The following is a 72,089-nucleotide window of genomic DNA, read 5'->3' on the forward strand; positions in this document are numbered from 1 at the left end:
TCTATCTATCTATCTATCTATCTATCTATCTATCTATCTATCTATCTATCTATCTATCTGTCTGTCTAGCAGCCTACGTCTTGGTGCTCTCATGGTCGTTTCGTTAACTTGGTATGTACCGAAATTGGCATACTAGGAAAAGAGTATATGGCGAACATAAATGATATGTCATGCCATGAATGCCATGACATGCGTGTCATGTAGGTCGTGAAACAGCCGCCTACTTCCTGGTGTTCTCATGGTCGTTTCGCTAACTTGGTAGGTACCAAAATTGGCATAGTACGACAAGAGTGTATGACGAACATAAGTGATAGGTCATGACATAAATTTCATGACATGCGTGTCATGTAGGTCATGACAATGACCCAGCGAAATAGATTATCAATCAAAAACCACTGAAATGGGTTCGAACGTGGGTACTAAGTGAAGGAAACTCTAAAGGATGCTGGTAGAAGTCATAGTCATGAGCATGACTCAGGAAAAATGATAATGACTCGATCAGCAAGAAAAGATTAACCCTGAAAAACCACTGGAATGGGTTCGGACGTGGGCACTAAGGGAAGGAATCACTAAAGGATGATGGTAGAAATCAGTCATGAGCATGACTCAGCATAAATGACAATGACTCAGCGAAAAAAGGTTAGCACTCAAAAGCCACTGAAATAGGATTTGACGTGGGTACAAGTGAAGGAAACACTAAAGGATTCTGGTAGAAGTCATAGTCATGAGCATGACTATGGCTATCGCCTTAATGTCTTTTAAGTGTAGCTAAAGGGACTCCTGAGGACTCATGACATGAATGTCATGACATGCGTGTCATGTAGGTCATGAAAGAGCCGCCTACGTCTTGGTGCTCTCATGGTCGTTTCGTTAACTTGGTAGGCTTCCCGCACACTGCTTCGCGTAACATCGATTCCCACAGGGCGTGGGATCGGCCGGCTTTTTTCTTCTGCCTTTGAACGCAACTTGAAATTGAGGATTGCAGTACAAACTTGGCATGGCAAACTTTTCAGTGCACTCGTAAATTCCAGTTTATGCTTGTTAATTACGAAGAAATTCAGTTTTCTCGGCGACCTTGTGGTCCGTATACATTTGCTCACGGGTGTACGTCCCTAGATTGGCCAGTCATGTCCGTTCGGCTAACTACTCATTATATCGCCGCGGCTATAGATTTAGATTTCCTCTTTTAAAGTACTCCGCAAAACAGACATTCCAAATACCAGATTTTACCCATTTGCTTTTCCCTTGAGGCAATCAATGGTGTTCCACACGGAAATTGGAAATCGCGCTCAAAAAATTACGATGCCGTATTCCACCATTAAATTATCATTTACACAGGTCTGGTCTAGGAATGTCTCTGTATACTGTCAGGAAAGAACCTGAAACCATTGACCATTTTTATTACCCTGCCGTCGATTCACAATTCAGTGAAAAAAAAAAAATACTTCGAAATTCCATCTGAAAATTATGCATTCTTTTAAACACAGAAAATATTCCCTCTTTTGGGGCACCTTCATTGGGTTTTAGACACAGGAACGTATGCATGGCCGTCTGCGAGTTCTTTGTAACATAAAATGAGCGCCTGGTTAAATTACTGGTTTATTGTTTAATATTTCACAAATTCTAATTTGAAATTCTAATACGTTACCTTCAAATTTACTGTCCTCTCATAAAGCACACATTTTCCTCTTCTATACTTTAATTCATTGCACAATTTTAACTGCACCCTGACATGTACATTTGCTGTCAAGTTTTCTCTCGTCCCTCGCGTTTAACCGCGGGCTTCTTGGCCAATCCCATGTAGTGAGTACGCGCCATAATATAGGAAGCAAGCAAACGAGCAAGTAACGTGCACCCAGTGCACTCCACGCGGGTGTTTTTGACAGCGAAGCTGTATATGGCTAGGATCCCGAGATGTTGTTCGGGTCCGTCGAGAGAAAACTATCATCATCAATATCTGATACCCCCCGTAAGCAAGCAAAACATGAGATGGCTCATAGCCCCGTAAGGCAGAGGCTACAAGCACTCAGCAAAGCGAGGCGAACAGTCCACACATTCTTTACAATTACGGATACAACATACAGAACAGCATACGTTTCAATAAAGAACATGCTCAAAGCAAGCATCCGAATCACGTAATTGATGATAAGGCACTCGTGATAGCAACCGTAACTGTCCCCGCATACGTTTCCCGGCTGCTGCGCAAGCTGCCGCGGCGACGCAAGCTTTCGACGTGGGGTGTGACGTCGGCTTTCGTATATAAAATATCCAGCCTAGCAACTGATTTCAATATTGTTGCCGCACCGCTTTGGGCGGCGGCGTGCTGTCAAAATCACCATTACTCCCCTTCCTACCATTACACTAAGATAGCACTACTACCACTACTCTAGAGCAAAGAATTAAGCATTGCATACCGCCCCTCAGCAGTTGTACTGGTGGTTTTCAACAGGTTCGCTGCCACTTTCGCAGGGCCGGGATAGCGAGTGTTTTTTTCGATTTCACCCCCATCGAAATGCGGCCTCCGCGGCCCCCGCGACCTCGTGCTTGGAGCAGCACAAAGCCGCTAATTCACCAAGGCAGGTGATCTGCTGTGAATCCCCATGCATACTTGGATTCAGTTCGTGTAATTACTACTGTGTAGCACATAACAATTCTGACTTTTCTACGGAGGTCGTCCGGTGCCAGCTCACGTACAAGTGGGTGAGACCCCTTAGAATATCAAAGCTTAGCGATTTCTCTGCGCATGCGTCATAAATGGGACGCGTTGAGAAAAGGCTCAACTCGTTACGCTTAAACGTAAAATACAGCACGCATTCATGGCTCGCACGAGGGCAGAGCTCACGCTGCTTGAGCTTGGACACTGGTGGGAAGAGTTTTATCTTATGGAAGAAGCGATCACAACTTTATTTGAGCGCTTTAGCGGGGAGGCATAGGTTGGGAACTCTGTCTTGCTTTGCTGGCATGGTATACTACATCAGCGGACAGCCGGTGCCCGATGGCGGCGATTTCCCGATCGAATGGGAACGTTGCTCGACTTCGGGAGCTGTGGACTCGGCTGATGTACTAATCTCAGTGCCCGAGTTAGCCGTAGGCTCTGTCAGAATCCTCCTCCTGCATCCGTTGTGCGTTCTTCCTCTTGGGCGCGTGCTTGTCGGCGTTGTAGGCCATACAGATGCAGTACTTTGGAGCTTTCCTTTTCCATCTGTGGTGTCTAGTGTGGTCTCCTGACGTGTCCGAGCCTTTGGCGATCCATCGCTGAAGGGTGTGCTCGTGGGCAAGCTAGACCTTCGCTTGCCAACTTCTCGGATGTCATCTGACTCGGTCCCAACCGGATGGACGCGTAAGGAGCGACGCTTGCTTTTGGGCCTTCCATTGCCTCCCATCGCCTTGTTCTCGCTTTCATCGGCCGAGGACACTGATGGACGACGGCTGCCTGTCTTGCTACAGAACTCGTTGGTTTCCCGGCGCGACGATGTAATCGTCGGTGATTGGTGCAACGTGGACCTGCTCTTGCGCCCACCGAAGTTGTCGTGGGCCCTTCTTTTCTTTCTACCCGTGGCCTTGTTCACTTCGCCATCGTTGCTGGCTGACAACTCGCTAATCGGTCGTCGTCGCTTTCGGGAACTCTGCTGTCCCCCTGTCCTTGAAGGGCGCCGAAGTGGGCTTGTGTTCGCCTCGCTCTCGGACGGGATGCGTGCCTCCTGCGCAGACTCAGTCCCAGACTCCCTCCCAGTCGTCCTGGCTCGGCTCATCCGCACGCTAGGCCCGCTTGGTGATGCCAGCCTGGTAGATGAGGTTATCTTAATGCTGGGTTCCCTGGACGCGATCCTCTTTGCCCGACTCCGCGTGTGCACAAGCGAGGTGGATGGCGCGCTCACCTGCGTTGAGTTGGCGTCTTCAGTCGCCTGGGCGGCTCAAGTCTCTTGTCGATTGGTTTCGCAGGTTACGCCTTGTAGACCTTCCGCGGCGCCCGGTGCCGACGTACGACCTACACGACTGTTCCACCCAGGCTACGCGACAGGGTCCACGCTATGCTGTCGTAAACCACGGGGATGTCGGGCTGGTTTCCGAAGAACACTGGGCGACCGCTGGTCCGTGGAAGTGCGAGCGTTCGAGCAGCGTCCGCCAGCGCCTCTGAGCGTGCAGCTCGTGCCCCGGCGCACTTCTTCCTCGGCGCGTGGCGTTCTCTTGCAGGTATGATGGTGATAGTGGCGGTCTTCTGCTTGCTCCGCAAAACATGTCGCTTTCCCCACTACGAAAAATTAGACATGTCGATAATTAGAAGGACTGGGGTAAATAAAGCTTTATGGAGAAAGTAAGACAAATAAAAGCGGAAATCATAATAATACTAATAATGAAACCATAATAAACTATATATGCCCTGTGTCCCAGCTCACGTTAGCCATGCTAGCTATTTTAGTAATTTTTTTAAAATATGGTGCAAGATACGATTATAAGGTCTACGGTGATCGGTCGATCATCAGAGGAGAGGCCTGACGACTGAACACCGCGTAGGAACCACAGGCACGCTTCACCACGCGCCGGGCCCAACCACAGGCACGCTTCACCACGCGCCGGCACGCGCAAATGCGTCAAATGCGTCAAAAGCGTCAGTCGCGAACGGGGTGGCGCGTGCCGGCGCGCGGAGATTTTGCCAGCTGCCGATGCTAGAAAACCAGCGGCGCGAGCCGACGCGACGCCGGCGTCCACCAATCAGAGCCTGCAAACCGTCGCCGGCGTCCACCAATCAGAGTCCGCGAAGCCTCTGGCTGCTACGCCTGATGATGGCCGCCGATGCGAAGGCGCCGACACCAACGATCGTCCGAGTGCTTCGGACGCTCGACGCGCGCGACAGTGTTTCTGAAAGACAGTGTTGTGATACTAGGCCGACACGACCCACGACCGTGGGTGGTGGAAGTGCGACGAGAATTCGTGCCGGCGTTCGAACGACGCCGCCGAACCCAACCTGCCGGCCCGCTGGATTCCGCCGATCTCAGTGCGATCGTCTGCTAAAACATCCAACCTAATCACGATTGCAGACGATTGCGGCAACGCCTGTGCTTGTTGTATGTATATTTTCTTGTGCTCGAAACGAATGGAAACTTGCTTTCGAAGTGCGAAGTCTGGATAATCAGCACTCGTCTACCGCCGATGTTGTTTACATTACGCGTAGGCCTAGCGCGTCCGTCGAGTTCGACCGGCGGTGAACGAGCCCAGCTGAGAAACTCTGCCGAAGGAAATGAAATTTCAGTTACGTTTTGCGCTGCTGTGATTTGAAATATGGCTCTCCTGACTTCGTGCTGTGTGTGGTGTGGTGTAAATGAACCGTGTGGAACTTCAGGTGGTGAACCGCGGCGTGTTTCGTGTGTGAATTATGTGGTCTCGGGACTCGGGTTTAACGGGCGAGCTCTGCGCTGTTTCCAGCGGCAAAGATAACTTGCGAAAGCGAAAGACACTAGTAGCCGAACAATGGGAAATACGCGTACATCTTCAGCCATGCCATCCGTTTAGTTGAAAGTGCACTCTTCGATTCGGCGTGTGAAATCTAGTTCAGTACAAGTTCACAGTACTCCTTCACTCACTTCTTTCAAGTGCAGGTGTCTTATGGGCTAGTTGGCGATAAATCGCTCGTGCAGCGCTCAAGAACGCTGACACACTGAAGGAAACGTGATACAACACTGTCATGTGTTCTTGTAGTTGAGCACTTGGAAAAAAAAAAAATCTGTTTGCACTATGTGCACCGTGTGCAATGCATAGGAGGACCTTATGCATGCTACTGCGTATACCAGGATTGCTTCGATGCCTGCTTGACAAGCAGCACGTACTGAGTCAGTGAAACTGCAATTGGCTTTTGATATATTTTTTGTTTTGTTTATGGAAAGAGCAGGTGGTGTGAGTGCATGCATTGCAGGGAAGGGGTAAAGGTGTCATCAGTGCATTTCGCAGTCTGTATGCTTAAGCTGCCCAAATCTCTTCAGCTTGCACTAATATGCATCTCGCTGTGATACTATAAACTGTAGTCGGGAAAAAGATTAACTCAAAACCAAGTTCCTAATGCATCTTCGCAGAATGTGTTTAATTCACTAGTTAACACTTGCACTGCAACATTATGCCAATACGCAGTGCAGCATATGCGCATGAAATGAATACATTTTGTAAAGGTGGATGACTGGGCCTACAATAACAAACTTTGTGTTAGCACTGAAATAAGTGCTGCCATGCATATCAGCCACACCACAACCTCTGTGCACCCAACCTACTTCCTCAGTGGCACCCCCATGAAGACCGTTCGGACCCTTCCCACCCTGGGTGTAATATTCAGCCCTTCTCTCGACTTTTCCACACAAGTCACTAGGCTCGTCGCATTCTGGGATTTGTGACCTGTCTCTCCCTTCCCTGGGGACCTGAGGTTTTCAGAGCACTCTACACTTCTCTCGTACCACCACAGCTTGAGTACTGCTCATCATTTTTAATTTTTCATCAGTTTAGTCCCCTTACCAAACTCATCTCGCTGACAAACTTGAGCTTGTTCAGCGCCGGGCAATGCACACCCTCTACTCCCATCTTTTCGATCGTCGCAAGCTCATGCCAGCCTACAAGGATCACCTCAAAGCCCTTAAGTGGCGCACCCTGCAATACCAGCGCAAAATTGCACTTGTCCGTCTATTCTGCAGGGCGCTGTGTGGCTCTCTGGAAACACTTATATTTCTTGTTCTGTCCGTCTGAACAAGCCATCAGGACAGCCTGAGCCCCATCACACCTGTACAGTCCAACGCCGCAACTCCATTCTTATACAGAGCTTTCTCTCCATTAGGACTCCCATTCCTTGCGACCATAGTGAAACGGCACTCCTGTGCATTGTGCACCGTCGACTTCCCAGTTATTGGCTTGTATGTGCGTGTGATGTGTTCTGCAAGTGAGCAAGCGTGTTTGTGTGTGTGTGTGTGAGCGAGCGAGCGCGTCATCTAGAGCAAATTCCTGCTCTAGATGGCTGACTATCAGACGCTCTAGCGTGCAGGCATGAGCCTTACTTTTTTAAAAAAGCCTTGCGAGCTGTCTAGAGTGCCATGGTACTGCTAAGGTTATTATTATTATTATTATTATTGTTATTATTATAGTTATAATGATCCCTACAACCACATTGATGGTGTTGAAGCCAGCATGACACATAATTCAAAATATTTTTGGAGCTTCGTGCGCTGTCATTCTTCCAAAGAGAGCACCAAAGAGGTGTCTTCTTGATGAAAATGGTGATGATGTCTTGAACACTGGTGATGCCTTTGCAGAACATTTCTGTTGTGTCTATTGTGTAAAGGATGCTTCAAGTAACCTTCCTTCTCAGCCTGGCACAGTGTTTATGCTATCAGTCAATGAAGACCTTGTTTTCAAGTGTATGAAGTGCCTCAAACCTTCCCTTTCTTGTGGTGTTGATGGTATTCCTCCCACATTGCTTAAGACGTATAGAAGCGTCCCTGTTGTCCCAAGCATCTTCCATAGTTCCCTAAAGTCTAGCATATTTTTTAGCACTTGGGTAGGTAGCATGGATATTGCCCGTGCACAAATCGGGTGCTGCGAGTGCAGTTACTAACTACCAGCCTATATCTATCTGCTGCATTGAGTCAAAAGTGTTTGAATCAGTATTGCATTCCCTGCTTTCTGTTAGTGCTAAGAACATTTTAATAGATGGACAGCATGGCTTTGTATGCAGACGACTTAAGGATATTTAAGACTGTCAACAGTGTTCACGACTACATTGACCTCCAAAAAGACATTTTCTCACTCTCAAGCTGGTGCAGAAACAATAATGGTATGTACGCTTAAATGCTTCCAAAACTATGGCATTAAGTTACACGCGCAAAACATACCATGTACAATTTTCATACGCCCTTCGGGATGCTCCACTGTCCAGTGTCGATGAAATCAAAGATCTTGGTGTGTACTTCGACAAAACACTAAGCTTCTGTTCACACATTAAATATGCACAAAGTGCCCTTCACGCTCTTGGAATTGTATGTCGTATATTGCATGATGACCACTCACCTGTTCTGTTTCTGAAATCGTATGCTGCTGTGTGCCTTCCACTACTAGAGTATGTCTCTGTAGATTGAGGTACAACATGCAAATCTAATTCTGACATCACTGCATGCATCCAGAATAAATTGATATCTGTCTTCCAACACCACTTTTGCCATTCTGGCGACCATAGTCCAGCACTCTCAAATGTACCTCAACTCACACCTCTAGACTCCCTTACACCTTACCCCTTCGATTAATGAAGTTGTTAGTCACTCATCCAAGACTTATTAAATCATGCCTTTTCGTTCCTAAAACTGCGCAATTTGTTGTGCTGCAACAGTATACCAGGTAACATTCCGCATTCTCTGCCTGGCCTTGTTCCAATAAAGACTGTCCTATATATGGCTCGACGCCAAAAAACATAAGAATTGTGCCTGCATTGACATATTTCAGAGTTCATTTCCTATGTATTGTATATATGTAGATAATCATGTATGATTAACTGCAGTTTACGCTTCCTTGTTTTCTTTTCCCTTATATGTTTCTCTATCTCGCATTGTTTTGTCTTCCACATTTGTGTTCTCTGTACATTTTGTCTCGCATATTGCTTTTTAAGTGCACCAGTCAGAGGCCCTCTAGCTGTTTCAGGGCCCTATAATAAACATTTGATTGATTGGTTATTGTTACTGTAATATGAAATTGATCTTTAAATATGTACTAGTATATTAGTTTAGTTCAGTAGCTTTTGTGCAATATTATTATAGTGTGACAGTTTTTTAAAGCATCCATTAAGTGTAATAAAACGCTGTTTGCTTGATCATATGCATTGTGCCATTAATTTCTTCTGGGGTTTAATAATGGTTGGCTGCCATGTCCAGTGTTGTGCAATATATGGCACAGCAATTGTTACATGCCTCACATAACAAATTGAATGTCTTTCTCATTCGAAACATCATTGTAGGCTGAAAACAATAAACAAACTGGTATTTCTTTCCGTTTTTTTTTTTGTGGGGACTTGAAGTGTATAAATTTTAAAAATAACCTGTTTACATATATTTTTTTCATATTATGCAAATGAGCTGCCCATACATTTGAATAAGTGCTTCAAGAGTACGAATAAGTGCTTCAAGGCCTCCCGATGCGGTGTTGATGCTTCAAAACAACCTAGAAAAATTAAAGGTTCCATGGGAAAGATTAGACAAACAAGAATCAGGAGACAAGCTACGAAACTGGTAAATTTTGGCTGTTCGAAATGTCTCTTTGTGAGCGCCACAAGTGTTTCAATTATTTATTTTTTTTGCTGATTTTCTCAGAACCCACTTACGCGTTTCATTCATGCACCAACAAGCATAATTATATTTATAATACAGATTTTTCACTGATACTTTGCGTAGTTCCTACGTAGTTCTTAGGTAATTCTTACATAGTTGGCTGTGCAACGAACTACAAAAAAAAAAAAAGAGAGAGAGATCGTACGAGAGCTATTGATGTGACATGCCATGCTCGTGCAGGTGTTTGCAAAGTGATCTTGCAGACGACAACGCGAACGCAATCGCTGATGTCGATAGCTTGTGCAGTTATGTTCAAGGAAACCGTTGCGGCAGGCGTACATTCATTAATCAAACGTGTTTTTTTATATCTAAAATAGCATACAGATCACTGACTTATTGTTTCAAGCTCAGTTTACAGAAGGCTGTTTTAGGCCGCACTTGGACGGTTGAAGACAAAATGGTCAAGCAACAGTGCACCGCAGCCGAGGAGCGAGCGCCGGCACGCGTCAGAGCTAGTATCCTGTGGTTGCGCGCCCTTTTCCTCCAGCCGACGCGAAGCGGCGCGTTCGCTTGTCGGCGCGCGCGGAAGCGTGCCGACGCATGCCTGTGGTTGGGGCTTAAGGCCCAACCACAGGCACGCTTCACCACGCGCCGGCACGCGCAAATGCGTCAAATGCGTCAAAAGCGTCAGTCGCGAACGGGGTGGCGCGTGCCGGCGCGCGGAGATTTTGCCAGCTGCCGATGCTAGAAAACCAGCGGCGCGAGCCGACGCGACGCCGGCGTCCACCAATCAGAGCCTGCAAACCGTCGCCGGCGTCCACCAATCAGAGTCCGCGAAGCCTCTGGCTGCTACGCCTGATGATGGCCGCCGATGCGAAGGCGCCGACACCAACGATCGTCCGAGTGCTTCGGACGCTACGACGCGCGCGACAGTGTTTCTGAAAGACAGTGTTGTGATACTAGGCCGACACGACCCACGACCGTGGGTGGTGGAAGTGCGACGAGAATTCGTGCCGGCGTTCGAACGACGCCGCCGAACCCAACCTGCCGGCCCGCTGGATTCCGCCGATCTCAGTGCGATCGTCTGCTAAAACATCCAACCTAATCACGATTGCAGACGATTGCGGCAACGCCTGTGCTTGTTGTATGTATATTTTCTTGTGCTCGAAACGAATGGAAACTTGCTTTCGAAGTGCGAAGTCTGGATAATCAGCACTCGTCTACCGCCGATGTTGTTTACATTACGCGTAGGCCTAGCGCGTCCGTCGAGTTCGACCGGCGGTGAACGAGCCCAGCTGAGAAACTCTGCCGAAGGAAATGAAATTTCAGTTACGTTTTGCGCTGCTGTGATTTGAAATATGGCTCTCCTGACTTCGTGCTGTGTGTGGTGTGGTGTAAATGAACCGTGTGGAACTTCAGGTGGTGAACCGCGGCGTGTTTCGTGTGTGAATTATGTGGTCTCGGGACTCGGGTTTAACGGGCGAGCTCTGCGCTGTTTCCAGCGGCAAAGATAACTTGCGAAAGCGAAAGACACTAGTAGCCGAACAATGGGAAATACGCGTACATCTTCAGCCATGCCATCCGTTTAGTTGAAAGTGCACTCTTCGATTCGGCGTGTGAAATCTAGTTCAGTACAAGTTCACAGTACTCCTTCACTCACTTCTTTCAAGTGCAGGTGTCTTATGGGCTAGTTGGCGATAAATCGCTCGTGCAGCGCTCAAGAACGCTGACACACTGAAGGAAACGTGATACAACACTGTCATGTGTTCTTGTAGTTGAGCACTTGGAAAAAAAAAAATCTGTTTGCACTATGTGCACCGTGTGCAATGCATAGGAGACTAGGAGGACCTTATGCATGCTACTGCGTATACCAGGATTGCTTCGATGCCTGCTTGACAAGCAGCACGTACTGAGTCAGTGAAACTGCAATTGGCTTTTGATATATTTTTTGTTTTGTTTATGGAAAGAGCAGGTGGTGTGAGTGCATGCATTGCAGGGAAGGGGTAAAGGTGTCATCAGTGCATTTCGCAGTCTGTATGCTTAAGCTGCCCAAATCTCTTCAGCTTGCACTAATATGCATCTCGCTGTGATACTATAAACTGTAGTCGGGAAAAAGATTAACTCAAAACCAAGTTCCTAATGCATCTTCGCAGAATGTGTTTAATTCACTAGTTAACACTTGCACTGCAACATTATGCCAATACGCAGTGCAGCATATGCGCATGAAATGAATACATTTTGTAAAGGTGGATGACTGGGCCTACAATAACAAACTTTGTGTTAGCACTGAAATAAGTGCTGCCATGCATATCAGCCACACCACAACCTCTGTGCACCCAACCTACTTCCTCAGTGGCACCCCCATGAAGACCGTTCGGACCCTTCCCACCCTGGGTGTAATATTCAGCCCTTCTCTCGACTTTTCCACACAAGTCACTAGGCTCGTCGCATTCTGGGATTTGTGACCTGTCTCTCCCTTCCCTGGGGACCTGAGGTTTTCAGAGCACTCTACACTTCTCTCGTACCACCACAGCTTGAGTACTGCTCATCATTTTTAATTTTTCATCAGTTTAGTCCCCTTACCAAACTCATCTCGCTGACAAACTTGAGCTTGTTCAGCGCCGGGCAATGCACACCCTCTACTCCCATCTTTTCGATCGTCGCAAGCTCATGCCAGCCTACAAGGATCACCTCAAAGCCCTTAAGTGGCGCACCCTGCAATACCAGCGCAAAATTGCACTTGTCCGTCTATTCTGCAGGGCGCTGTGTGGCTCTCTGGAAACACTTATATTTCTTGTTCTGTCCGTCTGAACAAGCCATCAGGACAGCCTGAGCCCCATCACACCTGTACAGTCCAACGCCGCAACTCCATTCTTATACAGAGCTTTCTCTCCATTAGGACTCCCATTCCTTGCGACCGTAGTGAAACGGCACTCCTGTGCATTGTGCACCGTCGACTTCCCAGTTATTGGCTTGTATGTGCGTGTGATGTGTTCTGCAAGTGAGCAAGCGTGTTTGTGTGTGTGTGTGTGTGTGTGTGTGTGTGTGTGAGCGCGCGAGCGCGTCATCTAGAGCAAATTCCTGCTCTAGATGGCTGACTATCAGACGCTCTAGCGTGCAGGCATGAGCCTTACTTTTTAAAAAAGCCTTGCGAGCTGTCTAGAGTGCCATGGTACTGCTAAGGTTATTATTATTATTATTATTATTATTATTATTATTATTATTATTATTATTATAGTTATAATGATCCCTACAACCACATTGATGGTGTTGAAGCCAGCATGACACATAATTCAAAATATTTTTGGAGCTTCGTGCGCTGTCATTCTTCTAAAGAGAGCACCAAAGAGGTGTCTTCTTGATGAAAATGGTGATGATGTCTTGAACACTGGTGATGCCTTTGCAGAACATTTCTGTTGTGTCTATTGTGTAAAGGATGCTTCAAGTAACCTTCCTTCTCAGCCTGGCACAGTGTTTATGCTATCAGTCAATGAAGACCTTGTTTTCAAGTGTATGAAGTGCCTCAAACCTTCCCTTTCTTGTGGTGTTGATGGTATTCCTCCCACATTGCTTAAGACGTATAGAAGCGTCCCTGTTGTCCGCAAGCATCTTCCATAGTTCCCTAAAGTCTAGCATATTTTTTAGCACTTGGGTAGGTAGCATGGATATTGCCCGTGCACAAATCGGGTGCTGCGAGTGCAGTTACTAACTACCAGCCTATATCTATCTGCTGCATTGAGTCAAAAGTGTTTGAATCAGTATTGCATTCCCTGCTTTCTGTTAGTGCTAAGAACATTTTAATAGATGGACAGCATGGCTTTGTATGCAGACGACTTAAGGATATTTAAGACTGTCAACAGTGTTCACGACTGACATTGACCTCCAAAAAGACATTTTCTCACTCTCAAGCTGGTGCAGAAACAATAATGGTATGTACTCTTAAATAACTTCCAAAACTATGGCATTAAGTTACACGCGCAAAACATACCATGTACAATTTTCATACGCCCTTCGGGATGCTCCACTGTCCAGTGTCGATGAAATCAAAGATCTTGGTGTGTACTTCGACAAAACACTAAGCTTCTGTTCACACATTAAATATGCACAAAGTGCCCTTCACGCTCTTGGAATTGTATGTCGTATATTGCATGATGACCACTCACCTGTTCTGTTTCTGAAATCGTATGCTGCTGTGTGCCTTCCACTACTAGAGTATGTCTCTGTAGATTGAGGTACAACATGCAAATCTAATTCTGACATCACTGCATGCATCCAGAATAAATTGATATCTGTCTTCCAACACCACTTTTGCCATTCTGGCGACCATAGTCCAGCACTCTCAAATGTACCTCAACTCACACCTCTAGACTCCCTTACACCTCACCCCTTCGATTAATGAAGTTGTTAGTCACTCATCCAAGACTTATTAAATCATGCCTTTTCGTTCCTAAAACTGCGCAATTTGTTGTGCTGCAACAGTATACCAGGTAACATTCCGCATTCTCTGCCTGGCCTTGTTCCAATAAAGACTGTCCTATATATGGCTCGACTCCAAAAAACATAATAAGAATTGTGCCTGCATTGACATATTTCAGAGTTCATTTCCTATGTATTGTATATATGTAGATAATCATGTTGTATGATTAACTGCAGTTTACGCTTCCTTGTTTTCTTTTCCCTTATATGTTTCTCTATCTCGCATTGTTTTGTCTTCCACATTTGTGTTCTCTGTACATTTTGTCTCGCATATTGCTTTTTAAGTGCACCAGTCAGAGGCCCTCTAGCTGTTTCAGGGCCCTATAATAAACATTTGATTGATTGGTTATTGTTACTGTAATATGAAATTGATCTTTAAATATGTACTAGTATATTAGTTTAGTTCAGTAGCTTTTGTGCAATATTATTATAGTGTGACAGTTTTTTAAAGCATCCATTAAGTGTAATAAAACGCTGTTTGCTTGATCATATGCATTGTGCCATTAATTTCTTCTGGGGTTTAATAATGGTTGGCTGCCATGTCCAGTGTTGTGCAATATATGGCACAGCAATTGTTACATGCCTCACATAACAAATTGAATATCTTTCTCATTCGAAACATCATTGTAGGCTGAAAACAATAAACAAACTGGTATTTTTTCCGTTTTTTTTTTGTGGGGACTTGAAGTGTATAAATTTTAAAAATAACCTGTTTACATATATTTTTTTCATATTATGCAAATGAGCTGCCCATACATTTGAATAAGTGCTTCAAGAGTACGAATAAGTGCTTCAAGGCCTCCCGATGCGGTGTTGATGCTTCAAAACAACCTAGAAAAATTAAAGGTTCCATGGGAAAGATTAGACAAACAAGAATCAGGAGACAAGCTACGAAACTGGTAAATTTTGGCTGTTCGAAATGTCTCTTTGTGAGCGCCACAAGTGTTTAAATTGTTTTTTTTGCTGATTTTCTCAGAACCCACTTACGCGTTTCATTCATGCACCAACAAGCATAATTATATTTATAATACAGATTTTTCACTGATACTTTGCGTAGTTCCTACGTAGTTCTTAGGTAATTCTTACATAGTTGGCTGTGCAACGAACTACAAAAAAAAAAAAAGAGATCGTACGAGAGCTATTGATGTGACATGCCATGCTCGTGCAGGTGTTTGCAAAGTGATCTTGCAGACGACAACGCGAACGCAATCGCTGATGTCGATAGCTTGTGCAGTTATGTTCAAGGAAACCGTTGCGGCAGGCGTACATTCATTAATCAAACGTGTTTTTTTATATCTAAAATAGCATACAGATCACTGACTTATTGTTTCAAGCTCAGTTTAGAGAAGGCTGTTTTAGGCCGCACTTGGACAGTTGAAGACAAAATGGTCAAGCAACAGTGCACCGCAGCCGAGGAGCGAGCGCCGGCACGCGTCAGAGCTAGTATCCTGTGGTTGCGCGCCCTTTTCCTCCAGCCGACGCGAAGCGGCGCGTTCGCTTGTCGGCGCGCGCGGAAGCGTGCCGACGCATGCCTGTGGTTGGGGCTTAACGTTAGGACTAAGTGCACTCATTTGGCTCCATTTTGATAGGTGAAGGTCGTTCTGACATGGATATAAGCATTAAGAGGGATTAAATACTTATAAAACGCAGAAATGTTAATTGGACAACCGTGAGACCAACCTGAAATAAGTTTGGTGGTATTTGAATATTTGGACCATCTAGAAAGCCCGGGAAGCTAGCGACACACAGGGTCTCTCTGCTGCCCCCGGCGCGGCCTAGATCACGGAGTAAGGTAATCTTACTCCGTGGCCTAGACCCAGGCCATCAATTTGCAGGATATTTATTAAAGTTGTCTCACACAGGCACACATGAATATTGTAAGAGCGGAACTGTTTAAGCTCTTGGTTACGCCGCGTAGCGCGAACAAAAGCTGCTCCTGGCGATAAAGTCACCGCGCGTTGCCTAGCAATCAGAGAGAGAGAGAGAGATTGTGGTTGTGAAGAGGAAGAGGCGCTAACCTAGCAACCACCTCGCGGAGCGGTGTGTGCTTCGCCTCCTCTTCGTGCCGTGCACATGTTGCCTTGACATGGGACTTTAAGGAGAGGGAAGGAGAGCATCCTCGCGAGAGAGAAAGAGAAAATGAGAGCGAGAGAACGACAGAAAAAATTGTAGCAGCACCAACGAGGCAACGCGCAGAGCTGCTGCCGACGCCGTACGCGTCTCCCCGCGTTCGCGCCGAACGCGCGCATCTGGCGCTGGCTCGGCAGGTTTCGACCTGCCACGCCCCTGCAAGTGTAGAGACGCAGCTAGGGAATGACGTCACCGGGGAGATAAAGCTCGGAGCCACCGCGACGGCGGCAGAACTCACGTTGGCTCTGTGGCGAGTACATGTAGCCTTGACATGAGACGAACAAAGATCCGGACACCCGAAGAAGCCGCCCATCTTGAAGCGCGTCGCGCGGTCAAGCGAGAATCTGCGCGTCGGCGGCGAGCCGATTCGGAATAGCGTGCCTAACGGCACTTAGCATTTCCTAGAAAACTTAGCAAAGCCTTGTAAAACCTGGAAGAGGCTAGGTTAGGGAGCCTACATGCAACGCCGTTTCAAAAACGGCGTTGCATGTAGGCACCCTAGGCTAGGTCGATCACCAGCTCCGCTGTTTACTCTAGCCTGGCACCACTAGTGCAAGGTGCCCACATTTTTGTAAGCATGAAATGTTTTAGCTCCCGTTGTCCTGCGACCTTCTAATGACCTTGAGCCAAAAGCCACAGCAGTTGCTCAAAACCAGAACATGCCGGCAAGTTGCGAGATCTAAAAGAGATAATCCGGGCAACCAGTCAAAACTTAACAATATGCGGTCTGTGGCCCCCAACCCTTTGTAGATGGCCGCAATATATACGCTAGTTACTCAGCAAACAAGTTACAAAAAATATTGCTTCCAAGTTCCTCCTAATGTTTCGTCACAATATCACTCAAGCTGTAACTTTTAGTACGCTGAAGCTTTATTTTACAGCGGAGCTGTTAAGGGCTCACCTTTCGATCGTCGCGTCCGGCAATAGAAAAAAAAATTACACCATCTTCCCGTAGGGGAACCCTGAGTAGTATGCGAAGAAGCCATGGGGTCGACTCAAGTTCCCATTAGTTTTCAGATCAGCCTGTCGCCGCTACCGTTTCGTGGCAGCGGCTCAAGCCCTCTTCTCCGCGGCGCTGTCCACAGCGCTGACACTGGCGTTGACGCTGGTGCTGTCCGTGGCACTCATCGCGGGCGTTGCGGGAGGAGAATGAGAGGACGAACTGAATGATGATGAGTGGGCGAAGCACTGGGGATCATTCGGGCAAAACGCCGGAAGCGTTCTCCCGAAGCCGGAAGCTGGCTTCCGGAACCGGAAGCGGAACCGGAAGCGGAAGCCGGCTTCCGGTTCCGGCTTTCGGAAGCCGGCGCATGCGCAGTATAGGGAGCCTATATGCAACGCCGTTTTTGTAGCGTTGGTGACGTGTTTATGAAGTACGTGCCAACCTTTGCCGTACATCCTATGGCGGTGTACCATTGCGACCATGAGGTCATCGTCCCTATGGTCACTAAATAAATGAAAACCACCGGATCATAATTGTATATGTTTCTCATTCTTTAATAGTTAAAATAACCAATTACACCAACACATCTTAATAGTTATAATTTGAAATACATAATTCCCACTATACTAGAGCTTCGCTTGCCTTCCATCTCCACCATATTGGAAGGGCTGACAGATTTTTTCATTTGCAATAGCTACGTTTAAAAGGCAGATATAGGGGACCTAAGGCGGCACATTTGCAGCGAACCACTTTGATGCGACAAGAAGAAAATGTGGCGGCAGACGCATAGCGTGTTATGCTAGAAGAAACGCGGTTGAAGGCGGCGCCACCACAGGCAGCAAAAGACGTCATATGGTACCCATTTCATGCTTACATCTACTCTCGATTACGGGAGAGCCAGCAATGTTTTGCACTTGAGAAATAACGTGAAGTTCTAGTGACTGTAGGAAGCAGAATCTCGATTTAGGGCCTCGAAGTTTGCCAAACATAAACACAAATTGAAAATGAAAAGAACATGGGGGCAGCTTCACACTAGTGGAGCGAAGTCTGAGCAAACAGGGAAGCTGGCGGCCATTCCCTAGCTTTAACTTGGCTTTTCACTAGCTTTAACTTGGTTCTCTCTTAGCTTTAACTTGGCCTTTTAATTAGCTTTAATTCGGTTCTCTCTCGAGCGTCGTCGTCTTCTGGGACATTGGCTCGGTTGCGGCTCATCATTCCAAAGTAGAATATAACGTCTCTTAAGTAGTGGAACACGTAGGGCTGCTGCCGATGCCGACCGCAATTCCCCGCGTTAGCGCCGAACGCGCCCGGTGTCCGTCATAGGGAGCCAGTCCGTCACTGCAGCTGATGCCTCTGGCGGCTGCTCGGCAGGTAAACTCGATCATCAGGGAAAGTGCGTCTCCGCGCGTCGGCGACGCGGAGCTATATACTCTATAGTGACGTCATTGCCTAGCTTCGCCCCCGCGCTGCTGTGGGGAGAAGCTAGGGAGATCTAGAGTGACCTAGCCGAGCTACGGCGGAGGACCGAGCGGTGCTGTTGCGGAGGTTATGCAAGGCGTCTGTTATTGACAATTTTGTATCGGAAGGGTGCAACAGAATGACCGGGTCAAGGAAAGGCGGAGGGGTACTAATTAGGCAAGGTCTGAAGTGGCGAAGGGTAAGCGAGTCATGTAAAGAGCATTTATGGATAAGCGGCACATCGCAAGGCAAAAAGACGTGGCTGGGCGTAGCTTACCTATGGACAGGTAGTGATAGCAGAGAAAAAAATGTAGAGAATTGGTTGATTGCATTACAAGCGATATTATTGAGTTCAGTAAATCGGGCCACGTGATATTAGTGGGAGATATGAACGCCCACATGGCCAATTTAGACGAATATACTGATTACAACGGCTCTCTAGGGAGGATCTGTGTGATGTACAGAACCTTATAGTAGTTAACAGGGAGAATAAGTGTCATGGACAGGTAACGTGGCAATGCGGAAACAGGCAGTCATGTATCGACTACGCCTTAGTCTCAGAAATCATGTACGAACAACCAGACCAAATTATAATAGACGAAAATGGAAAAAATAGCCTGGGAAGCGATCATAGACATTTAGCATTGAAGTTTGGGAGAGATACCAACGCAGAACACGAACCTATAGCCTCAGAAGTTTTAAAAATGAATGAAGAGCAAATAACAGAGATCGCAAAAAACATAAAGAAGAAAATTGAGGCTTTTCCTACAGCAGTCTGAGAATGTGAAGAACTGGTGGACGTTATGCAGCATAAAATAAGGCAGACACGACGAAACTATTGTTGGATTGGGAAGAGGAAACCACGTAAGTGGTGGAACAAGGAGATAAAACAAGATATAAAAGAGCCTAAAGAGGCATCGAGGGCTCATCGAGGAGCCAAAAACTTGGGATTACAAGAAGTGGTGTTCCTTAGATGGAATACATACCGAAAAAAGAAAAGGGTGGTGAGTGAGCTCGTGCAAGATAAAATTAAATGCGCAAGTGAACGCTGGGTGCATAACATTCACAAAAGAGACAAAGGCACCCAAAAAAATTCTGGAACCATATAAAAGCACTCGGAGCTCCAACTAAAAACTAGCAAACGGCTATAAGGGATGAAGACGGTAACATTCACGAAGGAGACCATGCGCAGAGGTACATCACAGACGTTATTAGGGATAACTCCGGCATGAGAAAAAGCGTAGTTTAGACAACAGCTCCAGCAACAGCAGAGAGGACGGAGAGATCAAAATTTAGCATAGAAAGGTTTTATTGGAAAAAGGCAGCTGAAAATGTCCCTAACAACATGGCAGCAGGACCCGATGAAATCCCAATACAGCTAATCAAAAACCTCGGTCCAAAAAGCAAGGCACTGCTAACTAATGCCATAGAGCAAGTGATTAGAAAAAAAAATTGCCGTTGGATGGCGTGAAAGCTAGATGAACCTCATCTACAAAGGCAAAGGAGATAAGGATAAGACGATCTCGTATAGGCCAGCTACAGTTATGTTGGTGATATATAGAATGGCAATGCAAGCCATAAAATTAGAGCTGTCGAAGTGGGTGGAGAAAAACGATGTATTGGGGGAACTACAGAATGGGTTCCGGCCAGGCAGACGCTTACAGGATATTATGTTTGTACTAACTCAGTGCATAGAGATTTCAATAGCTCAGAAAAGACATTTATTGATAGCATTTGTAGATATTAAAGGTGCTTATGACAACGTAGAAAGGAAATTTTCATGGGATATTCTTCAGCACGAAGGCATAGATGACGATTTCGTGGAGCTGCTGAGGGAGATATTTTGAGACAACCAAGTACGAGTTGTATGGGAAGGTCGAAAAGGTAATGAAATTGTGGGAATTCACCAAGGATTGAAGCAAGGATGTCCTCTGTCACCATTGTTGTTCACGCTTTACGTTAAGGCTATAGAAAGCCGACTGGAAAACAGCGAATTAGGTTTTGATTTATCCTACATGCGTAATGGACAAATAGGTGCAACAGAAGGTCCCTGGACTGACGTACGCAGACGACATTGTGCTACTAGCGGACAATAAAAAAGATTTACAGATACTTGGGAATATCTGTGGCAATGCAGCGACAAATCTTGGCCTTAAGTTTAGCACAGAGAAATCAGGAATTATGATCTTTAATGAAGAGACGAGTAACTTCGTGGTGTCAATTCAACAGAAAGTAATACCCATAGTGAAGCAATATAAGTACCATGGCGTACACATAAACGAAGGAAAGAATTACTCAAGCAGCCACCAAGATAACCTGAAAATAAAGGGGGAGCGGAATGCAGCAATAATGAAACACAGAGCACTGTGGGGCCACAATAAGTATGAGGTGGTGCGTGGAATCTGGAGAGGAGTAATGGTGCCAGCGCTAACATTCGCAAATGTCATTCTATGCTTAAAATCGGACATATTGTCGGGTTTGGAAGTTAACCAAAGATCAGTAGGATGGTTGGCTTTGGGAGCCCACGGTAATGCCACAAATGAGGCAGAGCATGGTTACATGGATTGGGCCTCTTTTGACGTCAGAAAAGCACAGAGCAAAATTAGTTTTGAAGAAAGGCTCAGGAACGTGGATGAAAATAAATGGGCGGCTAAAGTGCACAAGTATCTCTACAAGAAAAGCGTGGACACAGAATGGAGGAAAAGGACGAGGAAGTTGGCAACCAAGCACAGGATAATCGAAACTGTAAATAGACAACCAGGAGTCATCAGAAAGAAAGTGAGAGAAATAGAGACCGTGAATTGGATGCAAACAATGGAAACAAAGAGGACAATGGAGACTCACAAGATGAGAAGAAAGAAATTAGAAGGGGAAATCTGTACGATAACACAAAGGGCAGTGCCTTGCTATTTGAGGCCCGAGCCGGTTGCCTAAGGACCAAAACATACCGGAACAAATATTCGGAACCAGATTAGGCATGTGTATGCTGCAGTAACGATCCAGAGACCACTCAGTACATCCTAATAGAATGCGACGGAATCCACCCAGTAAGAATTGTAGGTAACGTGCAACTCCCATAAGCGCTTGGGTTTAAAGTGGAAGGAAACATCAACAGATCAGCCGTAGAGATCAGCAAGAGACGATTAGAGTACTGGTGGAAAAAAAGCAGGGAGAAGATGGATACGACCTGATCTCTTAAAATTATCGGTAGCGATACAAGGTAAATTTTTGAAATAGAAGAAAGATTAATGAGAGGTATACAGAAATGCTAGATAAAGCGCATGTATAGTATACCTGAATAAATCAAGCAGGCTAGGTGACTATTTGTCGCCGCCCCGTTTCAGAGGTGATGCCAATAAATAATTATCATCAGCATCATGGCGGGGCGAGGAGGCGGCGCTCCGTTGCTAGGCAATGTTGCTAGGTAACGCCGTGAATCAGTGCTCAGCGAGGTTTTTTGTCCGCGACGGGCGGACTAACTGCTACCTTAAAGAGCTCCGCTGTTAAAAGCTCGAAGTTTACTCATCGAGTACTCTGCACCAAAATCAGATACTGAAGTTCTGTAAGGCAGACACATCGGACGTAAGAATTTGCAGCTTACGTAAATTGGTTACGTTGTTAGCAAAGCTTTTGCAAGACTCATGCTCGCATACTATTGGTCTGCTTCCTAGGCGGTGTGTAATACACCACTTTTGTCCGCTGTAGATGGATTATTACGTGCCGCTTATAAAAGTATGAACTCATTTTTCATTGCTGAGTTTGAGTTTTGAGAGAGATAATTTCGTTTTTCGAAAGGTTTCGATTTTCAACGATTTTAGAGCACAGATTTTAGGTGCCCGTTCCTGGGTTGATCGTCACCGTCCCTCGGCGTAACCGCGCGAACGCGTTCTTGCCCCTACTCGCGCGTTCGTCATCTTCCACAGCTGTATCCGATGCCCATTACCATACCAGCGTTCCCATACTACCCTCCCTCTGCGACCCAATGCAGTGACCCAATGTTCGCAGTGACTGGCAGTGGCCCAATGCCAATCGGTGCGGTGATTTCTGCCTCAGATTCTTTGCCTCAATATATCGCGAAATGAAAACGCGTATGCAGCTGCGCTCAGATTTTTCATTATAGAATATCGTAATCGTCGAAAAAATTTTTTTTATTTAATGAATTGCCAGCCTAAATAGAAATTCCGCTCTCTACAGTCACTGGATGTAAACGTATTCTTTTGAATTATATTTGTTGTCTTTATAAAAAAGACACGGTTGATCCCTCTGTGATAGGAATCGGTAGAACACGAAAGTGAAACGTGTCTTCACAGAAGCTGCTGCATGTTTGCTTCATGAGCTCGCGGTCCGCTGCAGCAAAAGGCGCACGATCTGCGAGCCGGCGACCATGTTGCAGGTTTGCTTCTCAAACGACGTCCTTTTGGCCCGACTCGGTAGTGTCTTGGGCAACCAGTTGAGTTGCTACGCACTCTGCTTCAGGAGTGCGAGCGACAGAGTTGGCAGCCTGCTCCGGGATAGCGCGGGGGCTTCTGCTTCACGCTGGCGTGTTTCTTGCCGGACCAAAGCGAAATTCACCCGTCGACGCCGTTCCCTTTCTGCGCCACTTAGTGCAGCAGTTTGTCTTAGTTGGTACCATCGTAAGCGAAGCAGAAGGCGGCGTGTAAGCACAGGTGATGCATGTTGAAGCTGCACTCCGTAGTCGACGAGGCGCCACGGGCTACTCCGATGCGAAAGACAAACCACACTAGTAGAAGTTGTATCATTCAGTATCAATGTCGTAGAAGAGTATCAACGTCGTAGAAGTATACTGTCATTTTGTGGGTGCCAATTATCACTTTCTTGAGCAGAGAATTTCCTTCGAAGGGTCAGCTGCTCCTCCTCAATGTGAACCACTCGTGATAAAGCCTACCGGTTGACGTAATCTCCACGTGACCTCCTTCTATGCCACTCTGTGTGAATCAGCCCGTGCTGACATCACGTGACATGTACCATAGTCTACAACAGGTGGCGCCACTCTGATTTTCTATTTTCCTAATTTTCTGGCTTGCGAAAGCACTGCCATTGCTACGAATGACGAGTTGGTTGTTACAGAAGCGTGATATTTCAATCTAGCTCGACTTATAATTTTTCTTGCGTTTCTCTCTAACGACTAATTGTAAACTGCGCGTAGGGTCGTCCTATTACCTCCGACATTCTTTCGGCGGAGTCTTGAGTGACTTAGAATAACACCATCTAATTGTGTTGTAAATTTGACACATTTATCATAATTCGGAACTGAAGGGAATTATTTCAAAATTTATTTGCTTACTCGTGTTTTTCGAAGCATTGAAAACCTCTTTTTCTATAAATATAATCCACTTCTTTCTTTTAAGAACACCGTGGAAGTTATGGATGAGTGGTTCAAGAAATACGGTGACATCTACGGGTAAGTGAACGTATCAATTTAAATTATTCATTGTTATCCATGTGTTCAATGGGACCATACAAATACCCACCAACTTTGTGCGGAAAATAGTCCAGCTCTTAACCTCTAAAGGCGAAGAAATTTGCCTTGTACACAGTCATATCGAAGGCAATAAATGTGAAATTGTTCACTAACCAGTGCTCTCTGGACGCATCGCTGACTTACTGGGTGGTAAAACACTTTATGCCCTTTCAGGTACTGCGTCTAGAAGGTAGATTAATTCCGCAAAACTAGTCAATATCTCCTGCACATTAACTCGGCCCATGCCGAGGAGCGGCGTCTTCGCAGTATACAAGAGTAGTTTTACCATTCAAGTAACCCCACGAGGACGCAAAGAACACCACAAATGTGTTGTGTGCTATAAGATTAGCACAGTTCACATTGAAGGTTTCTACTTGACGGTACATCAACTTGCAAGTTGATAAAAGGCAATGCAATTAGGTTGCAACTTGTTGCAAGTTGCAGCTTGCAACTTGTACCACGTACATTGAGGGTACGGATTACTTGTGTTATTCTAACTAACAAATGGTAACATTCCCCTCCCTCGGTCCTCACAAGCTTTCACCGAAGTAATAGTCACAATCATTTTTATGCAACTCTGTTCTCATCACATTACCTCGGTATTCTTTGCAGCCTTGCATTTTTTTAGAGGTCTTTCAAGATTTGCCTGTGTCTTTGATGTCATCGCAGGATGTTCAATGGCGACGCCCCTTTTGTCATGGTGAAGGACATTGAACTTTTGAGGCGTGTGTTCGTCAGCGATTTCGGTCAGTTCGTGGAGAGAGGGGTAAGTGCACTTCTCTTAAGACAATTTCACGATTCGCAGCCAATTGTAAAGCGAACAAGATTGTGCAATAATTACCACAACGTACAATGAAAACTAGTGCTTGCAAATATCCGTCATGCCGGCTATCTGATTAAACTTTGGAAAGTTAATCCGGTCTTGAAAATGGTTATCTGGGTATCTAGATTTCAAGAAAGAGATATTGAAGGTATCCTGTTAGAATAACCGGGTTAGCCGGGTAATCGAATGTTCGCACACGAACATTTAGTGTGCGAAAAAGAAAGAAAAGGAGGTTGGCCGGAGCAGATATGGGGTTGCATGAGTGGTTGCTGAAACAACTACAAATATAATAATACAAGCAAGAAAGAGAAGTAATTTAGGCAAAATACAGAAGAAAAAATCCCTGGCTATCCGAATACCTGGACACTGTTAACCGCACAACCATCCTAGTAACCGATCACACCAGTTTTCCGGCTTTTAAACTCGAATAACCGGTGAATCGAGTAACTGGATAACCGGTTCTTCCACAAAACCTGTTTGATGTTGCTACACTAATTGAAACCATCGCTTTTCCCGTGCGATGAACTGTGCTAGAATGATGGAACCCAGCCTTGAGTCAATATTTCGATGACACGACGTATTCAACTGAGCAAAGTAATGCATGTGCAGTACTGGCCTGACTAAGACAAGCCCCTTGCGGAAACGCAGGAAGCAGGATTAGCAGTTGAAGTGTTGAAGAAAAGCCCTCTGATCAAATTGCTCAGGTTGAGGCTTCCCTTGTTCTGATCAACTGGTCTCCATCTTCCTGTGGCCCCATTGTCTTCTTTCACTTTCATCTAATCTATTACGCTCTATCCACTGTAAGCAGCTACACTCAATGGTTAAGCAGAGAAGGACTTATGCAAAAGTTAATCTAAAGCGGACCTTTGCCGCAGAATGACGGAAATATATAGCCGATGAGGTGAGATTGTCCGAAAAAACATAATCCAAATACATCTACTACAAATTGCGCACTGTTTTGTGATTACGTCTTCGCCTTCAGATCAGGGACGAACAGTCAGCTTTCCTGCAAAAAAAAAGAAAAAAAAAGTGGCCAGCTTGACACTAGCGATGCCAAGTCTGAAGAAACAACGGAGCTGGGCGACTTTCCTTAGCAACTAGCCTAAGCCTAGCAGGCCGGGGTCGCTTTCGCGGCGTTGATCTTTGGCTTGATTCTTGCATTTCGATATTCCGGATCTGCTCGGTGACGTCGCATATCGGCGGCTTTGTCGGTGAGGTAGGCTGGATCGGCACGAAGACGGCAATTCCTTTCCCGCGTGGCTTGAATGCGCTTCTCTCGTCGGGTAGCCTCTTCTTCCGGCATCAATGTGCGCTTAGGTCGAGCCATATCTTGGTAGAGCGGATAAATTCCCGGGAGCCGCCGCGCGCACGCTTTAGTTAGCGCGGTCACATGACTCAGCTGAACACGTGCTCGGCGCAGCCATGACGTCAATGTCCAGGCTCTTCTCTTTTGAGCATAGCGCGCTCCTCGCGCTCTGCGCGCGAGGGACGTGGCATTTCCTAGCTCAAACAGTTTTAGCGTTGCACACCGGAATTTTTCCGAGCTTAAACAGCTCCGCTGTTAAAGTCGCATCAGCTAAGCGTCTCAACTAAGAATTTCCTGCAGGTTGCATTTGGAAATCAGCTATCTTACTTTCATTCTAGGTCATGTTTATCGTGAAGTCCGCTGGCCTAGGTGCCTGCAGTTGGCGCAGGGCACCAGAGCCGTGTAATTGTACTGCTATGCCATTAAAAACACTCGCGACAGTTCTGAAAGCTATGTAAATGCAAATAGCGAGGTCACAAAAGCCTCGATCTATCGTTGTTGCAAGGTATCTGCCAGTAATCAGACGCGACGCCTTTATCGCCTTAAGCAGGTGGCCTGCTATTCATATCATGTGCTCCTGCGGGTTAAACTACACGCCTACAAGGGGGCTGGATATTTGCACGTGTGTCTTGGAAGGTTCCATCACGTGACGGTAGCTGCATTTCCACTTTTGCACCTTACGGGAAAACTTTAGCTAATAATGCGTCACATTTCGCAGCTCTTATTATTTTCCTCCAATATATTTTTTGTCATCATGCTTATAATTTCGTAGCCAATGTCGGAAAGCTTTTTTACTGTTGCATGAAGTGAAATTCATAGGGGTTCCTGTAATTGCTCAAGCCCAAATGTAGAGTACTAGTTGTAGCAACATCACTAGCTGACTGAAGTGGTCTAGCGGCTTACTTTATCTGATTGGCACGTGTACATGGTGGTAATTAACAACAGCGCAATTTACAAGCAATTCTCGAACATGGTACAGCTCTCTTCCAATCAAAACTGTGATTTTGTCATGTTTTGAAGTATTCGTGACAGTGTACGAAATTAGAAGTGCGAAGCTTACATTATTACGACGTGCAGGTGTAATCTATTTAAAGAAGGATTACGAAAAAGATGTGCACATTCTAATACGCGTGCTGCAATACCAGGCGTACCTAACATTTGGAATGCTCGTGGTAACCTTTGATACGCTCTTCACTGGTCGTATTTGCCCTGTCATTCCTTGCAGACTGTATGGAGATCCGTGAACAACAACCGGGCGTTTTGCAACGTGGTTAGCTTTGCGCGTGTGGACCGGTGGAAACCCATACGGCGCTGTCTCTCTTCGGCTTTCACGGCCAACAAGCTGCGAGCGGTACGCCCAATGTCTTGTCTATCAGCGCGCAGTTATCGTCCGCTAGTTGTGGTTATAACTAGCTTTCACTGTTCACACACATGTGACCTAGCGACTACAGTGAGTTATGTTCAAAGGGACACTAAAAAACAAATAAATTTGTAACCCAGCCCAGGAAGAAGAGGCAAGGAAGATACTCCTGAAGTTACCAGGCCAACAAGGCAGCCAACACTCTTTATTGTAGATGTAGATGCTGTTGCTAAAAAGCCCCGCACTTCTTAGCCTTCAGGAGCACCTTCCTCGCTTCTTTCCTTGGCTAGGTTCTAGTACTTTCCTATATCTGTGAATCTCGCTATCCTCAACGCACACACTGATATGTGTATATAGCCTCTGCACTAGACCTTGAACATTAGCCAGCAGGAAATAAGAAAAAAAGAAAAAGAAGTATAGCAATGGTTGTGTGAACTGGTTAACATGACCAAACTTTGAGAAGGATGCGACATCTAATGACATTTCATTCGTACTTTCATAGTAGCGCTTTTGTAGATACCTCGACATTTTGTCCTTTTCTGTCAAATCTATGGACTAAAGAATGTCAGGCAGCCTACCAGGAACTCGTAAATCGAATATTGTCCGACCCAGTGCTTACGTTAGCAGACTTGAGCCTGCCCTTTCAGATGAATACTGACACATCGAACGATGGTACTGGGCCAGTTTTATACCAAAGAGACACACGATCTTTCCTGTTGCAGCGGCTACGAGTTATAGGTTACTATTCCTATACCTTCAGCCCTCGTCAAGCGAATTATACTACGACCGAGAAAGAGGCCCTGGATGTTTTAATGGCCATGAGCTATTTTCGGTCTTATATTGATGGGAGAAATTTTAAATTACACACAGATCATCAAACCCTGGCTTGCCTCCTGGACATGTCAGAACCAAGGGAAAGCTTGCTCATTGCATAAATGAACTACAACAATATAACTTCGAAATTTTACATCTTTCAGGCAGCCACCTGAAAGACGCGGATGCATTGTCTCGGTTGGGAATTGAGCTCCCACATGAGATGATTAGCATGACTAAACTATGGGAAGGATATGCCGACCTATATTCTGAAAACAGGAAGTTCACGGTACCCGAAACCCTTGTTTCCGAAATACTTCACATGTGCCACGACACTCCAGAGTTTCTGGAGATGGTTTCTGGTGCACGTACAACAAGATTTTTCAGAGGTTTAGGTGGAAACTCATGAAAATAAACATTGAAAACTGTACGGTCAAGCCACTTGTGCCAGATAAACAAAGCCAAGTACCGACCAAGACCAGACGAGCTTGTGTTGCCTGAATACTCGGTCAAAACTTTTGAAGTCATACATGTAGGCTTCACCGAGCGGAAAAATAAATCTTCAGGCATACGCAAAACTCCATCATTTATGGCCGCAATAGATCCATGTACCAGAATGGTGGCGGCATGGCGCGACAAGGAAGACGCAAGCTGTGTCATAGCCCTCCTTGACAGATGAATATTCTCCGACTTGAAGATTGCAATATGGGACAATGGGCCTGCAATCCTTAGCAGAAAGATTCAAGAATGGGCAAATAGTCGTTGCGTCACATTGCGACGTTGTGGCAAATAGAATGGCGGAGAGGGTAATAAGCGATTTGAAACAACTCATGTCGATGTATCCAAGTTTAACGGTGGCTGAAAATGTTGCCTAGAAGGGGCTGTGGTTCATCATAAGAAGCGACACAGAATATGGACTTGGGTGCAGTCTATATTTCGCTCCCATTGTGAGAGTCCAAAGCTAACTGCAGTCAAAGAGCTTGCAATTGCAGACAGACTAATGCTGACTGAGCGTCGCAAAACATCCGAGGACAGACAAAGATATAGAAAAGCCATAAAGTTTCACTTTGACAGGCAGCGCCTGGGCCATATACCAGACGTTGGACTACAGGACCTTGTTGTCGTTCGTAAAGGGCTATCGGCCAGTGAAGCAAGATCCTTGGACATTTGAAGTAGCGAAGTTGTCGGTGCAACAAGGTGTACTCGAAGCTGTGGGGTACATGAATAATGGACAGCTGGAGTTTGCGGCTATAAGCAGCATTCTTCGTTATCACCCCAGGAGGAGTGACGCAGAATAGGGTGCAGTGTAACCTATCAGAGGAAGGAGAAGCGAGGAAGATGCTCCTAAAGACGAAGAAGTGTGGGGACGTTTAGCACCAGCAATAAAGAGTGATGGCCGTCTTGTTGGCCTGGTCACTCGTTCTGTTACAAATTTCACTTCTATTTAAATTATCCTTTAACAATATAAAAAACACCACTCGAGCAATGGCGCAAACAAGAAAGACGGGTGGCAAGGCCGCCTTTAAGTTCCTGCACTAGCTCGCAGGAACGTCATGGATTGTGACGGCGTCTACTAGGGCGCCTATCTAAGTACTATTTATTTTTTTGTAAAACAATTAACTTCGTTAAAAAATTATTAAATTATGGGGTCTTACGTGCTATAACCACGGTTTGATTACTCTAAGGAAGCCCAAGATCCAACATTCTAAATTTGAGGAACTTTTAATCAGCTAGTGCAACCGAAATATGAAAAAAAGAAAATACGTTGAAATCCGTAATGTCACAGTGACGTACAGGCGCTGAGGTTTCGGCGCTAAATTAAAAAAAAGAGAGGAAACTTAACTTTCACCTTCATTTTCTCGTCCCATCAGAATTAACCCTATAACCGCGAAATTACCAAAAATAGCATTTCCCAAGAACACCTTATCAGTCTAAACTAAGTTAGTGTTCCTCTTACGTGTTCCTTTATTACGGGTTCATCGATACAAAGTGCATTAGATATAATTCTTTAATGCAACTGCATTTATTTTAGTATCCCCCTCTCCGTTCCTATATTTGTGAATCTCGTTATCCTCAACGCACACTTGGATATGTGTTAAGCCTAGGCACTATACCTCGAAGAGTAGCCAGTAGAAAATAGGAAAAAAATATTAGCGTACCTTGCACTTGCGGCGCAAGGCTAAAGAAACAGTGGAGCTGATCGGCACCTAGCACTACCAAGTCATCCCCATCATTGTACGAAATTTATGAATTATTGATCGATTATCGATTAGCTATTGATTGGCCATCGATTGGCTATCGCAAGGTATATTGGCAACGTATTTGGGCTAGGCTAAGCACTACCAATTGATCCTCAGCATTTTCCGGAATGTAGTGATTATTCGATTATCAATTAGCTATTGTTTGGCTATTGATTGGTTATCGCAAGGTATATTGGCCACGTATTTGGGCTATGCTTAAACACCTTCGCCTGTTCACAGCGAGCGGTATGTGCCATTGAGTTTGGACCTTATTTGCACTACTGCCGGGATCAGCCCACAATTTCTCTTCGCATGTTACGGACTAACGGTCGGCTTAAACAGCTCCGCTATTGAAAAAAGAAGTTTCACATTAGTCGCGGTGGCTTACCACCTGTGGTGTTGCATTGCTAAGCACGAGGGCGTGGGAACAAATTCCGGCCGCGGTGGCCGCCTTTCGCTGAAGGCGAAATGGAAAACGCCCATGTCCCTTGCATTGGGGGCCCATTAAAGATCCCCTGATCGTCAAAATTCATCGGGAGTCAACCACTACGGCGTGCCTCATAGTCAAATCGAGGTTTTGACACAAAAAACTCCAGAATTCAATTCAACATTGTCGAATTGAAGGCGTGTTTTGAGGTCACCACCAAACAAGAAACCCCTGGCTTTGTCTTGAGAAGAATTTGAGTTTGGCCTAGTTGATGTTTGCTGCATGTCATGCTGACCGCTAATACCGCCGCTGTCATCGTTTCATGTTTTTCTTTCTCTGTCTTCGTCTTTTGCCGAATTGCCTGCCGAATTGCATTGCCCGCAAAGCAAAAACGTTGTATTATAACTTCACGCTTGTGGTGAACAAGACAGTTTAGTAGGTGACATTAAAACCGTTGGCATCACAAAAAACAAACTCCCATGAACTGTGATGCTAATTTATCCTCAGACCTATAGGGCACACCGTAATAACCGGAGGCTTAATTGTTCGCCTCATTTCGTTCATTTCCTTTTTTTTCATTTCTTTACTCTGAGAGCCGTATAGGCATTACAGAGAGGAGTGGTTTCAGAGCAAACAAATCTAATGAAACAGCGCATGGTCACAGACAGCACTGTTGAACATTTCAAGACTAGTGATTAAGACGACGGAAGCAACAAGGCGATTCCAGTTCTGGCATATTCTTGGAATAAAAGATCGAGATTACAGTTTGCGCTTGCATTAAGGCAACTTTCATGCGATAGTCAATGCGGGAACACAAGTTACTGGGGGGTGTGATAAGAGACCATCTTCAAATCAAATGTTATTGCGATATCAATTATGTGGACACTCCCGGCGAACTTCCGCAGTCATCGTCGCCGTCGGCGTCGCCGTGGTGTTCCGTATAAAGCCCAGATGTGATAGGACCGCGGCCACGAGCCGTATGCTGTAGGTGGTATGGAAAGCATACGAGGGTGAGCCGAGAAGGATGGTAGCTTAGTGCGGGGAGATCTTCTCGCGTGCGCAGTGGAGGATTGCAGCAAGGTAACGCGCTGTTTTTTTTCGTGCGCAAGGAGGGAGGGGACATGGTAGCTCACCTAGTTCACCTTGAAGCTAGAGGCAGCACGAAGGTGAATTCCCTCGCTCTGCTGCCGCTTTTTATGACGTCAGCGTTGCGACAGCGCGTATCAGCTGTCATTGAGTGAGAAGTGTTTATGTTTCCCAGTGCGCTAGTCACACCGTGCTTGTTAATTTATAAGTATGTGAATGTTTCCAACATATTATACAGCTGATAAATGTACTGACATTAATGCGCACTGCTGTATAAAGTTTGCTATCACAATGAATGCTTCTCTCTTCAGTCGAAACTACCAGTTTTTAGGTTAGTAAACTTTGTGGAACAAGAATATGTGGGAAATAGGGCGTCAAGTAGCAAGGTGACGGAGCAAGCTTCATGCAAGAGACGCTAAACCTGCCTTAATGCTGCGATCAAATTTTCGGCTTTGCCGATATAGGGACGTATGTGCTTCTCTGAGAACCTCGCGGGGTGACAATGACGGACCGGGGAACAAAGTGCTGGGTGCGTGGTTGTGCGCCTGTTGCAGTGGAATCCTTGCGGCTTTTGCCAACACTACAGCACTGTTTTATACGGAGGGGGTTGTAATAAAGCGAAAGCTGTCTTTCGCAAAGAAATGCCCATGACTTCTTGGTTCTATAGCGACAGGTATGGTGAGTCTGTACAGACTTCTCTAGCGAATGCTGCATAGTATATTATATAGAAATAGTATGTATCTCTAAGACCTTCAATCAGCCGTGGTTTAACTGTTTTGTTTGGGATGACCATTACTGACGTGTTAGAGACATATGTAGCTGTTAAATATATCATAATGTCATTAAAACTCATACTGATCCTTAGAGAACAACTCCTGCGGATGTCGATAGACCTAAAGGTCGAACATTAGGATCTCAAACTGCTATCCAACACCTCCACTGAAGCATGAGGGCTGGTCCTCATTTTCCGTTCTGGCCCATAACGACTGCTTAATCGAAAATCTGTGTGATGTAGGTAATAATAATCTATATTTTGAGTGTGCATGTAATTGTTCTGTAAATAATGTTTATTATCTCTTCTACGAAAGGTTAATTGTATTTAGCATTTTGTGTGATTATTCGAGGTTTTTGTGATACAATTTTTAGTGAAAATTATTTACCCGCTGTGAGTGCCAATAAAACGTGAACCCCTAATAACACAGTGTGTATTACATAGTGTATTGCTAACAATAAAACTAAACGCAATACTTCATTGAGTGATGTCGTGAAGCGTGACGTAAACGATTCGACTTGTCCAGTTTGTTCCAGGCATGGTCGAAGCCGTGGACACCTTCTTGGAGATCCTGGAAGAGCAAAGCTTTCGCGAAGGTCCGGCTGGTGAACAGCTCGACGTGCGACCTTACCTGAACACCATGGCGTTCGACGTGGTTGCCAGGACCACGTTTGGTATGCGTCTGGACGTCCAGAAAAACCCGAGCAACCCCCTTTTCGTGCACGCCACGTCGGTAATTCCGCGAACAGTCGCCACCCTCTTCCGCACGGCGATCCGTAAGTTCCCTCACATAGCCCATCGGTAATTTTAAGTCAACATCGTCATCATCATCATAATCATCACTTGACTATTTTTATGCCCATTGACAAGACGAAGGCTTCTCCAACGTTCGCCAATTACCCCTGTCGTGCGTTAGCTAATTCCATCTTTCGCCTTCACTTTTTAAAAATATAGATGTAAATTGCAGCTCAGGAGGAAATACCACCCTTTCGAAGAAACCCATAACATCCATATCGAATGATCCGATAAAATATATGGGAGTCCCATATAAAAATTCTCAGTTCCCACATATCATGTAAGGAAGAGCATCACATATAGAAACATATATATTCCAATATATCATATGGGGGGGGGGGGGGGTGCCATATAATATACGGAAATATACAGGCTATATACAGGCTATGTGATCCCATTATGTTCTCCAAATGATACAGGACCTGCCCAGTATGATTTAGCGGATATGCGCTTTTTTATGTGATTCTTGAAGCTCATATATTTATACGAGACTTATGTGTGGAAGCATGCGGGGTTTTATAATGGTCGCTCATATATTCACGTTGGGCCCCCTTTTGCTCATGTGGGTTCATTACATATGGTTGTTTAAATGTGTAAGCATTTCTATGCCTACCCAAAGAGAAAAACCGTCCGTCCATCTATCACGTAAGACAATCGCTTTCAAGATAGCAGCCGGCAGCAGCGAACGAAATGACCTTCATGCTGCCTTTCGCAAACTAAGCGGCGAGAACACAGCGTACACGAAGCTATCAGCACTCGACGCACTCTGTCTCCATCGAAGATTGCTTTCAAGATAGTGCCCACGTGGGCACGCCATACGCAGTTGGTTCGACGCGGATGGATAAGGCGCTAAAGGCTTAAATGATTGGAAGGTTATCAGCACAACTACTGTAGATGGCGGTGCCATCTACAGTAGTTGTGCTTGCATCATCAATACACCTTGCACTGCCATCCACAGCAGATGGTGTCTACCGCAACGCTGTTGTTTATACTGGTCGGATCAAGTTCCGCAGCATTGATAATGACACCAGACTTCCTGGAAATGAGCAAGTGGCACACAGCATACTCATACTTAGACAACTCCCAAAGGAGTTTCTGCAATATTTTTAACACTGCGGCTCTTAGGTGCCCGCTCCGGCGGTGAGCATCGGTGTCGACGTCGGCAGCAGTAACCGAGCGAACAAGGAACAGCGAAAGATTAAAGGGAACGTGGATCGCAGCATGGGATGAAAGACGTGAGGAGGAAAGCGGAGAGGAGAGTGCAGCGGAACCATGATGCGGAAAGTAGAGGAGGGTATGGGGAAAGCCTGAGGAGAAAAGCGTAGGGCGGCGACGATAGCTACGAGATGGCGCCATAGTAGCGTGCGTCGTCTAGTATAGGGAGCCTACATGCAACGGCGTTTTAAAGCGGCGTTGCATGTAGGCTCCCTAGTCTAGTACATTTGTCGGCGACGGCTGCTGTGAATCGCGCCCACGCGTCACCCACGCGCTGCTTCTCGCGACCTACATACTGGCGAGGCAGTCGCCCCACCCTTAGCTCCGTTTGCAACGTGCCGCACGAGACAGATTGTCTGCGCCTGCAAATATATCGCGAAATGAAAACACGTGCACAACTGCGCTCAAATTTTGCATTATGGAGTATCGCGATCATCAGTGAATTTTTTTTTCAATGCGTAAGCATTTCAAGCCTGCCCAACGAGGAAACCTGTCCCGTCCATCTATCACGTAAGACGAATCACTATAAAGAAAGCCATGTATGTGATGTTCCGACAAAGAAAAAGAGAACTGAAGAGTGAGGAGGGACAGGAGGGGGAAGAAGAGAAGGAAGTGATCAAAATGGGTCATTTAAATAAATGAGTGTGTTTTAACTCGCACTTTATATTTAGCGCCGTCGACTATGTGGCTTGAAGTAACGTTAGTAAGAATAGCAGATGGGCAGGCGACCGTGAAGACCTACCAGCTCGATGGCGAAGACCCAGTGCTCCTTCAGGAATCATCGTTTTCATCGGAACTGCTTCGCATGATCGCTGAGAACAGTCAACTGAGCGAAGAGGCCTTCGTCGAAAAAGTTGCGGTATACGCATCGATGCTTCTATGTCCGAATTCAAGACTATGTTTTCGGGACATTCAGATATAGATTCCGAGAACGAGACTGAGCACACGAATAACGCCTTGTTGCAAGCGCTGTTGCACCACAGACCACGCAGCACACGCTGCAGCAACGGATTATCGAAACAGTTTGCGACTATCTAAAAGCCCAGAAGACACACGGAGAAGCCGTTAAGCCTGAGAGTTTCGATGGGCCGTGCTATGCAGCTAACTTGTGGCTCAGATTTTATGAATACGCATGTACGCAGGCAACGTGAGCAAAATGTATGACATGCGAATCGCCAGCTAATGCTGTGATCCATGGCACAAATGGAAAGAGAGCTTTCTTTCCACTTTCGAGCGAAATCCAATTGACATATGGGACAAGGCAATAGAGTTCAGACACAGAGAAGGGACACTTCAGGATTGCTTTTTTGAGAAGAGACTATTACTTCACATTGCCGACCCTAGTATTCCGGACTCTGCAATCCTGCCGTTGATAATTCAAGGCATGACTTACGAATCGCAAAGAGATGTTCCTGTGCACTGTCCGACCTCCACGGATACTTACTTGCTTGTCTTAAGTATGTGTCTTGTGATTGTCTGATGGGTGGTCCCCGCAAAACGCGTCATACTTTGTCACGGAGCACTGACGTACGTGACGAAACGGTCGAATATTTTATTGCCGAGTCTGGTCTTTGTGAAAACATAGAAAATGCATACTTTTTGAAATCAAACCTTATATAAGTTATAATAATGGTAAATGGAAAAAGTGTGGACTGTCTGGTAGATACTGGAGCATCCGTAAGCGTGGTAAATAAGGAACATTGTCCAAGCGAGCAAGGTGTATGAAGGTAGAATAGTTTAATGTTCAAAGCTATGATGGAAAAACTAGAATGTTGCAACACTGGACGGAAGTGGAAGGTGGATTTGGTGGGCATCTCCTGAAACTGGAAGCACTTGTCATGCAGGGTGCTGACTTCGTATTTATTTTATCTATAGGCCTGATATGAAGCGATTGAAGATGAATATTTCGTGGAGAGACGAAGTGACCATTGCCGGATCAGGTAAGCCTAATTTGTGTGGAATTCCAAATCCACATAGAAGAGTTAGAAGTGCTGATGAATTATTAGCAAATTTTCCTGAATTTATTTGTGTTGAGACGTACCCGCCAGCAGCATATCTACTTGAGGTACATTTTAAGCTTCGTTACGTCACAGTATTGCGTAAAATTCCGTACCGTCTCTTCCCCGGGAAAAAGAACTGGCTGAAGGCCGCACTCTAGCAAATGTTAAATGCCGGTATTATAAGGCCTTCAACATCCACATTTGCGTCGACAGTCACCATAGTACCGAAAGACGATGGCTCATTTCGCCTTTGCACAGACTACCAGCAAATAAACAGGTAGACTGATCTGTTTCCTTTTCCCATGCCCTGAACAGACGAGATCATCAATGAAACTGGCGGGTCAATTTTTTTTCTCTCGGATTGACATCTGTAAAGGATACTGGCAGGTGCCCCTACAAGAAGACTACAAGCAGTACACTGCTTTTGTAACGCCTTTCGATGTGTACGAGTACAACCGCTTACCATTCGGCTGGAAGAATTCTGGAGCTTGGTTTCAGAAAGCGATGAATTGCATTCTCGATGAGTCCCTGGGAAAGTTTTGTAACGTATGCATTGACGACATCACCATACACTCACGCACAAGCAAAGAACATGAAAAACACATTTCGTGCGTGTTAGAAGCCCTCAGCAAGTCAAAGTTAAAAATCAGCAGGAAGAAGAGTGAATTTTTCAGAAGAATGTTATCCTTTCTGGGAAGAGTTTTTGACGGTAAAACTAGAACAACGAAAGAAGAATCTGTACAAAGGATGAAGAAGCTCGTCATGCCATACGATCTTCACTCACTCCATGTTTTCCTTGGACTCGCCAGTCATTTCCGTGCGTTCATTAAGGATTACGTTGCAAAGACATGGTGCCTCACTAACCTGACGCAAGAGGATGTGCCATTTGTGTGGAGTAACGAGTGCGAGAAGGCGTACCAGTACCTGGTTGAAGCTATATCCTCAGATTCTGTACTTGTGCTACCTGACTTCAACGTGCCTTTCTAACTGTGCCCCAACGCTTCACAACACGATACAGGGGCCGTCCTATATCAACGAGGACGCTAAGAAGCAGCAAGGAAGGCAACTCAAAGTGATTGGATACTATTCATCTACGTTCTCAAAAGCTCAAGAACATTACACGACCACAGAAAAAGAGGCCTTGGCTGTTGTTATGGCCCTCCGATATTTCAGAAGCTACATAGAGGGTCGCCACTTTCGTATTTTGACTGAAAACCGAGCGTTAACCTAGCTATTGTGATTAACCAAGCCTAAGGGCAGGGTGGCGCGTTGGATCAGTGAAATACAACTGTTCACTTTCAATGTAAGCCATCGACCCGGTGATAAGCTCCCTGACGCAGATGCTCTTTCCCGGTTCCGCGTCACAGAAGTGAACACGTCTGCCTATGGACACGTTTACAGCTTGTGGGAAGGCACCAAAGACTTGACTTACGATAATGGCAAGTTCTGTGTGTCAGGCACTAAAAACTCGCAAACGGCTATAAGGGATGAAGACGGTAACATCCACGAAGGAGACGATGCGCAGCGGTAGATCACAGACGTTATTAGGGATAACTCCGGCATGAGAAAAACCGTAGTTTAAACAACAGCTCCAATAACAGCAGAAAGGACGGAGAGATCAAAATTTAGCATTGAAAGCTTTTATTGGAAAAAGGCAGCTGAAAATGACCCTAATAACACCGCAGCAGGACCCGATGAAATCCGAATATAGCTAATGAAAAACCTCGGTCCAAAGAGCAAGGCACTGACTAATGTCATAGAGCAAGTGATTAGAACAAAGGAAATTCCCGTTGGATGGCGTGAAAGCTAGATGAACCTCATCTACAAAGGCAAAGGAGATAAGGATAAGACGAGCTCGTATAGGCCAGCTAGTGTAACGTCGGTGATATATAGAATGGCAATGCAAGCCATAAAATTGCATTCTCGATGAGTCCTGGGAACACGTTTACAGCTGGTGGGGAGGCACCGAAGACTTGACTTACGATAACGGCAAGTTCTGTGTGCCAGGTAGTTTGGTTGCAAAGGTGTTGAAGCTATGTAATGACAGTCCAGAGTCAGTAGGGCACGATGGATTCTGTAAATCTTGCTGGAAGATAAAAAGTCGATTCACATGGGAAAATATGAAAGAAGATATCAAGAACTACGTGCAAACGTGTCACCAGTGTCAGATTATCAAGGCCAAGTATCGTCCAAGAGGGAATGAAATGGTCATCGCTAATCTTTCCCAAGTACCATTTGAATTAATTCATCTAGATTTCACCGAAATCAAAAATAGGGGCGAGGGAGTCAGTAAGACTCAAGCATTTCTTGTTGCCATAGCTGAATGTGCACGCACAGCAGCTGTAAAGCCGGAAAAGGAAGATACCAATTCTGTTTTTACGTTAGTGGAGCTAAATAGGTTCAGTAACACCAAGGTGGCGATGTCCGACAACGGGCCAGCTTTCCGCAGTAAGAACCTCCAGGAATGGGCCCGTGAAAGAGTAATTTCCCTTAGATTTGCGGCACCCTAGCACCCTGAAGGAAACGCCTTAGCTGAGAGGCTCATTCGGGATTTGAAAACATTCATCGCAATATAGCTTGATTTCAGGGGTGGATGGAAGTGTGCCTTGGAAGCGGCAGTCAGGCACCATAACCTTTCTCATACCATGGGATTAGGATGACGGTTAACTTTGCTGCATCAGGCGAAACCACTTGGCTACCGGCGGACTACGACCTTGGAATCGCTGGAAAAGTAGAGCTACAGGAAAAGCGCAACACGGAAGAGGAGCTCATACGCTCCTCTTCGCGAGACACAGCTTTAGTCCGACGTATAGTCCAGTATAGTCCAGTATAGAGCCTGGAGATACAGTTTTAGTCCGACGGAGTTTGTGTGGACCAAAGCCAAAATTATCTGGTCCCTACCTACACAGTGCTAAATTCCATGAAACAGCAAGGAATTCTAAAACGTGCTACACTATTCGGGACCGGGTGGGGGGGGGGGGGGGGGACTGAAAGAGCAACTGTGGTTAACGTCATACCCTGTCATCCCAGGAGGGATGTAAGCCGAAGCCCGGGAGGCTGTGATGTTCCAGCAAAGCAGAAGAAAACTGAAGAGTCAGGAGGGTAAGGAGGTGGAAGAAGAGAAGGAAGCGATCAAGATGGATCCTTTTAGATAAATCAGTGTATTTTAACTCGTACTTTATAATATATGAAACACATAAATTTTAAAGTAAAAATTGTGGCGTTGGTGAGTTTTCGAGCTTACGACCCCATGCTCAAAAGCCGAGTGTCTTACCAGATGGGCCAAATATGCACGCTTATAGGAGGTGCACATATCCGAACCATATCAATGTGTTGTAGCTGCGGCACAAAACAAATGTCAAAGGAGAACAGTTTCTTGAAGGCCTTTGTGGAAAGATTTCGTGATGGCGGAATAAAAGCCTTATGTAGAGTGGTCTTCGGTGCATTGTAGACGTCAGGATAATTCGATTTTCCGAAAATGTATTGCAAAACACGCCACATTCCCGATGCGTTTCGATGGTCGCGGGATGCGCCTTCCGTTGGGACGTTCCTTCACCGGCCGAAATTCCACAGGTCTCTGAGGGTGCACGTGCTTCACGTCGCTCAACACAGACAGAAAAGCAGTCAATGTGGTGATAATGAACGATGAGGGGTTAAAGGTTCTCATCATAGGTTGATAATGGTTCGACGCTAATGCAGAAGGTGTTAAATATTGGTCGGAGCAATTATGATAGGGTAATAAGCATCGATAAGGGTTGATAAGGGTCATATCAAGTCTGATAAGGTTAATAAGGAGAGATAAAATTTGATAAAAGTGTGATCATATCAGAAAAGGTTGAAAAGAACCGATAAAGGGTGATAAGGATGGGATTAATTGTGATACGGTTGATACCGACCGATAAGGGTTGGTAAGGCTCCGGTCGAGTGTTGATGACAGCACATAAGGGTTGATAAAATCTGATATAGACCGATAATGTTGATAATGATTGATACAGGTTGATAAGGGTTTGTAACGGTCTGATCAAGTTTCATAACATTGATAATGAGCAAGTGGACCAATGCTTAAGCACGCATAATTACATGATCACGCACGATAATTACACCACTCATAACATTGATAAGATGAGCAAGTGGACCAATCCTTACGCATACTTGTAGAGCTCCCAAAGGAGTTCCTGTGTGAATTTTTTTTACGTCAGTCTCGCACTGTCTCACCTTCCTTCGGTACTCACCAAGAGCTTCCATGCTATAGCTTCCATTATATATATATATATATATATATATATTTGAACCCAGTTATATCGAATCTGAAGGGGATCACGAAATTTGATATGCAGGTAATTCGATATATAAAATATAGGCCCTTGGGCAAACGGTAGCTTTCCGATTGGTGCGTACAAGGACCGCTAAGTTACTGCACTCAACTTGGGAAAAAAAGCAAACACACTTTATTTACCTACAAAAAAATTGCGGGATCACTGTCAACTTCATTGCAAAGTCCAAGTTGATTCTTTACACTTGCAGCAGCCATCGCTTACTTAAAATTAACTTAGGAATTGGCACTCAACGCACTCGACGACGCGAGGAAAACCGGAAAGGAGGAATGTTGACGTAGGAGTTGGCACTCGGGATAGCAGAAAAGCTCCACAGGGCTCAAGTGACTGCATATTGTCTTCTCCACCTCCAGGCGCTAGATGACCTCAAAGTGCACAAAGAAGTACACTTTGATGCCTTCGTTCTGGCGGCACTTTCGATATATCGAATTCACTGGTGAATGGGCGCTCTATATACGCGTGCACAAGCGTTCTACGTTTGCATGTGATTTTCAAGGGGTGTTTACAGCTGTTCGATGTACACAATAATTCCTTATATGGGGGTATGATATATCCGGGTTGGCATGCATCTACCCAATATTTGTTTACGTTCGCCTAAAGGATACAAAGTAAGTACTAACTATGTGATCATTGCATCTCCTAATTATGAAAACGCACTGCGGTAATGAATATATTGAGGCCAAACTACGCAGTAAACCCAGAGCATGCGTTGTGGCTATTCAGGATAAATTAGTTGCGAGCGTGTACAAGTATTCGGCTCCAATGGCGACTATACTGTTGCGCTGCAGAAGGGGGGAGAACCTGCTAAGTATTCATGTTCTCTAATGTAACGAAGTTCAAAATGTCCCGTCTCAATCACTTTGGTAAGGTCATCCTTACATATAAGTATACATTATTATTAGGAATGTTTATCCCGTATACTTATATTATTACGAATGTTTATCTTGCTCCAACTACGATACCGTGGCTAGGCTAATGACTTTATTTTAGCATGCAGACAATTATGAGGTAAGCATTGAGGGAAAGCTTGACACTTGTTCACTATCTATACTCAGCCAGAAGAAAAAAATAATTACACCATGTTCCTGTAGGGGAACCCTGAGTAGTATGCGAAGCAGCCGTGGGGTCGACTCAAGGTAGTTTTATCAGCTGTATAAACTTGGACATGCAGCAGCACCAGCAGCGCGCACAACTGTTGACGCCATCGGCGTTTTGCCCGCGTTCGCACCGAACGCGCGCGGCGTTGGTGACTGTTGCCGGTGCCTCTGGGGCGCCTACCGTCGCGCCTCTAACCTAAGCTGCTTCGCATTAACGCGCGCGGAGCCGCAGGTGTAGCCATACGTTGCGCAATCCGGAGAGGAGAGGAGCGTCGGAGAGGCGAGGAGGAATGCCGGGAGGAGAGATGAGACAAGGAGAGGAGAGGACGGGGAGGAGGGAGGAGAGGAGATGAGACAAGGAGAGGAGGGGGAGGAGGATGCGCATGCGCAGTAGGGGTGTGGACACCGCACGGCGGAGGGAGGGAGGGAGGGAGTGACATAGCCCCGACCATAAGTTGCTTCGCATCTAAAAAAACTAGCGTAGCTTGCACTGGAGGCCGAATGCTAAAAAGATAGCAGACCTGATGGGCACCTAGCTAGTACTGGCTTTTGGGCTAGGTTAAGCACTACATAGTCATCCGCAGCATTTTACGAAATTTATTGATTATTAATAGATTAGCTATTGATTGGCTATCGCGAGGTATTGGCCACGTATTTGGGCTAGGCTAAGCTCTACCAAGTCATCCCGAACATTTTCGGAATTTATTGATTATTGATCGATTATTGATTATCTATTGAATGGCTATTGATTGGCTGTCACAAGGTATTGGCTATGTATTTGGGCTAGGCTAAGCACTACCAAGTCATCCCCAGCATTTTCAGTAATTTATTGATTATTGATTAATTAGCTATTGATTGGCTATCTACTGGCTATCGCAAGGTATTCGCCACGTATTTGGGCTAGGCTAAGCACTAACAAGTCATCCCCAGCATTTTCCGGAATTTTTATTACTGATTGATTATCGATTAGCTGTTCATTCGCTATCGATGACTAAGCTTCAGTCATCCCAACCGTGCTTAGCTACACATAGTCAGGCTAAGCTTCGCTAGTTCACAGGGGCATGTGCCATTGCGCTTGGCACATGTACGGTGCCACTGCGCTTTCTGCACTACCGCCAGGATCGGCTCACATTTTTTGTGGGCGACTAACGGGATAACTGCCGGCCTAAACACCTCCGCTGGTAAAAAGGTAATTAAGAATGACCCACTATTACGATACTCGTCTCCTACAGCTCTACTTGTCTTCAGTTCGCGATATATTGAGGCGAATAACTTGAGGCCCACATCACCGCACCCACTGACAGTGGGCCAGTGCCGTCAGCACCTTCACTGAGAGAGAGAGAGACAGCATGGGAATACTGGCATGCAGCAGCGTGACTTTGGCCCAGATAAAGTTGAAGAAGAGATGAGGGCAAGTGCTTCTACTTTTCTGTTACGCAGTTTCACCACGTTCAAAATGCCGCTGCTACATTTAGAATCATTCGATTTATTTTACTCTCAGATCAGGTCGGCATTACATGGGAGAACCGGCACATCAGCCACAGAACATAAATTTACATAAACATGGAACAAAACCTTCTTGAAAATGGGAGTCAGTGTAAAGCTCTCATGGCAGTCAGTATAAAACATCTAGCCGTAGATGCAGCTATTAGTCTAACCAGTACAAACATATTACATAGGAATCGCTACACACGTTAAAGATAACTGACTTGTTTACAAAATAACATCCCGCAATAAAGAGAAAACAATTAGGCCACATGGAGAAATACATTTTTGCATTTCCTCTTTAGGCATCGTAGCTGTGTTGACTCGGTATTAATGGCAGGTGTGAAGATAGTTTCGATAGGATGCGTTTTCACATATGGTTCTTACAGGCCATTTTCGCTATTCACCTACATTTGAATAAAAAACTTATTGTCATCAGACAACCACAAAATCAATTTGCCCTTCTAAGAAAGACTCATGTGTTACATTACATATTCCCATTTATTGATTTGTACGGGAACATACAAGCATTCGTACAGAATCCCATACCGACAGGTATGATGGTGCAGTGTGCAGCGAAGATGGTGTTCCTCTACCGGCAGTCATAGTTGCACCTGGAATGGAGCCGTTGTTACTGCGTACCGTGGTAGGAACAAGGAAGAATGCACACCTCTACCGAAATGTCACTTAAACAAAACGCAAGGTGTGACCATTTAGACAATATTCTGAGTATTGCCTTGTTGCGACTATTCAGTCGTTCAATTATGCTCTAATTATTGGCCCCTGTGAGCACTGAGATCCTAGATGCGGTATTAAAGTAACGATTTGACTAATACAGTCATCTGTACTATTCTTATCAGGCGCATGATAGCCTTAGTTGCTTACGACCATTAAACCCCTCAACAGCATCGACAATATCCTTATCAACGTTCCAGTGATCGACTTCGTACTCTACGGTGTTTTGCAGTGGAAGAACACATAGTACCTGAATATCTTCACTTCAACTAATGTGTGCCTTAAAATGTGTAACTCCCTTCTTTTCTCTTGCATTTTTCTCAGCCACACGTCTGCTCGGTAGGTTCCTAGCCGAATAAAGCGGACCGATCCCGGAGTCAGTGTAATACTAAACTGGGGCGATCCTGGGGACCGGAGAAGCCACTGTAGAATTAGTCACATGGTGGGGTCACATGATCTATATATAGTTACTCTGTATCACGCCAATTCCTTCCAACGGATGTGTGGCGTGCTTCTTTTTTTATCATTAGGTGTCATATATATTGCTGCTCAACAGTGTTCTGCAGTATTTCAATAATGCTAAAGCTTTCTTTGGCAGTAATTTTCTGGCAAATGAAGACGTAATAGTATTATAGATGCTTTCTACCGCAATCATTTCGTGGGAAAATGGTAGAGAGCTCACGAACTCAACGACAGTGGGCCCGCTTATCATAGCCAATGCTACAACGACAGGCCTTGACTTCATAAGATTCAGTAGCGATGTGTCTGAGAAATTATGGGCATAGGGTAAATTGGCTTCTTCAACCAACAATTGTTTCATTTTACCCAGAAAGGTAAGTTTGCAAGTATGGACCGCGAAATGCAAAATTTTTGATTCACGGAATAATTTCTCACAGTTGTGATGAATTTGCAAATTTCTGTAACATAAATTATGCACCAAGTTCACTACTCCGTTACTCGTTAACAAAACCAAATATCACAGTGCTATAAACACTATATCCGCTGGACATTGCCTAAACCGACAAATCTTAAGAATTAGCTTAAAGCTTCCATACTTTTATTAGGCAAATCAATCAACTACGGAATATAGCAAGCTGCTCCAATGCAAATATCCACGAGCACAGTCGCAGAGTTCTTATGCATTTGCTGTGTTATTTTTTATTCTTTTTTTGTTTACAAATACGAGCAGAGCTTTTCTCGGACGTGAAAGGCTGCATGCATCTCATGCTGACCTTGGAACGATGGCTCGGATACGATGCGTTACAGTCGCTGGCCAATTGCGCCAAACCCGCCATCGAAATGCGGAGAAAGGACTCGAAGGTAAGCCAAGTGAACGCAGACATCTTCTGACACCTAAACTGCGTTTCTATAATATTGAGAGAAACTGATATGTGCCAGGCATTAACATGAATGTTGTTATTTAATCGGGGAATTGATAATCCCTATAGACGAAGTCAGGGCGTGCACTGCATACATGAATTGTTGGGGCCTTAAGTCATTGGAAGCTTTATCGCTAACAGTAACAATTCGAACATAAAGGAGAAAGTGAAATGCCTTACCTAGGGCAAACCTGTTCCAAATTTAATTAAATATGTTGTGTTTAAGAGAAAGATTGAAGTGTTGGCAGCATGCCAACAATCACTAGATAAGTTGTTAGTGTCGTCAGAGTAATAAAGTTGTTTACGAAAAGCGAGAAATTTTAGGAATCTGAATGACATTTCGCGAATAATTACCAGATCATGTAGCGATATATTGAGACCGCACAACATGTTGTGATAAACGAAAGTACTACAACATCTAGATGAACATTCGTCTGTTGTTTTACTTGCGTTTAATTGGTCCTCTGGCTTTCAGTAATACGTATTGCTTTTTGAAATTTACTACTGAAGCTTTTCGATGTCTTTTCGTGTATTTGCTTACCTAAAGTGTGCTATTCTTCTTACCTTTCGCTTTATTTATCGTATCTGTAAAGCTAAGATTAATTTGCAAGAATATGCTGTAACACTGCATGCGGTGCTCATTGGATCTATTTATTACTATCTTGCTTGTTTCCCTTCTTTATTTTGGTTTTGAAATAGTGCTATACCATGCGCTTATATGTCCCACTCTCGTAATGACCTCGGGGTTGTTAAGGAACAATAAATAAAATGAAATGAAACCAAGCACCAATTGAAGCACCTTCAGGACTCAAAAAAGTTCTTCATACCATGCCATACCAATTGTCCGAAAATAATATCAGAAATAACATTAAATTTATTTATAGGAAATTTAATTTAAATCAAATAACTTATGTAAGTTATATGTTACACCTGCTAAAAGCCGAGAATTTAATAAGGTTAAACCAGTTTATACATGAGTTAACTTCCTCCTCCACAACGTTCCTCGTGCTTTGTGCTGTTACTTAGTTAAAAAGTTGTTTCCTTCAAATTTAAATATTTTTGGCAATTAAGAACAGAAATAAAATGACGTATACAAGCAGTCATTTGCATTTGAGAATATTTTCAAATAAAAATGCCAATTTTGCTCATTGGGTAAAACCACCACTAAGGAAAATGAAACAACATTAAGGCAGTATTAAAGAAGGCCGACATTATTTCAATTAGTATCTAAAACGTTTTCAACTGCGATAACCGACGCGGACAAAGACGAGGCAGACAAGACGTGCGCGGACTCGCAACTGGGTGTTTAATGGGGAAAAATGGCATATATACAGGGCAACAATTTTTCCTCGAGGCATTGTAAGATTGTAAAGAGTGGAACTGTCTTGTCTTGCATAGATGCAGCACTATAGAAGTCATGACCCCATGCAGTAACGGAAAGTGTTAGTTTCCAAGTGACTAGGCTGACGAATACTGGATACCCAAAATCTGTAATAGGAACAACCTGTGATAAATTAGTTAAGAAAGTTAAGAGTAGTGGCGTGCACACACCCCGGACTAATAACAAGGAAAGACGAGCGTATGCTGTGATTCCGCGCTAGCACAAAGTTGCACACAATTTGTAGAATGTAGCACCGGAAAATGTCGCATTTGTGTGCTAGGGTAATGAATGCGATTGAAAGAACTCCTAACCACAACCCTTTCGTCTGCAAGATTGAGCATAAGCAAGGGTTAATTAATCATTGTCTCCTGCGCCTGCGCAGTAGTGTATGAATTTCTGTTTTCTTGTGGGTGTGTATACATCGGTCAGACGGCTAGGTATATTAATGTTTGACTGAAAGAACATCTAAAAAATAGCTCTTCAGATGGTTATTCCCACGTGGCTAAGCATTGCAATGACAGTAAAAAACTAAACAAGGACACTTGCCTTCCACTTCTTAAACAAACTAGAATTTTGTACCGTCATTGGGACCGTAGTACTACGGAGCTGTTTGAGGCATTTAGAATAAAGACTGCACGTGGGTGTGTAAGCGAACCTTCAGTGTCACTTGCTGCTTGCGAGATAGGGTTTTTAGATGCTACTTTGTGACGTCAACTCATCCATGGTTGGATGGCCAATCAGATCTATTCATATTCCTCTGTATATATGTCATTTGCACCCATTAAACACCCAGTTGCGAGTCTGCGCACGTCTTTTCTGCCTCGTCCTTGTCCGTGTGGGTTAGCGCAGTTCAAAAATTATACCATGCATGTTAACGAACTAGCCCGACTTGGAGCTCTACTTCAGTATCTAAAAACGCAACTTCCTTCTTAACGACACCTTGGTACGAAATCAAAGAGCAAACTTTCAATTATACTCTGTGGTCGCGATGCAATGAATACAACAGTCCGAGGAAAAATGATGCAAACGAAGTGTGTATCGTGTTTCGTCTTCAACGCCTACAACCTGGGGCTACATAGTGATATTCTCGTTAATCATTTCAAGCTGGCACGACCAGACCTTCTGCAGTGCATGCTGGAAATGGAATTTGACAAAACCCAGATAGACGTGAATGGATTCAACTGGACCAAGGAGGAATGGGAACAATGCAAAGGTGCGCCTTTTATCCCAGAAACTTGCGAGGTCACACATGTCATGAGCTCTATGTTCCCATAACTGCTTTTGTTGCGATGACAATTGCACATTCACTTGGAGCGGACTTGCTGTCGTGCTGTCCCACTGGCAGAGGCAAAAGTGGTTTAATTTAGGCAATAAATTAATTGAAAAATTTGTGTATACAGAAGTAGGTCCCATAGTCAGAGACTGAATCGGGACTCCTATAGTAGTGAAGGTAAAAAAAAAGATAATTAAAGCAGCAAACATCTAGCAGTAGCGAAAACAATCAATAAAATACATTGCAGGCAAAACAATAAAATCTACAAAAAAGAACAGCAAGAAAGGAAATAAAAGACAAAATTAGACAGGATAAGAAACAATGATAAAGGTAATTCAACACTTCTACGCAGTTTATTAAAGGTAATTCAACACTTTTAAGCAGTTTTCTAATGGTTACAAGGTGAAAATAGTAAAAATAAACAGAAAAGAAAACAAATAGATGTCACATCTATTTTCTGCAATGTAAAGCAACCCCTGATGATTTTTAAAAATCATGTAAAATTTAAAAAAGATCACGCCGCATATCGTTAACCTATTTTAGAAAAGTTATTTGTTTCCGTTTTATTCACTGTTCTTGTATGGTGAATGTATAGCGTTTTTCAAGACGCCTATATCACCGCACTTCGCACTATTTTATTGTCTTCATCACTCCATTTTTCTTATTTCCTCTCGGTGGGCGTTCTCTGAGGTACTAAATATTGCAAGTACGAGCAACTGATATAATCTGGACACCATGGTTGTATTTCTCAGTCAATCTTTCTTCTTTGTATTATGATTTTGATGTTTTAAATGACATATATGTGTTCACATTATTGCCTTTATGAAATGGTCGCTCGGACCCTTCGGACATTGAGATATATATATATATATATATATATATATATATATATATATATTAAATTGGAGGACGATAAAGCTTCGCTTTTAAGAGTGGAACGCGATGGCATTCAAATATCCCTGACTGCTTCTCACGCTTCCCGACAACTGCAGCTTAAGCAACCGTAATGGTTACCGAGAAACACTGGCGGCGAACGCTATGCACGAAGGCGAGCTTTCTGATAGAAACGCGGCCTCTTGCTTGGGGCGATCGCGGAGATATGGCCCAGCCGCGCCAAAAAATTGCATAATTTTCAGGTTTCCGTTTTTGTTTCGTACTTTTAATATTTAAGTCTGAGAAGATTTAACATAAAAGTCATGCGCTGTGGGTGTTTTGTTTCATGACATTTGTGTGTGGATTGTCATTCTCAAAATTCCGAGGAATAGCTTTGCCAAGAATGCAAGACAATGTATGAGCAACATAATTGACAGAACGGTGTGGCAATATAACCCGCGTATGCCGCGTGTCATATAGGAAGGCAGGGCATATACATGTACTTAAATATATTGGGAGGGCCTGCGGGGTTGAGGATGATTTTCTCCGCCACCCGCCGACATCGCACGGCGGTTGCCGACGCCGGATTTTCTGCGCCACCGTGCCCTCAATTCTATCGCGTTAAAATAACGCAATAGTGCACAACAGGTATCGCCTACCGTCTCGCCCGGAATTACACTGCTGCCGTGAGAGCGTTGTATTAGTTTCCAGCAGCTTTAGAAGCCTGTTTAAAAAACTTTATTTTCTTTCTCAACTTTCAGGAAAGGAGAATGTTACAATGCCCGTTAAAGACGTTGCTGCCAATGCTGCCAACATGCTTCAAGCCGGGTGAGTTGTCTAATCAAAGATGAAACCGGAGTTTGACAACGGGCTTTAAAAACAGGTTCGAGACTGTGGGGGTCACGCTGTCGCACTGCCTGTTCTGCATCGCCAAGTTTCAGGCGGTCCAGGACAAAATCAGAGCTGAAACTGAAGCCGTCCTGGCGAAACACGTGAGTCAGTCCAGTCTGCGTTTCTTGTTCTAAATATGCTAGCTCGTAAAAGCAGCGAGGGGCGACAGTAAAAATGAAAACTTAAAAAGATACATTTCAATTGTGAGACTTTAAACCGCAATATGTTTATGAGGTGCGCTGTAGCGGGTTTCTCCGGAATAATTTTTACCACCTGTGGTTGTTTAACCTGCACCTATATCTTTAATGTCGGAACATTTGTTCCATGACAAGAGATGACTTGGTGTGGCTAAGGGGTCTCGCACTCTTACCGCAGTCGAAATCACCCGTGACGAACGGGTGTGTTCACGTTGTAGCTACACCTTGTGCTGTTTGAAGGGCTATAGTTGGATAGTAGATTTGTGAAACCAGTTATAATATCGCAACACACGGAGTATCCAAGCTAACGTCAGTGAGGCTGTTAAATAAACTGGTGGAATATGCCACTAAAATGTATGATTCTATATCTTGGTGTTCGGCCATCAGTCCACTTCCGCAACCAGGATGAGCGTTGTGTTCTAAATGCCTAGATAATACAGAATAAAATATAAATATAAACAAGTTTTATGTCTCCACTGGAGGCGTGACTTCCTATGAAAGAGATCTTTTTTTTTTCACGGTGTAGTAGAGTAGGTTTCTGCCTTTATGTGGCGCCAGATCCTATATTGCGCCTTACCATCGAAATAACTCATTTCCAGCGTGCTATGTCATGCGTAATTATTTTTTTAACCGCGTTACTCATGGCGCAAGAAACACTAACAACGCCGCTTCATTAAGCGCCAGTGAGCCAGGACACTCGTGGTCCCAAAGTTGTTAGACCGGACTAACTCCGCTCATTACCTGAAACTGCGGCCACCGGGTCATTGCGTAGGCTGCGATGGTCACGCGGAACTGGCAGCTCGCGATCAGCAGAAGCCAACAGAGACGCAATAGGTTGCCAGTTCTAGGTGGTTGCTGTGCTTCGTTAGACTAGTATTCATTATGATTTTTGTCTTCGTGCCACGCCATGCCATGCCGTGCCATGATGGCACTAATGCTAAGGGGCTACGACGGCCTCCTGCATATGACAAAGTAATGAGTTCGATTCCATTTTCCGACGGCATCGTTCCGATGGGACGAAATTCATACGCACTCCTGTGCCCACCATTGGAGAGCATATAAAAGAAAGCCTGTTCACTGAATAATATGGAGACGTCTACTACGGTGTCTTTTACCCATGTGTTGCTTCAACACTTTAAAGCTGGCGAATTATTCACTTTTTCTCGTACATGAAAAAAATATTCATTCATACGCATTACTTCTCACACTATAGCTTTAATTTATAAAACTTTTCTGTGTAAAAAAAGAACATTTCCCTTCATCGTGTTTAGTTAATATGTCATTCCTCTTTATTGCATCCTAGGGGGAGTTCACCTTCGACGCCATTTCCGACCTACAGTACACTTCACAGACAATACTGGAAACACTGAGAATGTACACCCCAGTGATTGCGTAAGTACTTGCGCCTTCGGCACGACATTACAATAAAGACCAGCCTTATATCGTATTGTAAATTACGTTATCACTAGCCCAGATACCAAACGATTATCTTCTCCAAAAATTCTCTGCTAAAATGGCTACTTCGCCTACTCTGTCTGGTGTCAGATAATAACAGCGTGCCGTAAGCTTTTGAACACACCTCATTGGCACAGCCTACGCTGTTCGGTAGCTGAACATGGGGCTGCAGAATCGGTTCGCAGTAAAACACCTAGAGGCTTTACTCAACTTTATCCCCCCCAAAGCCCAAACAACGTTGAAAATTGAAGAAATTTGAGATGACTTCTTCGCCTATATATCAGGCCTAGGAGAGTGTACCTCCGTACAAAAACAATAAACCTCCAATCAAGTTAAAATATTAGTTTCATAATTATTCTTCTTGAGCCATCGACAAATGAAACCTCGCTCCAGCGTATCAATATTGCTACTGTGAGTTTTGCCTTAAACTTCCCCCTATTCAATAAGCGTGTTGAAGAATCAAGTGCAGTGTAGCAGTAATGATATGCTAGGTCTTGTCGGTAACTTCAGGTTATCGTGTGGAATCTACTCATCCACTATAACGTCTCAAATCACAGAGATATTCGTTTCACGCACTGATCCGCTTCATTCAATCAACAAAATCAGAAGTTTTATGAGCGGCAGCGACAAGGTGCGTGGTGTACGACCAAAAACATACAAATCATAAATACCGTGACCCGTTCTCTTTATTGTCATTGACCGCAGGTTTACAACCAGACGCGCGTCCTCTGACTACCGCTACGAAAATATGCTTCTGCGCAAAGGTGTGAGCATCTTGGCCTGCAGTCACCGAGTTCACCATGACCCGAACCTGTGGGAGCGACCAGATGAATTCGACCCAGAAAGGTCAGAACAGCTGCAGACACACGGGTGGTCGAGAATGCGTTCATAGTTCAGCCAGCGATCTTGTGGCTTGACGTATCAACGAGGTACGAAGCTGTAGTCTCGCGATATTCACTTTTGTGAATGGGCGCATCATTTAAGTATACCCCGAAGCAAAGGAGCGACTGAGAGCAAAGCCCGACGTTCTAAGAAACCAGCAACAGGGATCACGGAGTCTCCCGATGTTTGCCTGAAACGTCACTCGTACGACCACCACGAGGGTTAACGAACTACGCCTCCACATGCGTCGCCTCAGTGACCAGTGTTGCCTCAGTGACCAGTGGCACAATTTTCACTTACACTGTGTTCCGGGGCACATGGGCATACCTGTACATGTACATGTCCATCGAGTAGAGCTCAGTGGTTTCTACTCGGCCAGATAAGCTAACGTTGGCACTCTCCTCCATTCTAGTAGAGCAACGTCTATTCATCGATGTCCCAGTATTATTTCCTGCTGTTTCGCGTCGACTTAGACAGGAAAGAGGCTGTATTTTTGTGTGTGGGTCCGTTGTGTATTAGCAATCGTTAAAGAAATCCGGAGGATTTCTTTTTTTTTAACGTTTACAATTTGTTTAAACAACGGAAGTTAATTGCTGCTGATAAATTTGCTGACTTCACTTTTTACTGACAGCTACATTACTAAATAAACAAGCACCTCCACTCTCCAGATCCTACTGGCCCATTTCTTAACATGGTGTCAGGCTTCTTGTAAAGATAAATTGCAATTAAAAAAATTCCTGGGTTTTATGGTGCCAGAACCACGATATGATTATGTGGCATGCCGTAGTGGGGGACTGCGGTTTTCTTTTTCACCATTTGGGGTACCTTAACGTGCACCCAATGCAGGCTACATGGGCGTTTTTTTTTTTTTTCGTTCGCATTGCATTGCCAACGCGGTGCCTTGTGTTTTATTTTCCGCAGGTTCTCCCCCGAACAGAGAGCGTCCAGAGACCCGCTTGCCTTCCAAGCGTACGGCTTGGGACCACGAAACTGTGTCGGCATGAAACTGGCGCAATTGGAAATGACGCTCGTTGTTGCCAAGCTCGTTCACCGGTTTCGGCTGCATCTGGGCTCGAAACACGTTAACGTAAGGAACGTTGGAGTACTTCTGTTTAATACTTATACTATAATACTTGATAAACATAAAGAGTTTCATCATCACCAATACACGTTGGGCCTGCCAAATCCGCATTGGGCTTGAAGGGCAGAATCGACTGCCAGGTTTACAAACTGCAATATCGCGGACACCACAGAATACGCAGGAACATTTTTAGCAGGAACAAGCAAAAGAAAAAAAATGTCATACCATGTATCAGGAGAAAAATTAATGAAAAAGTCACAGGCCTGCGCGGCACACGCAGCACAGTCACAGCGAAAGCTGATGGAGTGACTCGAGAGAAACTACAATTTGGGCACCACGCACAACACGCGTGGTGCCTAAATCTTCGCTGCAGTCTGTTCGCCTCATTTTGACGAGTACGATCTGAACTGTCCGCCCGGTGTCGACAGCGAGCTGAGGCTTGTAATGCTCTCTGCACAGCAGTCTGCTGAGCCCGATCAAGCCTTACAACTGCAACTTGCATGTCGGGCGCGCCATGTTTGCAGGCAATTTAACTAGATGGCGCCACCACACTGGCGGAGGCTCGGCAGCTCGGGAGCACGTTGATTGCGTGCGTCGTCTGAATCGCGTATCGTTGTCTGTGCCTGAGGACGCTGCGTTTGCAGGCATCTTACCTAGATTGCACCACCATACTGGCGAAGGCTCGAGTCGTCTCCCCCTGCGTGCTTGGGAGCGTTTTAAGGCATGTTTTTAAGGCATGCCGTTAGCAAGCGCTTCCGTGGCTCAGTGGTAGAGTATCCGGCTCCCACGCAGCGGGTGCGGGCTCGAACCCGGCGGGAATCGGGTACTTTTCAGGAGCGAGGCTCCTTATAGCGGCACCCGTTCCGTCCCCGTCGTAGTAGTAGTAGTGTGTAACCAGTCTGAGAAAAATGAGAAAGAAAATTCCGAAGTTGTGTCCGTAGCGCGGAATCGAACCAGGGACCCCTCGCTTCCGAGCGCGCGGCGTTAGCCCACTACGCCACGAAGCGCACATAGACACACGCACCACGATGGCAATAAATACCCAACATTAACGAAAGGCCGCGTTTCTAGCGCGTTTCTAACGCGTTTGTGCTAGCGCGTTACGGCCCGTGTAAGAAGCTGGTGTAAGACGCTGTGGCCTCCCCGCCTTACCTTCAACGCGTTTCGAACGTGCTGCCCAAGGCGGTGGCAAGTCAAGTTCAAGATAAGATGATACGTGGTTCTTGAGGGAAAGGGAAAGGTTGGAGCTATCTTCTGCAGCCCTTGAGGGAGCACGGCTCAGCGCCAAAGTCGAGGAGCGTTTATGAATACGGGGGGTATACTCTCTCAGCAGTCATGTGATGGCGTCGGCAAACGCGGTGCACGTTCCGGCATGTGTAAATGGCTGCGTAAGACACTGTGGCCGCTCCCACTTAATAGAGAGTACTGCACGTTTCTAACGCGTTTGTGCTAGCGTCCCCTTAAGCGGGAGAACCGATAATTCCCTCCGGAGCTTCGCCCACTCATCATCATTCACCCCGTCGATATGCTGTGATTTTTTTTCACGTTTCCAGCGATAGCGGTTAAGCGGCGGTAGCCGCCGGCGGCGGCATCATCGCGACCCGAAGCGGCTATTGGAATGAGCCCATAACAGCTTACGCTGTAAAACAATACACGTAACTTAGGCTGAAATGTAGTATGAGCTATCACTGGTAACACAGACCAACCGAATATTGATCCTGCAGTTATATATTACTAAAAAAGAACAGACGATTCTTTCGTGCTCAGAACCAGCGATAACATTTGAAAGGGCGACGTGCTATACCTTCAAACAACGCGCGTATGTGTATCCTTGTCCTTGTCTTCTCGCACTAATTAAACGTTCAGGAAGAGGGCCTCCTTCTATATATCAGATGTTCGTTTAGAGGTCACATAACTTTTTAAGATCGCCTGTGAAATGCAGCACAACTCTGCTCATTGAGCTGCCTTACGCGCCGAGGCGCACATCGATTCCACAAGAAATCACCGTACATAGTTAAAGAACTAACAGTACTTCAGAAATCAAAATTTAACTAAGAACCTTTAGGCACATATTGCAATATGCGAATTGAGCCAGGAACAACACATCCACTTGGAACAATTTTTTTTTTTTTGGCTAGCACCAGTTCTGAGATAAGCGCCGTCAAAGTTGTGCTAGAAAAATTTGCCGTTATTCCATTAACTTCTTTAACGACATGCCCTTTTAGGCATAGCACAAGATTAACTGGTACACCAGTGCGTATTTTGGGAACCCGTAATATTGAAACGGGCGCCATCTTAGAACTTTTTTTTCAAATCAATAGATTTCACGAACTGACCAGCTGCAATTCGTAATTTGCAACATGTGCTGTGGGGCAGTTGAGAGTTTGATGAAATAAAATGTTGGGCATATTCACAGATTTTCATTCCTCGGCCAAATTATTTATGCCTCCTTTGGTAAGCCAGCTCAACGTGTAGAGCTGTGCTGCATTACATGCTCAATTTTTCAAAAGTTCGTTAACTCGTATAAAAACAACCGATACGCATGTTTCACAAAATACACTAGCTCTCTGCCTTGCATGTGCATAATAAAAAATGGTACATTCCTCGGTGTGCTTCTAGGCCGGCCATTGATTTAAACTCTCAAGTCGCTTCTTGAATCTCGAGAGCTAGCTTGACTTTTCATGATTTAAAATTTATTACGCTGAGCGGGTTCGCTCACGCCAACCTTGAGCCTAGGGTCCGCACTTGAAAACAGCGTGGACGTAGTAAGGAAGACTAGGTCACTAGTATATTGGCAACAACTGGTGCGCTTCCGCTTTATTTCCACTTCTTGGACGTCGTCCGCCACAGTGTGTTGGTCAGACGACATTTGTGGCCAAGCGTACTTGCCGAATGTCTTATATTACCCATAGATGGCTTGCACTGATGTAATTCTAGCCACCATGTTGGGAAACTTGCACTGTGAGCAGCTGCGCCCATAGCATCTCGCGCCGCTCTCCAGCTGAGGTGGTCGGGCAAGGGCCTCGCCTAAGCTTTCCTTCTCTACGCAAGCAGGTAACTCGCAGCAGTGAATATGTTACACGGACGTCATCCTAGGCGCCACATTGGACAGCCATATTACAGTGGGCCTCTTCGATTATGCGTCCCTGGCAGTCGCGGACTGTCCGAGACGCAGCACACGCAATGCTCATTGGCTGCAAGCACAACCTCGGAGGACAGTCCGGGACTGTCAGAAACGGATAACCGAAGATACCCGGGGAAAAGCTACGTGTCTGACATCACGCGCAAGCTCTCTACCGACGCCGCGTTGATGAAAACACGTTACTAGTTCCAATGACGCAAAATGTCCCGTTTGAAATCAATTCATTGCAGTCAACCACTAAAAACAAAGCAAAAACTTCCTAGGTGGCATTGCAGCCCGAAATTTAAAATTTAGAGTTTTCTCAATTAGATACGATTTTGTCGCAGATCTCACTGGCGCTTACTTTTAATGACGTTCTCTCGGCATGACGCAAGCAGTAGTTGCCTAGCAGAGTGCGGCCACCTAGATCCACAGCATAGCTATGTAAAGCAAGTCACTACACCCACTAGGCTCCTGTTACACCTTTCTTATCCCAACTAATGCAAAATACCGATAATAAGTGAGACACCGGCATACGATTACAGAATCCCACAAGAGCTTGAGAAACCCTCCAATACCCACGAAAGACACTGAGAGAAGGCCAGTATCTACCATTTCCAACGCGTAGCTTTGCAAAAGGGTTGCTTCCTAGTCCCAGGAGTAAGGTTGACCTAGTGACCTGGAGCTTTACCAGGTCAATAAGTGGAAAAGGCCCGGGCGGAAACGAAGTGACGTGGAACATCCGGGCAGAAACCACAGCATTCAATAAATGTAGCGACAGACCGTATTGCCACCGTCGAAGCGCGTCATGCAGGAGCCGGGCACAGGCGGGCTCTGGACACACCTGTCAGATTGCATCGGTGGTGCGCCGGTGCGTGCTAATCCTAAGAATTCATCCCTCGCTGACTGCGGGAATTCGTGGCGCAGTGCTATGGCGTCGGGTTGCGGAAGCCGTGTGATGGTTTGAATGGCGGCAGCACAATTTTAAACTATGCTTTTTAACAGCGAAGCTGTTTAAGCCAGCCGCAATTTGTGGTTCGTATCAGGAAACTATCATCATCAGCAATGAAGAAAGAAATACAAGGAAGTTAACTTTGTTGCCGAGGCGGGATTCGAGCCAGCGTACCCACGGTTCCAAGGCGAGCGTCGTAACCACTAGGCTGTACAGCCACGCTTGCATAACATGCATTTCTGCGAACCGCATGATTGCGTTCGAGCTTTGTCGTCTTCGTCCACAGCTGGCGCGTTCGCACGCACTCATGCCAATGCTCTGCGAGGTGATGAAGAGGTTTTGCGCGCTATGCTCGGGAGAGAGATCAAGAAAATGAGAGCGATAGAGAGAAAGAAATGCATTCACGGAGCGGGTCTGCTGGAACGCCTAGTCGGCATTGCAACTCGGTGGAACGTGGTGTCGGCTTTGGAACGCGGTGTTGGTGTTGCAAGCTGCGTTAAGCAACATGCAGTGACGGCCGTACGTCAAAGACGCGCGAAAAGACATTATCATCATCATGAATAATAAGAAGAAAAGTACGCGCGCACTTCCGGAAAATGCTGTGCTACGATCACCCAGCTTCGCTGTTTGAAGCCTTGCGCGGCCGAGTGCAAGGTTAAGCGGTTTTTTTTTCTTTTTTTTAGCAGTGAGGCTGTTTAAGCCGGTAGATGCACCGATAAATGGGCAGAGAAAACCCTCCGCCTGGTGATGACGTCACATGCGTCGCCTAGCAAAGCCTCGCCCCGCTGCGCCGAGCCTCGTGATTACGAGGCTCGGCTAGAGTTTGAAGTTTATTTTATTTATTTTATTTATTTGGTACATACTGCCGGCCTGAATGTCAGGCCTTGGGCAGGAGTGGGTATGAAATAATACAAGAATAGGTGAAACAATGCAAGGATACAGCAATTCCGTATCAACAGCATGCTAACGCTGCGCATAACAGCACTCGGCACTGCGCATAACAAAGTGAGCACACAAAGTCACAGCTCATTTATGCAAAACAAGAAACAATACAAGAATAAGTTAAATACAAGGATACAAAATTTCCCTACCAACAGCATTCTAACGTTGCGCGTGACGTGTGACAGCTAGCACTCGGCACTGCGCATGACAAAGCCGTATTCGATATAGCAGCTGTTCAAAAAAAAAAAAAAGGAACGAACGCACATGAATGAAGACGCATGACAAATACGCATGATAAATAGAAGGCAAGTAATTATCGCAAACGTTGAATACTTAGTGCGGATACAAAAGTATAGATACAGTGTAGATATAATATACAGTATAGTATAGTATACAGTATACAGTATAGATATAGATGCAGCATAGATATAGTATAGATACTGGACTGTGGGAGTAGGTCCCGCAGACACCTTGGCGAGCGCCGATGGTGAAGCAAAAAACGTTGAAATTGCGGCGGCGCTGCCGTCGTCTTATTCTGAATCTCCGGCCAATAAACGTTGGCTCCGGCTGTTCCGGCAGCGCTCATTGGCTGAGGCGAGCTTACGGGCTGAGTAGCTGTCGTCTGCTCGACGCACCATCGTTGTTGCGTCGTTTGCATTATTTCCGCCGCTATTTTTTCCATTTTATTTGCAATAGATCGGTGGGGAATAATATCAGTGTTAACGCCACCGAGTATCCGCCTTGTAAAAGCTCCATGCAGCTGCGGTAGGGTCTCAGACGCGACAAGCGTCCGGCCGGCGCGCGGGGCCGCTCGTTCGGGAGAAAGCGACGGTGGCGCCACCAACTTTTCAATAAAAAAGACTCAGCGGGGAGCCTGCGTTCGACCCACTCCCCCAATCTATAGTACACTATAACTCGGCGCAGCTGGGCGAGGCGTACACGGTTCTCGGCGCAGCTGGGCAACTGGGCCACGTGATGCAGTACGATACTGCTGCTCAAGCCACATTTTGTAGCACTGCATACGCGCTTTGCATCTTCATTCGTTAACTTGTTGATTTTTTTCCTTCTTCATCAGGGTGAACTGAAACGACACACATACTCCATCATTGCATGCCCCGTGGATGGAGTCTGGATCCGTCTTGAAAAGCTCACGGGTGGATCATAGCAAGACAGATCGAGTACGCAACAATTTTTCAAGCGAGTCCAGTCAACCAAGCATCATTTCCCGTCGCGCACGCAGAAGACAAAATCACAGCGAAGGGGCTGCAAGTGTTCCTGTGTATCAAGCAACAAAGAAAATGCACAGCAGGCAGCGTCATTTCAGATACGAAAGACCTCTGTCGGTTCTCTGCAAACTGCTCCTGCCTTGTATTTCACATAATGCGTCACTGTTAAATAAATGCTTATTGCATAAACATGTGGAATTTAGTATAAACATGATACGCTCAGTGTTCCGCCATTGATATCTGCATCCCCTTTTGCCATCTTACAATTCATGCCAACAAGAGTGAAATATTTAACTAGACTCTGAAGAAATTTATCTCGCTCGATAAATTTTTAGCTATTGTGAAAGACTCTTCTCTTTATTGAATTTTGCCGTGCCCTCTGTGCAGGGTAGCAAACCAGAACCTCGTCAGGTTTACATCCCCCATTTCCTCTCCTTGCTGTGATTGGTTGGTCCATTCGGCGACAGAACAGCCACGCAGCTCCCATGGTCACGAAACCCGTTCGCAAAGAAAAGCTTCGCTTTTAAACCACTTGAAAGACGGAACGTGACATCACAAAAAGAATAGTTTTTTTTCTGAAGCCACGTTATTTGCAGATAAGGTATTGCTATATCTTTGACACCATTCTGAATAAACCTATAGTGCCTGCTTGGCAATCCGCTTTTTTTAATCTTCCGATTGGCTGCACTGTCCACCGCGCTATGCCCTTTCAGGGTGTGAAGCACGCGACTTAAAACAAAGGCGCTGAGATGGACCCAGTATATAAGTAATGAGACGTAGTACCATATGAGGCCGGTTGCTTGCGCAAATATAAATGTTCTATCTAAGGGCCGCTACGCGCTGTTTTCTCGACCCAAGACTATTTACAGGCTCCCAAGCATGCCTTATCATCGCCAGTACCCACCTGTGAGCTATTAACAGTGTCTCAGATGTTTACTTGCAAAAAAAAGTCGTCGCAGTTTCACCTAAAAGGCGAAGCATCAATTGCGATAGCAAATTTGTAGAGCGCTATACAGAGTAATGTTATTAGCTTTATGAGCTGTATAAACTTGGACATGCAGCAGCACCGGCAACACGCAGAACTGTTGTCGACGCCGTCGGCGTTTTGCCCGCGTTCGCTCAAAATGCGTGCGGCGTTGGTGACTGTTGCCGGAGCCTCTGATATAAATAGGCACTTGGTGCCGCAGCTAAACGTCGCCTCCCTTCCCTCCCCCTCCCCCCCACGGCCTCTCGCGCGTCGGAAGAAGGCGCGTTTGCTCTACATATATGGTGATTGTAAAGGAGGAAAGAGACGCCTACTTCTGCAGCCCTTAAGGGAGCACGGCGCAGAACGCGCGTTTGTTCTCCGCCGTGCGTTCACTCCCCGTGAAAGCGCGCGCCCCTCGCGCCCTTTCACTCGCACATACAGCGTTCGGCGCGCGGCGACGATTTCATCTTCATTGACGTCATACGGAACCTCACGGCGACGGCGACGGCGACGCCGACGGCAGAAATCTGCTTTTGAGTGTCCATATAATTGCTATCGCAATAAAACAAAATCGAGCCCAAAAATACCGGCAATATAGTGCCGGCGTTCGTGGCACTTTTTGGGCGACCGCGCGTGCTCAGCGTGCTTATAGCCTTCATGCAGAACCACGTTTCGCCTTTATTCGGCAACTAAGTAAATATCGCAGCACCGAGGGTATACCGCTTCGGCTCAAGCGGCCTGCCTGCCGGTCACTGCTTTTTCGGACCGCACTTGAATGGCAGGGAGCCCTAGCTGCCATTGCGATGACAGATGCTCTGCTTTTTTAGTGTTGTGTCGTCACCTTTTTGCTTCTAATTATGGTGAGAAAGAGCAATTTCGGCGGTGGCGGATGCTGCCACTGTCTCAGCAGCCATCGTAAACGCAACTCTGGGGCTGGTGCCGGAGTAGTCCGCCATACGGTCGGCAAGCTCGGCTAATTTGTCTAAGGACTTGTCGTCTACAACGGCGAGGACGACCGCCAGATCCTGTGGCTGGCGCTGAAGAAACAGCTCACGGAGAAATCGGTTATCGCTGTCTTGCTTGCTGTCGCCGAGGCACTGGTGCATGCGATGTAACTAACAGCTGAGACGATCGCCGGTCTCCCAGTTCTTCCGCGTTGAGGCGCTGCTGTAGGCGACTGCGCTCGCAAACAGAAAGCAGAGTGCCCTTGAAATGGTTGTAGGGCATGATCAGATGCGGAGATTTCATCACGTCGTGGAATTGGTCAGCCACCTTGGAAGATTGCGCCGACACTACGAGGAGGAATACATCACACATGGAGATGTGATGCGGCGTAAATCGAAGCGACTTGTGCGAAACATATGGCTAGGGTCTTCGGCCAAAATGCTGGAAGCCGCATCAGCTACCTTTGCCGCCACAATCGTGTCGTCCCTGCGGGCTGGTTGTCGATATTGCTATGGGTTGCTACTGTGCGCCGCTATCCATCGAAGTTTGGGTCTTCATATAGACGTCCGGGTCAGCAGGCTGTAGGGGCGAGCAATTCGGGCCCTATAGAACGACGTGCGCAGTCGAGCGACGGAGTGAACGTGAGTCCCACGCGAGAGCAGACGTTCGTCTGAACTTTTATTTGTAGTGCCATCTGCACCGGGAGGCGGTGCCGGTGGAGCATGTACATGTTTACATTGCTGGCGGGAGGCATGGCGCTTGGGATGACAGCGAAAGCGAGAACGCAGGCCTACGGGGGCCTCGATGAGAGCTGTGGTCTGATGCGTCATGCCGCTAGAGCTGTTACAGGTGGTTTTAGTGTGGCAAGCGATGCCAGCGATTGTTCCGCCTGCAGCGAATCTTTCTGAATATATAGTTCGTCACCACACGTGGGAAAGTCCACAATCTCTAATAAACGCAAGAAGGACGCCTAGTACTTTTATTCATGTGATCTGGTGACCTTCTGGAAACATATTGTGAATGATTTCACCTGCCGGCAAAAGGGAAACGCCTCCTGGCCGAACGACGTTTCCTGTGCTGCGCTCATCGGAGTACCCGACTCGTCTTGGATTTCACCCGACTCCCGGCCTCTTGACTGGCAGCAGGTGACGCTCGGTCTTCCAACATTGGATGGAATTGCCCTTGACATCTGGCAACACGCGTCTCCCGTCACGATGGATGGTCTGCGCAGTGCTGTATTTAAGCGTCAGTCTGTCACTGGATGGTTTGGGCTCGACACCGCGGGAAGGATGCCACGCTTACGGCCCTTGCTCTTTCAGGTTGGTTACTTGAATAATGCTTCTTGTGTAAGAAGCAGCAACCGTTGTTTCCTTGTGGTGTCGTGCCCACCAGAACTTTGTGGTATATTGAAGCGACTCTTATGTTGTGCGTATGTATGTGGTGCCATGCGTGAACTTTTATTAATGCTAGCGGGTGACGTAGAGTCAAATCCTGGTCCTATGAATAAGGCGGAGGCTGACGCATTCGCCCTTGCCCTTAATGAAATACGTGATCTCAAAGAAAGTTACGAAGCTTTATTTTCTAAACATGCTACCGCTGAGATCGAAATTAAACAGCTGAAGCGCAAAGTTGAAATGCTTGAAAAAGCCAACGTTGTGCGTCTTGCTGACGGGGCTGGTGCTGATGCTGACGCCCTACGTGTCATGTCTGACAAACTGAAAGCAGCTGACAATGAAATTAAAAGTTTAAGTACCAAGGTGAATTCCCTTGAAGAAAGAAATGACTCTCTGTCTGTCACCGCACCTTCTGGTTCAGTTGAAGTTTTACGTTATGTGTCGAACCAGCTCTCTAAAATTACGAATAGGTGCGATGATGCCGAAAATAGGTTGCGTCGGTCTAACCTTTTTTTTTGGCCTAGAAGATGGCCCAAATGAGAATTGGGCAGTCTCAGAAGATAAGATAGTGAAGTTTTGTTCCGATCACCTAGGCCTTTCCATAACAAGTCAGCAATTAGAGCGTGTGCACAGGCTGGGGAGATTTAACACGGATAAACGAAGGCCTATCATTGCCAAGTTTACATTTTTCAAGGACAAAAAATTGATTTTTTTCAAATGCGCGTAAGCTTAAGGGTTCTGCTTATTACACCCGTGAAGATTTTTCTACGACAACGCGACAAGCGCGCCGTAAGCTCCTGGAATACGCAAAGGCTCAAAACAAGCCCTTCAAACTATCCGTGGATAAGCTTCGCATTGACAATACTACCTACGTTTTTGACAATTCTAGCAATGTCGTTGTACTGTCTAAGAGATAGCGTACAGCTAACACGCGCCTGCGTAAGCGGAGTCAGTTAAAGTCCCCATCCTTTAGTGTTTCTTTTACTAACATTGGAAGTCTACTGCCCAAAAGGGATGAGTTGTGTTCTTATCTAGATGATAGTGATGCTGACATATTAATACTCACGGAAACGTGGCTCTATCCTACTATAACATATATCGGTGTGACCGTGTTGAAAAAAGAGGAGGCGGCGTGTTAATAGCGGTGAAAAAGACAGTCTTATCTTTTCCCCTTGATACTAACCCTACTATAGAAATTACTTGGGCTGCTTGCGTGACGTCTTGTGCTAAAATACTTCTAAGAGCGTGTTATCACCCACCGGACGCGGATTTTTCTTTTTCTACGGAACTACTTCATAATATAGAGCGAGCTACACAGCTATTTTCAGCGGATGTAATATACCTTTTTGGCGATTGTAATTATCCGCTCATTAACTGGTCTGCCTTATCTTCCACATGTCGTGCCTCATCAGATTTTCTGGAGTTAACTCTTGATTTCAACTTATCACAAGTTGTAAACCAATGCACCCGTGGTAGTAACATTTTGGACCTGGTTCTAACGACTGCACCAGAGACTATTGGTCCGATTTCTTACATAGAAGGATTTAGCGACCACAGGCTTCTTAACTTCCAAATTAGTCTACCTTTAGCTTTTTCAGGTTCAGCGACTAAAAATATTCGGGATTATAACCGTGGTAATTACGATCGGTTCAACACCGAACTAGAAGTTTTTTATAACGAGCTTTTTCTGCCGTCGTTTGCCTCACGGAGCATCAATGATAACTGGATTCTCTTTAAACAAAAAATACTAGAGTTAGTTGATAAGTATGTGCCGCTAATCTCTATATCGAACGACAAAACCAACCCTTGGTTTAATAAGCAACTTCGAACCCTGCGAAATAAAAAGAAACGTTTATACAATACTGCGAAACGTAATAATTCCGCGTCCTACTGGGATAAGTACAAGCACTGCTTACAAGCTTACTGTAAAGCATTAGGAGCAGCCAAAAAGAAATATTAGTCGCAGGACTTGCCCTCACTTATGAGAAATAATCCAAAAAAATTCTGGCAAATAATTTCTCCCTGTAAGTCTTCTGATCACATTACAATACACGATGCAAAAGAAACTCCGCTTTCTGACGAAGATTCTGCGGTAGCCTTCAATGCATATTTCGCGTCTGTTTTCACACAGGAAGACTGTTCCAATGTGCCATTTGTTCCAGATAAACCCTTCCCTTTCATGGCTCCAATCAGCTTGACTGCTGAAGGTATCGCGAACCTCATCACAAATCATAAAGTTTCCACATCATCTGGCATTGACAACATCAACTCTAAAATACTCAAGAATACTACTGGTATTTCCAGTCGTTTTCTGTGTACTCTATTTAACCAGTCTTTATCATCAGGCGAGCTGCCTGTGGATTGGAAAATTGGTAAGGTAGTTCCTCTATTTAAATCTGGTGACAGACACTCACCCCGTAATTATCGTCCAATTTCACTAACTTGCATATGCTGCAAATTTCTTGAACACATTATAGCTTCTCATATCTACGATCACCTTGAATCAAATAACTTTATTTTCCCTAATCAACATGGCTTCAGAAAAGGCTATTCATGTGACACTCAGTTATTCGAATTCACAACTGACCTTCACTTCAACATGAACACTAACGATCAAACCGATTGCCTCTTCCTCGATTTCGCTAAGGGTTCGATACTGTACCTCATTGCCGTTTAATCTCCAAGTTGTCTGCCCTTTGTATAGATTCTTTAACACTGTCTTGGCTTCGTAACTTCTTGTCTTCACGTCAGCAATTTACAGTGGTCAATAACATTTCGTCTAACCTTTGCGACGTCACGTCCGGTGTCCCCCAAGGCAGTGTGCTAGGTCCATTACTTTTTTTAATATACATCAACGACTTGCCCGCTAACCTTTCATCCTCCGTTAGGTTGTTCGCTGACGACTGCGTCATCTACCGCAATATTAAATGTATCGACGATCATTCTAAACTGCAAAATGACCTTGACCTAACCAACAGATGGTGCGTAACTTGGCAGATGTCCCTTAACGCCTCAAAATGTAAGTTAATTTCGTTTAGTAGAAAGCGCACTAACTCGGTATTTCACTATTCCATTGATGATACCATAATTTCGGCTACCCCATCGTACAAATATCTCGGCGTTCACCTTTCATCGGATTTATCCTGGACAACGCATATAGCAGCTGTCTCATCGAAAGCTTCTCAATCTCTCGGCTATCTGCGCAGAAACTTGCGCAACGCACCTTATGATGTACGTAAATTAGCATACCTTACTTATGTTCGCCCACAATTAGAATACGCTTCATCCACATGGTCACCATATCAAGATTATCTAATCCGTATGTTGGAAGGTGTTCAAAATAGGGCAGCCAGATTCATATCTGGCAACTACGACTATCATTCAAGTGTTACCCGAATAAAGCAAGACCTTGCATTTCAGTCATTGGAAGATCGCCGTGTCATCGCTCTTTTATGTGTTTTTCACAGGTACATTTATAGTAATGCATTTCACTGTTTGCCGCTTCATGCACCTATGCGCAGATCTCGACGCATTCACAATGCACTTAGTTTTGCACGCATTCATGGTCTAACGAAGGCATTTAACTTATCACCATTACCTCGAGCTATTGCACATTGGAATAGTCTTCCGGATCACATTGCATCCATCTCTAATCGCGAAACATTCCGTGATAACTTGAATTCGTGGCGTATTAATATTGTATAAAGATGTTGTTCTTTGCTTTTTGTAATATTTGTATTGTTGCCTTTTTTTTTCGTCTGTATCTTTGTTCTTTATTTATTTTTTGTATCTTTTTTTAACTTGTAATTACTGTTGCCCCCCTTACTCAACGCCCTTCAATGGGCCTGTAAGGTATTTTGAATAAATAAATAAATAAAAATATGTTAGACGCAGTCCTGTGGGAAACCTCTTATCATGCCACGAAGTAGAATGTTTCACTCCGCAATGTACAATCATTGCATTCTACAGTGCTAACATCATAACCATCATCAGCCCATATTTATGGCCACTGCCGGACAAAGGCCTCTTCCCTGTGATTTCCAATTACCCCTGTCTTGCGCTAGATGATTCCGACCTGCGCCTGCAAATTTCTTCACTTCATCACCCCACCTAGTTTCCTGCCTTACTCGACTGCGCTTCGCTTCTCTTGGTACCCATTCTGTAACTCTAATGGGCCACCGGTTATCCATCCTACGCATTACATGGCATGCCCAGCTCCATTTTTTTCTCTTAATGTCAATTAGAATATCAGCTATCCTCGTTTGCTCTCTGATCCAAACCGCTATCTTCCTGTCGCTTAACGTTAGACGCCATATCTCGCAATGCTTTTAGCCGCCCGAGCGCAAGTGTGGCAGGTGTGACGTCACGCCACGTGATCCGCTGAAGTGAGGCGTCGCAGCTGCGTTCACTCGGAGCCTCGCCGCTGCGGTACCGCGTGACTAGGCGAGGGTTAAACGGCTGCTTCGTCGGCACTTGGTAGCTTAGTCTCACCATGGATGGCGCGCCAGCTACGCCGTCTGTGTGGGCCGTCTGTGCAATCGACAGCCTGAATCCAATCTTCCAGGAGATATACCTAGACAGCGGGCTGCGCAATCTCAAGCAAAGGCAAAGTTGGCTGCTGAAACACCGGAGAAAAGGGAGGCCAGACTAGCACGTTATAGAGAAGCTTACCAAGCGCGGAACCGTGCGAAGATCGAAGCTACTGCAGCCGCCGCCGTCGTTCAGCAACACGAACAACAAAAGGATAAGGAGACGAAGCCGTGGACACAAGCAACGGCACCCTAAACGAACGTTTGACGAGTCACACCCTTCGGCTGGCGGCAAGCTCGACTGCGACGGCCAGGTTTCACCGCGACTTCACGGACAACCCGTTCGGTAGCGTGTGCAACCTGTGTGAAAGACTCTGGCACGCCAATGACTTGACTGCGGTCAGTCATTGATGGTCTGACACACCATCAGATTTGCAATAAAGCCTAACTTTAATGAAACACTGAGCGCATAGTCTTTGCAAAACCAAGCCAAACAGAACACGACCTTTCGCTCGTGATAACTAGGTTTACAAGAGTTAAACCTCAGGCAATTTTTAATTTTCAAACTCACTCTTACACTTTCTCAGTTATTTTCCTCAATCGTTTGTAGTTATTCCTCACCATTGCTGCTGAATTGACAGTGTCATCTGCAAAACGAAAGTTGCTGAGAGATTCGCCGTTGATCCTCACTCCTAAGCCTTCCCAGCCTAAGGGCTTGAGTACTTCTTCTAAGCATGCAATGAATAGCATTGGAGACATTGTGCCTCCTTGCCTGACTCCTTTCTTGATAGGTGACATTATAGTTTTTTTGTGTAGAACCAATGTAGATGTGGAATGTGTATATATTTCCTAAGAAATTCACGTATGCCCCCTTTACTGCTTGATGACGCTATGCCTTACCGTGGTAAGATATGGAGCAGTAACGTGATGTTTAACTAAAAAGCATAAGAAGTTTAGACCGCACCACGGGCGATATAACGCAAGATGTTAGGCGTAACGTAAACATATTGGAAGACAGCTGCGTGGATTAGAGCAAACGGGGCAGCAAACATTTAAGTTGAGACTAAAGATGGAAAACGCTAAAAATAGCCAGGTTTATGTTAGGGTTAGAGAATGAATGCCTAGGGAAGAAAAAAGCGGTCGAGGACGGCCTAGTCTTTGCTGATGCGAGGAAATTAGGAAATGTCCCCAGCATAGAGTTGATCTAGAGGGAGCTTAGCATGACAAGAGTAATTTGCAACAGTTCTTTGTCCTACAGTAGACATAAATTACGATTACATTAAATATGATGTTGATTATGATGATGCTGATGATGTTTTGCATTTGACAGCCGATGACATAGTAGACTCGGTAGTAGCCGGTCGACTCCGGCTTTGAAGGTAGACTGCGGCTTTGGTAGCAACCCACTCGAACAGTGGCTCAGTGGCTAGAGATTGAGTTGCTTAGTACGGCGTCAGGGGTTTGATTAACGGCTCCGGCGGCCCTTTTCCATTGAGGGAGGAAAGCAAGAATTCTCGCCTGCCCTGATTTGCGTCCACGTTACAGAACCCCAGGTGGTCAGAATGCACACTAAATAGAACAGACAAGTTCAACTGTATTGGTAAACAATACAGTTTCTGGCTTGGTAAGCCAAAAAAAAAAAAAAACACGGTTGGCGACCCTCTTTAAGTAGCCGCACTAGCTTACCATGACGTCATGAATACTGACGGCCTCTATTGAGTCCTAGTTCATTTTTGGACTATACAAGATGGACTACATCCGGTTATGAAATATAAAAAAAACACATGCTGAACTTGGAAAGTTTCGAGAACTTCTCTTGTGCCACAAACGGTTCAACTACGAGAAAATGCATTCAAATCCCTTACACCACAGTGACCTATAATAACGCTTGCGTTTCGGCTATAATAACGCTTGCGTTTCTTACCCTGAAAAACACCGAAGATGGACTTTTAAAAGAATGCAGCATCTGTCTCACCTGCTTTGGTGTTTCTTTTTAGTGTCCCTTTAACACTGAATATCTTTACCGCTTCCTTCCGTTCTCAATGGACACAAGTTTGCGTCCAGAAGCACGTCTTATGATTTCCGCTAGCAAAGTTTACTTCTACGAAAATGTGTGATCATCATGGCCTGCAATCACCGAGTCCACCCTGATGCCAACTAGTCGGAGCGACCACATGAATTCGATTCAGAGAGTTTAGCACCTGGTAGAGAAAGGAAATCACAAGCGGTCACTAGGGTCCAATATCTTGCGCTAAATGCGAAGCATTTCTTGCCGGCGGCTCTGTCTGTTGGCCCGCGTCCCACACCCCCACAGCGCGTGCGTGACCCCTCCCCCTCTCTCTGCCCTCCTACGCTCCCCACCTTTCTCTCCTCTAGGAATGCTCTACGGAGCGGCGCCCGCGCACCCCCCTCCCCCCCCCCCCATCGCATGCGCGTCCCCTCCCCCTTTCTCTCCTCTAGGAATCCGGAGCGGCGCGCTCGACAGGGGGTGCGACAGCTACATACTGCGCTGGGGGCGCCACGGTAGTTCCTCGGTATGAAAATGACGGTGAGCGCGCCTCATTCTCTCTCCTGTGCAGCGCCGCGATGAGCGCTCGGGCCGCTGCCGCGAAACCATCTCCCCGCTGCTTCGCATCCACACATAGTTCCCTTTAGCGGGAGGTGGAGTAATTTTTATTTACAGCGGAGCTGTTTATGCGGAACCTATGCCGTCGCTGTAGGACTTTGCTAAAAAGAGTCCACGGGACCTAGCGGAAGACGAGAGGAAATTAAGTGCTCAACAGGGGGAAAGGGGCTGGAGTGACCGCTTTCCGCCTGTGAGAATGCTGTGAGAGGGCGCAGATGAAAAGGAGAATGGGGAGGGTTTGACGTAAGTCGCGCGGTCCAATATTCGCGTTAGAGGGGGAGAGCATGGGGCGCGCCAACCAATGGCGGTGTAAGAGAAAAGTAGGTCAACGGAGGAGTGGGGTATGAGAGGAGTTCGCGTTAGCGTTGGTTGTATTTACGTACCTTTGGATTAGTGGTTCCGAACATTACATCCCAGCTACAACTATGGGAAGACCACGAGTAGTGCGTACTCCTGAGGAAGAAGCTGCCTACCGGGAGCGTCAGCAATAGTTGGCTCGTGAACGGGCTCGTCGTCGTAGGGCCAACCTCGAGCTGCGCGCCAGACATGCAGAGTTTAAACTGCAGCGCCGGGAGGCTAATCCCGAAGTGCGCGTCTGAGACGCGGAAGTAAATAAGCAATGCCGGAAGGCCGACCACGATCTGCGCGCCCGAGACGCGCAGCTCTCTCTGCTTACGAAGTTTGACTTGCATGGTGTAACACTTGGTGTTACTATAGCACAGCTTCGCTGTTCGACCATCGTCACGGAGTGGAAGGGGTGGTGATTTTCTGTGTTTTTTTGGTGTGTGTGTGTGTGTAGCGATAGCTACATCAGGCCACGTTTTCGCCTCTTCGCCGTCACCGCACTTTGAGCCGTGGCCGCACTGTGACGTCACACCATGGCCCTCGATTCTCCATCAACTCGGCTCGTCGCGGTCGCCACGCGGCCATCGCTCCTGCCGTTGGTAGGGTGCCTCGATGCCAGCGCCGCCGTTCAGGGTGGTGCCAACCTTTGACCGCCCCCGCGCCGCCGCTTTCTCGCGTCGACGCCATCTTGAATCACAGCGAGCGGTTGAGATTGCTTGGTGCCGGTGCTTAGTTCGAGACACAGTGCGCGCGGATGCTTCGCTGACGCTTCTACTTGCTGGACAGTGTTCAGCCGCATGAATGACAAGCTTGTCAAGTGCATCGAGTCGACATGACGGGCTGTTGTGTTCCCAAGTGCACCGGATCGACGCGTAAAGGGCTTCGTTGTTTACGCTTCCCCCGGGACCCAGAGCGAAGGAAGAGATGGGAAGCCCAAGAAAAGCGGTATCACTGGAAGGTAACGGATAGCTCCTACATTTGCGAGGTAAGTGTCAAGAAAGTTTAGAGTATCGCACCGTGTTTTTCATTTAAATAAGAAAGTATTCTCTGATCCTCGCTCACGTACCTACGTTCGCTCACGAACTAAGCACTGCACCGATGCTGTCTGAGTAGCCTATGGTTTGCGAGAGCGCGTCGCATAGGCTTTTGCCGTTTTGATCGGCGCAGTCTATGCGAGTAGTACCCTTTTTTTAAGGACTGACGAAAATGCTTCGCCGCGAAATAGTCTTACATTAGCTACAAATCGTCATGTAAACCACCTATTTTACTTTTTCACGGGAAGCACACATCGTGTGTCTCTTGTTTCTTTTTTCCCCTCAGTTTCTTTTTTCGCTACTGGTTATTTGGGACTAAAGAACGCTGCTTC

At 45.7% G+C, this 72,089-nt stretch overlaps 1 protein-coding gene across 1 annotated transcript; it reads left to right on the forward strand.

Moving 5' to 3' along the window:
* Window positions 1–23,585: 23,585 nt before the first annotated feature.
* On the forward strand, window positions 23,586–60,573 carry LOC119453394 (cytochrome P450 3A41). Its single transcript, XM_037715435.2, has 12 exons — window positions 23,586–23,716; window positions 24,446–24,542; window positions 27,131–27,256; window positions 33,130–33,379; window positions 45,454–45,584; window positions 48,129–48,237; window positions 49,932–49,998; window positions 50,054–50,162; window positions 51,562–51,650; window positions 52,419–52,559; window positions 53,517–53,682; window positions 59,767–60,573. Exons 1-12 carry the CDS (start codon window positions 23,679–23,681, stop codon window positions 59,854–59,856), a joined length of 1,413 nt encoding a protein of 470 aa, XP_037571363.1. The 5' UTR covers window positions 23,586–23,678; the 3' UTR covers window positions 59,857–60,573.
* The last annotated feature ends 11,516 nt before the right edge of the window (window positions 60,574–72,089 follow it).

This window comes from Dermacentor silvarum, chromosome 5, assembly GCF_013339745.2.
Source record: "Dermacentor silvarum isolate Dsil-2018 chromosome 5, BIME_Dsil_1.4, whole genome shotgun sequence".
NCBI classification, from domain to species: Eukaryota; Metazoa; Arthropoda; class Arachnida; order Ixodida; family Ixodidae; genus Dermacentor; species Dermacentor silvarum.

Bases quoted from the DNA above. Each gene is read 5' to 3' on its own strand.
- LOC119453394 (XM_037715435.2), top strand. From the start codon at position 23,679: ATGGATGAGTGGTTCAAGAAATACGGTGACATCTACGG. The intron at 23,717-24,445 runs GTAAGTGAACGT...ATGTCATCGCAG, and splicing joins AAATACGGTGACATCTACGG to GATGTTCAATGGCGACGCCC. The intron at 48,238-49,931 runs GTGCGCCTTTTA...CTCAACTTTCAG, and splicing joins GGAATGGGAACAATGCAAAG to GAAAGGAGAATGTTACAATG.